We start from the raw sequence: 62,566 nt of genomic DNA, 5'->3' as shown, positions 1-62,566 counted from the left end.
AAGAAGGAATCACTCATTGATGTCGCAATACCATGGGACACCAGAGTTGAAGAGAAAGAGAGGGAAAAAATGGATAAGTATCAAGATCTGAAAATAGAAATAAGAAGAATATGGGATATGCAAGTGGGAAATCGTACCCATAATCATAGGAGCACTAGGCACGATCCCAAGATCCCTGAAAAGGAATCTAAGAAAAACTAGAGGCTGAAGTAGCTCCATGACTCATGCAGAAGAGTGTGATCCTAGAAACGGCGCACATAGTAAGAAAAGTGATGGACTCTAATGGAGGCAGGATGCAACCCGGAACCCCACACTATAAAATACCACCCAGTCGAATGGGAGGACTGTGATAGAGCAAAAAAAAAAAAAAAAAATAATAATAATAATAATAATAATAATAACACCGACGAAGTAACGGAGAGGACGGAATGGGTAGGAAAGATTAGACAATGGATGGAGCCAGATACAGAGAGAACAAAGTTCTCCACTCCATAAAGCCTACACACCAAAACCGAAATTAAGGAAGAAAACAGTGAGGTCAATGAAATAATGGACAATACACACCACCAGTATCACAAAAAACAAAAATAACTTGGCATATGCAGGAGGAAGATTAGTAGCAGAACTGATGGGGATTCGAACACCAACACCACCAGCACAACCAACCCAACAGAAACCAAAACAACAGAACCTCGTTGGAAAAAGGCGCCTGGAAAAGCAAATCATGGTGTGAGATCTGACTTGAGTAAACTGAAAGAGATGGTAGAAAAAAGGCTAAGAAGCAAGAAAACAAGGGAGGAACTCAACGAGAAATACAAAGTACAAGAGAGGGGACTAAACAACACAATAGAAGATGTAAAACAGAGGCTTAAGGCCAAAGCATATAAGATCCAACGGTACATGAACAGGAATAAGGGATACCAACAGAACAAACTATTCGGAACCAACAGAAAGACTATACACCCAACTAAGAGGGGAAGACAACACCAAAGAAATTCCTAAAGCCGACCAAGTAAGAGACTCTGGGAAAACATATGGAGCAATCTGGTATCACACAACAAACATGCAACATGGCTCCAGGAAGTCAAGGCTGAAGAAACAGGGAGAATAAAACAAAGATTCACAGAGATCACAACAGACACAGTCAGACACCAACTAAAGAAAATGCCAAACTGGAAAGCCCCAGTCCCGAGGAAGTCCATGGATACTGGCTCAAAAAACTTCAAGGCCCTACACACCCACGAATAGCAGAACAACTCCAGCATTGTATCTCAAATCACCATGCACCCAAATGCATGACCACAGGCAGAACATCCTTAGTACAAAAAAGTACCAGAGTAAGGGAAATTTAGCAGTAACTACAGGCCTATCACCTGCCTACCAATAATGTGGAACTTACTAGCAGGTATCATCAGTGAAAGGCTATACAATTACCTAGAGGAGACAAACACCATCCCATACCAACAGAAAGGCTGCAGAAGGAAGTATAGGGGTACAAAAGACCAGCTCCTGATAGACAAATTGGTAATGAAGAACAGTAGGAGAAGGAAAAACCACCTACTAAACATGGCATGGATAGACTATAAGAAAGCCTTCGACATGATACCACACACATGGCTTAATAGAATGCCTGCAAATATATGGGCAGAGGAAAACAGCATCAGCTTCCTCAAAAATACAATACAATACTTACATGCTCTGGAATAAGACTAGCAGAGGTTAATATCAGGAGAGGGATCTTCCAGGGCGATTCACTGTCCCCACTACTCTTCGTAGTAGCCATGATTCCCATGACAAAAGTACTACAGAAGATGGATGCCGGGTACCAACTCAAGAAAAGAGGCAACAGAATCAACCATCTGAAGTTCATGGACGACATCAAGTTGTATGGTAAGCATCACAAGGAATAGATACCCTAATCCAGACTAAGGATTGTATCTGGGGACATCAGGATGGAGTTTGGAATAGAAAAATGCTCCTTAGTCAACATACAAAAAGCAAAGCAACGAGAACTGAAGGGATAAACCTACCAGATGGGAGCATCATCAAACACATAGAAGAGACTGGATACAAATACCTGGGAATAATGGAAGGGGCGGAGATATAAAACACCAAGAGATGAAGGACACGATCAGAAAAGAATATATGCAGAGACTCAAGGCGATACTCGAGTCAAACTCAACGCCGGAAATAAATAAATAAAAGCCATAAACACCATGGGCATTGGGACCAGTAATCAGATACAGTGCAGGAATAGTGGAATGGACGAAGGCAGAACTCCGCAGCATAGATCAGGAAACCAGGAAACATATGACAATACACAACGCACTACACCCAAGAGCAAATACGGACAAACTATACATAACACGAAAGGAAGGAGGGAGAGGACTACTAAGTATAGAGGACTGCGTCAACATCGAAAACAGACCACTGGGGCAATATCTGAAAACCAGTGAAGACGAGTGGCTAAAGAGTGCATGGGAAGGAGGACTAACAAAAGTAAAAAACAAAGACCGGAAATATAGAGACAGAGAATGGACAGACAGAAAACAGAGGACTGGCACAACAAACCAATGCACGGACAATACATGAGACAGACTAAAGAACTAGCCAGCGATGACAATTGGCAATGGCTACTGAGGGGAGAGCTCAAGAAGGAAACTGAAGGAATGATAACAGCGGCACAAGATCAGGCCCTAAGAACCAGATATGTTCAAAGAACGATAGACGGAAATAACATCTCTCCCATATGTAGGAAGTGCAATACAAAAAACGAAACCATAAACCACATAGCAAGCGAATGTCTGGCACTTGCACAGAACCAGTACAAAAAGAGGCATGATTCAGTGGCAAAAGCCCTCCACTGGAGCCTGTGCAAGAAACATCAGCTGCCTTGCAGTAATAAGTGGTATGAGCACCAACCTGAGAGAGTGATAGAAAACGATCAGGCAAAGATCCTCTGGACTATGGTATCAGAACAGATAGGGTGATTCGTGCAAATAGACCAGACGTGAAGTTGATTGACAAAGTCAGGAAGAAAGTATCACTCATTGATGTCGCAATACCATAGGACACCAGAGTTGAAGAGAAAGAGAGGGAAAAAATGTGTAACTATCAAGATCTGAAAATATAGAAATAACAGAATAAAAAAAGGATACGGGTTGAACATTGCCAGTGAAAATTGTACCCATAGTCATAGGAGCACTAGGCACGATCCCAAGATCCCTGAAAAGGAATCTAGAAAAACTAGAGGCTGAAGTAGCTCCAGGACTCATGCAGAAGAGTGTGATCCTAGAAACGGCGCACATAGTAAGAAAAGTGATGGACTCCTAAGGAGGCAGGATGCAACCCGGAACCCCACACTATAAATACCACCTAGTCGAATTGGAGGACTGTGATAGAGCAAAACAAAAATAATAATAATAATAAGACAGACATAGATCGCCGGAGAGAGAACCCAGTGGTGACTACGAAACTTTGATTACAGAACTGCAATAAAATTTGAAGAATGATGTATTTTGATCAAGTTTTCTGAGCAAGGGCCGATTCTATAACAAGGGCTGAAGTTATTCAGAACGAGAAAGACTGTTCTCAGGCTCTCTTTTGTGAGCCAATAGACGTAGATTCAGTGTCAAAGCAAATGCTTAGACCTTTGTTCTAGTCATAACTAAGATAATAAAACATCTGCCTCACTCGCTACAAATGTATTTTTGTCGTGACGAGTCGCTTCCTCTGAAAGCCAAAACTGCAGCAGTCCATTCCCCCTTTCTTGGAATGCCCTGTGATGTGTCTTGCATGAGTAAGCTAGGTAAGATCATCGCCAAGAACACAAGAAGTTTTTTTTTTTTTATTGATTCGAAACCAGGTGTCACTTTGTTGTGATATTTTATTCTTAGCTATTTTATTATTCTGGTTTTTGTTATGTATATGAATTTTATTGTTATCCATTTAGTTTGTTTTCCTCCTCCCCGGTGGTTTGTCTTGTTTGGTAATTGCCACTAATGACCATTCTGTCTTTCCATATATTTGTGAGCGAGGGGTGCTGTCACCGTGGCTGTGTCGGAGATTGTTTGGACTGAAGGAGTCAGTTGATCTCTGAGCCTTATTACTCCTGGTGACTTGGATTTGCTACGTATCGCCTACTTGGATTTATGATTATTCTTGAAGGATTTACGCTTCATCCTGCCTCACCTTCGGCTCAGTAAATGTCGAGGGGCTCTCACTTAGCCAAGGTATAAGTGATTAATATTTTTGGAATGTTCAGGCGATCTTTGTGATGCCCTTGGCTCTGGTTTGATTTGGACGTCCCGGGTTTTTTGGAGGATCATCCTCGAGGACGTAGGATCGCTGATGTGTGAATCCTGTGGAATATCTCTTTGTCACTTCACTTTTGTCTCTGGACGCAGAGGCATATAAGTAATTATAAAGATCACGGCCATAACTCCAGTGTTACGGAGGACAGAAATACCTATATATAATTAAGGAGATCACGGCCACAGCTCCAGTATTTAAGAGGAGGGAAACCACCGCTAGGGTTTAGTTTGATTTTATAGGTTATTCTTGCTTTCCGTATGCCTTCTCCTGTCTGAACCCCTTCTCTTTGTGGATGTATCTTTGCTTTTTCCTATCTTAATTGGGTAAGTGTGTTGTTTCATAAATAATTCAGGGTGATTGGTTTTCAATAATATATGTATTCCGAGGTTCAGGAGTAACTTCTGTCTAGATATTTTTGTATTAAATTTAAGTGGTGTTTCGTTTTCCCCCATGAATTAATTTTTGCACTTTGATAATATTTGAGAGCTATTCCACTGATTGTGGACTTAGTTTCTTGTTGTGAACAGAGTTTGGTAAGAAAGTTATTTAATTTTTAGTAACGGAGGAAAAGGACCGTTACAAATTGGCGACCGTTTTGAAAACAGGATTTATTTACGTTCCTGATCTTGTTCCACTAAGGTGCAAAGTTAATTCTGCGGGCTTGGTTTTCTGTAAACAACATTTTTACACCTCTTCGTGTTTGGTTTGTTGGAGTTTGCTTATATTTAGTTAGGTTGTTTAAAAACAACAATGGCGACAGTTAATGTGTTAGATCTCCTGTCTGAGAGGGGTGGCAAGCAAGGCTTGCGGAGCTTGACAGAAGTGATTGGAGCAAGTTAGCTCAACATTTGGAGTTGGTTAGTATGATGTATCCATTAGAAAAGGCTTATTGTTAATCCAGGTTTATGATTATGTCAGTATGGTTAAAAAGGGTGAGGTATTAACACCCATGACTGAGGTGTCTGTAGAGGTATTGTCTAAACAAATTGAATTAAAAACTTTAGAATTTAACTTGGAGAGATTTAAGGCTGAGGAGAGAGAGAGAGAGAGAATGTTTGAGAGAGAGATGCGAAATGCAGCTCCCTCTTCCCCTCCTTCCTCCCCGAGTAGTTTGGTAACGCCTGCCATTAATTTGGGGCAGGCCCTTAAGTTTGTGCCGTGTTTCCAAGAGAATAATGTTGCGGAATTTTTCTGACATCGCTGATCCGCTCACTAATTTGTTGAAGAAAACTGTTCCTTTTAATTGGACTCCTGAAACGCAAAGGGCATTTGAGTGTTTAAAAGGTGTGCTTCTTAGTTTCCCCGTTTTAAGGGCTCCGGATTTCGACCTGCCTTTTTCGCTTGCCACTGACGCAAGTGATGTCGGTGTCGGAGCGGTCTTACTACAGAACGACGAACAAGGCGTTTCTCACCCGGTTGCGTTCTTTTCGAAGAAATTGAATTCTGCTCAACGAAAGTATTCGACGGTCGAGAAGGAGACACTCGCACTCATTCTGGCTATTAATAATTTTTCCATCTATCTTTCTTCCACAGGAACTCCGATAAAGATTATGACCGACCATAACCCTTTGAACTTCATCAACAGATACAAAAATAAAAACCAACGTCTGATGCGTTGGAGCCTCATGTTGCAGGAATGGAATCTAGAATTCACTCATGTCCCGGGAAAAGACAACGTTGTGGCCGATGCTCTCTCTCGCAGCGTTGAGTAGGGAAGGATTCTTGCAGAGGGCTATGCGGATATTAAGGTAGTATCTGTATCGTTCTGGTTACGGTGTGTGTACTGTTGAAGTAGGTGCTTAGGTTTGTATTGTAAAAGTAGAGGAGAGTGTAACACATATGTATTAATTCTATTTTCCTTTACAGGAGTTCTGTAAATGCCTAGGGTTATAAAATTAAGAATAGTCTAATTAAGGCCATAGGTGAAGATAGAAAGTGCTAATCGGTGTTCATATTTTGTGGCAATGTTTATTTTAATGAAGGCTGAAGTGCTTATAATGCATGATGGAATTGAGTGTTATAGGATACAAATGTGTAATATCGTAAAAATTGTTACTGAAAAGTGTGGTATACAATGATGTTGGTATACAATGATGTTGGTATTTGTTGGTCTTTGGCGCATGGTATAATACGGTGAGGTGATTAATTTGGTGATTAGGATATTAATCGGAGAATCTACATTGTTAGCGGACAGCTACTAATCCGGGCATTCTTGGTTTTCAGGCATAATTACGCTTCACGAAATTTTGTGTGTTGGGATTGCGCAGGGGAAAACTGTGTTGGTCTTCTCTGTGTTGTCCAGTGTTAGTATATGTATTCGGTAGGACACTTTTATAGTGAAATAGTGTGTTGTCACTGTGATATAGACAGGACTATTGTTCGCTGAACATTGTTGCAATGAGCGATTTGAAACAAAGTGAAACAACGTTGAGTGTGTGTAAATAAATTATGGCCTATGAACAGTTCTATGGAATCCGGATTAGAGCAGTGTAGCTCTTAATAATATACGTGTGTGAGAGTTTTGAAGCTCTTGGGTTAACAATGTGTTTGGCGATGGTTTTTGAGGTTTTCTGTGTTGTAGATTTTCCATTATATTAATGATATTTTGTTAATTTTGATGCCATTGTGAGCTGCATCCTTGTTCCTTTGCCACCCCTCCTGTTGGATATCAGGTTTTGTAAGTTTATTATTTTTACATTCATACCTTTGTTTTTTCTTTGCAGGGTTGTATAAAACCTTGTGTTTGGCTTGTGGGTCTTTTTAATGACTATTTAGTTTTTTTTTTAAGTATACTATGTTATTTACTGTAAAAAAAATATATGTATATTTTTTTTCTTTTGGGAGAGGAGGTGTCACTTTGTTGTGATATTTTATTCTTAGCTATTTTATTATTCTGGTTTTTGTTATGTATATGAATTTTATTGTTATCCATTTAGTTTGTTTTCCTCCTCCCCGGTGGTTTGTCTTGTTTGGTAATTGCCACTAATGACCATTCTGTCTTTCCATATATTTGTGAGCGAGGGGTGCTGTCACCGTGGCTGTGTCGGAGGTTGTTTGGACTGAAGGAGTCAGTTGATCTTTGAGCCTTATTACTCCTGGTGACTTGGATTTGCTACGTATCGCCTACTTGGATTTATGATTATTCTTGAAGGATTTACGCTTCATCCTGCCTCACCTTCGGCTCAGTAAATGTCGAGGGGCTCTCACTTAGCCAAGGTATAAGTGATTAATATTTTTGGAATGTTCAGGCGATCTTTGTGATGCCCTTGGCTCTGGTTTGATTTGGACGTCCCGGGTTTTTTGGAGGATCATCCTCGAGGACGTAGGATCGCTGATGTGTGAATCCTGTGGAATATCTCTGTCACTTCACTTTTGTCTCTGGACGCAGAGGCATATAAGTAATTATAAAGATCACGGCCATAACTCCAGTGTTACGGAGGACAGAAATACCTATATATAATTAAGGAGATCACGGCCACAGCTCCAGTATTTAAGAGGAGGGAAACCACCGCTAGGGTTTAGTTTGTATTTTATAGGTTATTCTTGCTTTCCGTATGCCTTCTCCTGTCTGAACCCCCTTCTCTTTGTGGATGTATCTTTGCTTTTTCCTATCTTAATTGGGTAAGTGTGTTGTTTCATAAATAATTCAGGGTGATTGGTTTTCAATAATATATGTATTCCGAGGTTCAGGAGTAACTTCTGTCTAGATATTTTTGTATTAAATTTAAGTGGTGTTTCGTTTTCCCCCATGAATTAATTTTTGCACTTTGATAATATTTGAGAGCTATTCCACTGATTGTGGACTTAGTTTCTTGTTGTGAACAGAGTTTGGTAAGAAAGTTATTTAATTTTTAGTAACGGAGGAAAAGGACCGTTACACCAGGCTTTACAACATTAAACTAGAGGACTGATATTGCAAGAAACCTCCTGGAAGACGTCGTGCAGCTGGAACTGAAGAAGTTCAAAGGCGAAGGTACAATGCATGAATGATTACCCTGATACAATTCAACCCGTGGTTTGATATTTTACTTCAATATTGACCTATCTGTTCATGAGTTAATTTATCTGGTTTCCTAATAACTTTCTGTATTTCTCAATGCCTTCTGTTACTTCATTTGAATGACCTCCACAACATTCTCTGGAAGCTTCTTGAATTTCAAGTCTGTAGTGGCCCCTTTGGTGGGATTTTTGTTTCATTTGAATAGGGTTCTTCATCAACTGAATAATATAATAATAATAATAATAATAATAATAATAATAATACTAATATGATAATAATACAACCCAAAGCCAACTTATAAATCATTGCCTCCATACATTCGTCAGTTACAAGCGTTCTTATCTTGCTTGTACAGTTGGATTTCAAAAACCAACTGCGGTCATAAAGTTTGCCTCTAAGAAAGTTCATCATAGTCTTGTTGTCATCAAAGTTCCCTCACCTGTGCTCGTAAAGACACGACACACAGGTATGAAGAGATGAATGAAATTGTTGCACTTTGTTGTGGTGTCTTATTTTTTTCTACTCCAGCGTTAATGCCTGCAACCAATTCTTGTTCCAACCTGAGCTCAACAATGTTAAGTTCTCTATAAATCACCAGAATGCATTGGTGGTCTTCTTACAGCAGAAATGAAATGTATAATACACACAGACAACACCCTATTTACGAACATTCTCTACTTCCGATCGAACTTTCAGATCCAAAAGAATGTGATTAGAATGGAGAGTATTGTCAGAGCGCTCCCCTTTGACCCTGGAGTTCAAATTCTGTTCTGTACATAACTTGCTGCACATACAGTGTAGTATTGTGGTTTGGGATGAAAGAAATATACAGAACTGTATTGACTCTCTGTCGTACTGTACTTGAATAGGCATGAAAAAAAATGCAGTATGATCTACTTAACTCGTTCGTAAGTAGGGTGGTGTCTGTGGACCATCACAAATGCTACAGTTTTGATAATTGCAATCTTATGATGTTTGAAGGAAGCACCTCATTAATTCACACATCCATACATAACCAATATCATGTATAATCAATACAGGTGTAAGTATGTATTATGTTCTGCCTATATATTAAAGATAACCCATTGATTTCCCTTGTCCTAAGTGAAAATCCTCGTTGTCATAAGTCACAAAAGGACCAAGACACTGCATTGGCACAACACTTCATAAAGACTTTATTTCCTCTCAGCCGGAATAGTCCCGTTCCAAAACGACAAGGAATGTGTAATAAGTAAAACATCTAAACCACATGTCACACAAAGCATGGCATAAAATAGATTAAATCTGTATAATAAACACTTGGAAGGAAATAACTGGAACGGCACAAGTGTCCTCCTGCCATTTCAGCTCGGAGCATTGTCACACCCGGACGAATAAGAAGAAGAAAGAGACACAGTAGGTAGCTGATGGCGACGACATTTCACTCCCATCATTTTGCCATTTCTCCTCACAGTCAGTCAGTCACTGGGGAACTTCCAACCTCATTGTGTGCTTGTACAGATTCTTCTTCTGTAACGCCCGAGTAGTAGTAACTGTTTGATACGCACAGACAGACTTGTGGTGGTCAGTCACCACAGCAAGGAACCCCAGTCCAGACAAACTCTGGGGTGGGGAGACCAGAGATGGTACTGTACTGATCTCCAGACCTCCTGCAGTAGCTTTATGTTGAGTTATTCATAATCCAACTGCAGGTTGAAAGTTCTAGGTTTTTCATGCGTCTGTCCGCACTCCATCCTAACGGAACCTGAGCAACGTTCTCAGAACTAGTCAGTTCTACAACACCCATCAGCACTCGCCACGGCAATGAGGGAATTTGGAAAGTCTCTGATCAATGGACTGACAGGTGTTTTTCCCCGACACAGATCACACAGGTTTTTTTTTCCACTTTTGTCAGACACTCCAGAGGCGTATTGTGCAGCTTGGGTTCGAAATGGGCACCACAATGAGAGAGTGTTCCATTGTTTATTTATTCCGTAGTGGAGGAGGAGGAGGAGGAGCACTGCAGGCCTCCTCCTACCAACAACAGCACTGAATGGTTCAACAAAGAGTAAGCCTGAACTATCACACAATGGCAACCAAGTATCTGGGAACTGATTTCACCATTGGAGAAGGAGGGAGGGAGGGATTCGAACCCAGACTAAAATCTACGACCACTTTGCCCCAATCTGTTGCCTCTAATCTCCACAGCTTTTTTGTAAGACTTGGTCCCAGTTGTCTTCAAGAGTTTCTGTGATTATCTTTTAAATGTCACATTCAACTGATGTGTCGTCTTCCTGGACCTTTGGAGATGACTTCCGTCCCGAACAACTCGTAGGCAAGTGGGGACAGGTTGCAGACGCCAGATATTGGATGTTGGGCTGTTTCCACAGAGGCTGGCCATTCCCAGGAATCACCCAGAAATAGCGACGTCTAGCAGCAGCAAACCTGAAAATAGCGGAGATGCATAAAGCTTAGGGAGATCGTCTGTGGACACCTTCGGAGATCCCTATCAAATAAGTGAAATGGAGGAGAGAATACATGATGTGTCTAGAAGAATTCATGGGCATTCAAATTTGGCTCCCATCAATCATCAGTGAAACAGCTGGAGGTCTTAGGGGTTCAACAGCTCTTGGATCAGTAATAAGACAGGATATTTCACACATATATAAGTCAAGCCTAACAAGCATAAAAAAAACAGAAGCTAATATTCAGAAATAATCTCTAATGTTGCTCATTTCCAGAACCATTCTTCCTAAATCACACCTGGCAGTATATTGTTGTCACAGAGCCTCATGACCTCCTAAGGGGACTCGTATTCCCAGGACTGTCTGAAGGTTCCAAGCCTGGGGAACCCACCAAAATATTTTAACATCTGGGAAGAACCAGAAATATACCAGCCTATGGCTTACTAACTGAAAGACACCAAATCGCATAAATGTAATATATATTCCAATTTCATTTACAGAGAGAGAGAGAGAGAGAGAGAGAGAGAGAGAGAGAGAGAGAGAGAGAGAGAAATGTTAAGCATCAAGCACCCCATACTGTGGGACCAATTTTGCTGGTAATTTGTAAGGCCCATTTTCACTAAATTCTTTCATTGCCACTAATATATTCTTTTATTTGTAGACAGATCCCCAGCAGCTAATTATATCTTCACGTTATCTGTGAGTTTTTAACCTTGCCTCTTTATTGAGGTGTGGTAAGAACTGAGTCATTTCAAATGGCAATTCACTGCCAAAGACATATTACTATATTGTTGGTGATTCAACTTTACCTTCACACTTTAGTTGTCCCTCATCTCGGTCTGTTGTCCCTCGCTGTAGTGGTCTGTGGTTTCTAAATAAAAAGACAAACTAGAAACTGGGGATGGATCTTTGCAGAATCCAGATTGGCCTGCGAAAGGAAGAGAGGCCCTGCTTCCCCGTCTGGACTTGCACTGAGGTTAAGGAATGCAGGCAGTGATCACAGCAGTGGCACCTATTAGAAGAGGAGACAAAGCAGTAAAAAACATTAGTTAGTATTCAAGACACATTTTTCGTGTTATTCTTGAATGGCTGATAAAAAGTCACCACATAAAACTTAAGTTTAAGTGAATAAATGGCAAGCAGGGGTTTTCGATGTTCACCGAAGTCCTCATCACCTTCGTTCAAGTTGAAAACTCCTGTTTTTATACTGACTCACTTAAACTTGGTGTTCTGCAGTGGCTTCTTTCTGAACCATTCAGAGACATTGGCACCTCGGTGAATGAGTAGCGTCTCAAGAGACTCACCGAAGGCAACTTTGAATATATTGCAGGCAGAAACATACAAATGAAGTAATGGTAGCAGAAGTGACTGAGGCCCAGATATTGAAGCACAATAACAGAAATATAGCACGTCATGTATTCCATCAGCGTATGCAAGAGCATCTGTGCAATAAGCGTTTACAACACACAAAACCCGGCTGATGTACACATGCAATCATGTGTATCTGTTCACAGACATTGTATGCGTAGTGCGTGAGAACTATATATAACCTTGCTGGAGGGAGAGCAGAATGTTCCTGTTACTCACCAGGCAACTTGTGGAAGGACCAGAGTGAGAGAGATCCCAGCTTCTTCTTGGCGGATGGGCAGCCCTCTTAGCCTCCTTGTGCAGAAGCAGCCAACACTAGAAGCACCGTCACAGCTGCTGCATCTGCTGGGAGGCTGCCTGCAGCGTGTGACGTACCCAAGACACCTGCAGATGCAACAGGCGGCAGAAGATGAAGTTTCTGCATTGTCGTTGATAGATAACCTTGCCTTTTACGGCCTTCTGTTCTTTCCTATCAATGGACCTCTTAGTTCCCATGAAGGGACAACTACTCCCTATCAATGGATATCTATTTTCTATAAACGGACATCATATCGAATACAAATGGACTTCATTCTTCCTATAAATGGGCATCATATTACCTATAAATGGCCATCTTATTTCCTATAAGTGGGCATCTGATTTCCTATAAATGGGCATCTTATTTCCTATAAGTGGGCATCTTATTTCCTATAAATGGACATCTTATTGCCTATAAATGGGCTTCTTATATCCTATAAATGGGCATCATATTACCTATAAATGGGCATTTTATTTCCTATAAATGGGCATCTTGTTTCCTATAAATTGGTATCTTATTTTCTATATTCCCTCTGTTGTCGCAAAAAAAAAAGGTGATTATATCATTCATTGCTCCGAACATCTTCTGTAGCCCCACTCTCAGTGAGTTCCTGAACTACACTAACATAGTTAGATGCAACAGCTACATTTCATGCTGTGCGACCTTCGTTGTCTTTGTCATTGACATTTACCCCTTTGCTGATCAAGAGTTGCACTAATTCTCTGTGGTTTTTAAAAGCCGCTAAATGAAGCATTGTATCTCCTTTTTTAGTTTTGCAGTTTACATCAAACCCCGACTCTAACATAACTGTGATGACATCACATTTCCCATCCAATGCTGCATCATAAGCACCCATTCGGCCATAAGTATCAATATTATGCATATCAGCATTTGCTTGAATAAGAGTTTTCAATATCGAAATATATCCCCAACCTGTTGCAAGATGCAAAGGAGTTCTTTGTTCGTTGTCATGAACATCTACTGTAGCCCCACTCTCAATGAGTTCCTGAACTACACTAACATTCTTAGATTGAACAGCGTCATGTAATGCTGTGCGACCAATGTTGCCTTTGTCATTGACATTTGCCCCTTTACTGATCAAGAGTTGCACTAATTCTCTGTGACCTTTCCCAGACGCTATATTAAGCATTGTATTTCCTTCTTTATTTTTGCAGTTTACATCAAACCCCGACTCTAATATAACTGTGATAACATCACATTCCCCAACCATTGCTGCATCATGAGCACCCATACTGCCATGAATAGCAATATTATACATATCAGTATTTTTTTTAATAAGAGTTTTCATTATAGGAATATATCCCCAACCGGTTGCAAGATTCAAAGGAGTGCATTGTTTGTTGTCATAAACATCTACTGTAGCCCCACTCTCAATGAGTTCCTGAACTACACTAACATTGTTAATTTCAACAGCGTCATGTAATGGTGTGCGACCATTGTTGCTTCAGTCATTGACATTTACCCCTTTGCTGATCAAGAGTTGCACTAATTCTCTGTGACCTTTCCCAGACGCTAAATGAAGCATTGTACTTCCTTCTTTAGTTTTGCAGTTTACATCAAACCCCGACTCTAACAGAACTGTGATGGCATCACATTTCCCACCCAATGCCGCATCACGACCACCCATATAGCCATAAGTATCAATGTCATATATATCTGCACTTGCTTGAATAAGAGTTTTCATTATCAGAATATATCCCAAAGATGTTGCAAGATGCAGAGGAGTCCATTGTTGATTGTCATGAGCATCTGCTGTAGCCCCACTCTCAATGAGTTCCTGAACTACACTAACATCGTTAGAGTGAACATGTAATGCTGTCCAACCAATATTGTTTTTGTCATTGACATTTGCCCCTTTACTGATCAAGAGTTGCACTAATTCTCTGTGACCTTTTAAAGCTGCTAAATGAAGCATTGTATCTCCTTTTTTAGTTTTGCAGTTTACATCAAACGTCGACTCTAACAGACCAATAATGACACCACATTTCCCACCCAATGCTGCATTATGATGATCACCCATATCTTTATAAATTTCATTTTCGTAGTAAATATTAGCTTTTGCTTGAAGAAGAGTTTTCATTATCAGAATATATCCACTATATGTTGCAAGATACATGGGAGTGCATTGTTCACTGTCATGAACATCTACTCTAGCTCCACTCTCAATGAGTTCATGAACTACACTAACATGGCCAGATTCAACAGCTGCATGTAATGGTGTGCGACCATTGTTGTTTTTGTCACTGATATTTGCCCCTTTACTGATGAAGAGTTTCACCAATTTTCTGTGACCTTTTAAAGCCGCTAAATGAAGCATTGTATCTCCTTCTTTAGTTTTGCAGTTTACATTACATCCCGACTCTAACATAAACTCAATTGTCTTATATTTCCCGTGAATATTTGCTGCATGAGGCCCCATATCCCCATAATTTGGTAAATTATATATATATCAGTATTATCCTGTTTGAGTGATTGCAATACTGCAAAGTCTCCTCTTAATGCTGCAAGATGCTGAGCGGGTGGTTTATTCTTATGATTATCTGCCGTAGCCCCAGATTCAGTGAGGTGACCTATACTCTCATTGTTCGATTCTTCAGCTGCATCTAATGCCGTATAATCATATATGTCTTTGTCATTCACATTTGCCCCTTTACTGAGCAAGAGTTTCACCAATTCAAGGTGACCTTTATAAGCCGCTAATTGAAGCAATGTAATTCCCATTTTGGTTGGGTAGTTTACATCTAACCCCGACTTTATCATATTCTCTATAACATCACATCTCCCTTTAAAGGCTGCATCATGAGCACATGTATTAGCGCACATATCGATTCTATAAATATAAGCATCTTCTTGAATAAGTGTTTTCAGTGGGGGCATATGCCCCATCATTGCTGCAATATGCAAAGGAGTTTGTAGCATACAGTTTTCACCATCTACCTCAGCTCCAAGCTCAATGAGGTATTGAACTAAATTATCATGGTTAGACTGAACAGCTGAATGTAATGCCGTGTAACCATAATGGCCACTGTCGTTTACATTTACTCCTTTGTTGATCAAGAGTTGCACTAATTCTCTGTGACCTTTCGAAGCGGCTAAATTGAGCAATGTATATCCTTTTTTGGTTTTGCATTTTACATCAAACCCTAATCCTAAAAGATACTCTAAAGCATCTTTTTTTCCGTATTTAGCTGCAACATGATCAGCCATGTCGCCACATATGTCAGTACTATGAATATTAGTATGTGCTTGAATAAGAGTTTTCATTATCAGAATATGTCCCAAATATGTTGCAAGATGCAAAGGGGTGCGTTGTTGTGTGTCATGAATATCTACTCTAGCCCCACTCTCAATGAGTTCCTGAACTACATTAACATCGTTAGATTCAACAGCTGCATGTAATGGTGTGACACCCATGTTGCCTTTGTCATTGACATTTGCCCTTTTACTGATAAAGAGTTGCACTGATTCCCTGTGACCTTTTAAAGCCGCTAAATGAAGCATTCCCACCCAATGCTGCATCATGACCACCCATATCACCATAAGTATCAATGTTATATATATCTGCATTTGCTTGGATAAGAGTTTTCATTATCGGAATATATCCCCAAACTGTTGCAAGATGCAAATGAATGCATTGTTTATTGTTATGAACATCTACTGTAGCCCCACTCTCAATGAGTTCCTGAACTACACTAACATTGTTAGATGCGACAGCTGCATGTAATGGTGTGTTACCCATGTTGCATTTGTCATTGACATTTGCCCCTTTACTGATTAAGAGTTGCACTAACTCCCTGTGACCTTTTAAATCCGCTAAATGAAGCATTGTAGCTCCTTTTTTAGTTTTGCAGTTTACATCAAACCCCGACTCTAACAGAACTGTGATGACATCACATTTCCCACCCAATGCTGCAACATGACCACCCATATTGCCATAAGTATCAATGACATATATATCTGCACTTGCTTGAATAAGAGTTTTCATTATAGGAATATATTCCCAACCTGTTGCAAGATGCAGAGGAGTGGATTGTTGATTGTTATGAACATCTCCTGTAGCTCCACTCTCAATGAGTTCCTGAACTACACTAACATCATTAGATTGAACAGCGTCATGTAATGGTGTGCCAGCAATGTTGCCTTTGTCATTGACATTTGCCCCTTTACTGATCATGAGTTGCACTAATTCTCTGTGACCTTTCAAAGCCGCTAAATGAAGCATTGTACTTCCTTATTTAGTTTTGCAGTTTACATTAAACCCTGACTCTAACAGAACTGTGATGACATCACATTTCCCACCCAATGCTGCATTATGACCACCCATATTGCCATAAGTATCAATGTTATATACATCTGCACTTGCTTGCATAAGAGTTTTCATTATCGGAATATATCCCAAAGATGTTGCAAGATGCAGAGGAGTGCATTGTTGATTGTTATGAACATCTACTGTAGCCCCACTCTCAATGAGTTCCTGAACTACACTAACATCATTAGATTCAACAGCGTCATGTAATGGTGTGTAACCCATGTTGCATTTGTCATTGACATTTGCCCCTTTATTGATGGAGAACTGCATTAATTCTCTGTGACCTTTTAAAGCCGCTAAATGAAGCATTGTATTTCCTTCTTTAGTTTTGCAGTTTACATCAAACCCTGACTCTAACAGAACTGTGATGACATCACATTTCCCACCCAATGCTGCAACATGACCACCCATATTGCCATCAGTAGCAATGTTATATATATCTGCACTTGCTTGAATAAGAGTTTTCATTATAGGAATATATCCCCAACCTGTTGCAAGATGCAGAGGAGTGCATTGTTGATTGTTATGAACATCTACTGTAGCCCCACTCTCAATGAGTTCCTGAACTAAACTAACATTCTTAGATTGAACAGCGTCATGTAATGGTGTGCGACCCATGTTGCCTTTGTCATTGACATTTGCCCCTTTACTGATCAAGAGTTGCACTAATTCTCCGTGACCTTTTAAAGCTGCTAAATGAAGCATTGTACTGCCTTCTTTAGTTCTGCAGTTTACATCAAACCGTGACTCTAACAGAACTGTGATGACATCACATTTCCCACCCAATGCTGCACCATGAGCACCCATATTGCCGTAAGTATCAATGTTATATATATCTGCATTTGCTTGAATAAGAGTTTTCATTATCGGAATACATCCCTTAATTGTTGCAAGGTGCAAAGGAGTTTATTGTTGATTGTCATGAACATCTACTGTAGCCCCACTCTCAATGAGTTCCTGAACTACACTAACATTGTTAGATTCAACAGCTCCGTGTAATGCCGTGCAACCATTTTCATCTAGTGCTTCTATGCTAGCAACGGTTTCTCTGAGTATCTCCATGACTATTTATGAACAGTGAATTCTGAAATGAAGAGTGACATAAGATCTAATGCTTCCGGTATTTGTTTGGCTTCTGATCTAGGTTCCTGAACCTGACCTAATGATCTCACCTGTTCTACATTATCTTCTCTAACCCAACCTAACTGTTGGATGATCCACTAATAAGAATGCCCTAAGATCTACTGCTTTCCATAGAGGTACAACCCTTAAGGTGCAAGGTCATCAACTCCAACAAGAAACCTGCTGTCTGCATGTGCACGTACCTGGAATGTCTTCACAGCCACAGTTGCAGCCGCAGCAGCAGCATCTTCCTCGTAGGCTACATCCCGAGGGTGCCCAGGATCTGCAGAGGGAATTGTTAGTCTGACACATGACATAAAGGTTTTATAGTTTTATGCATCCCGGTAAATAGTACAGTGTTGAATCGTAGTGTCAAAAGTCCTTCACCAAGATTGTTTCCAAGGATATGTTTTGTTACCATTGGCCCCACAGAAGCTGTAATTGTTTGCAATTGAAATACCCTCGATTGTTGTAGCGGAGGAATTGTAATTTTCCCCTGATTTATTTTTCATGTTTAGAAAGGACGACATCTCCGTTCCATATGCGTTCTTCGCTCGCTACAAACTACCTCGATGAAATGCCATGTTATATATAATATATAGATATATATTATTATATAATATATATATATTATCTATATATATATATATATATATATAATATACACAAACACACAAACAAAAGAGTGTGGGGATATGAGGTTGGAGATGTGGCTGTGTTATATAAAAGGGAGTGTGGATATGTGCTTTTTGTTGTGGATTTCCTCTAAATTTGTGTCGACAGAGAGAGAGAGAGAGAGAGAGAGAGAGAGAAGCCCAGAATAACTAACAAGATTAAAGGTCTCAATTGCCATGTCGCTCTTATTAACGATGACCCGTCAAAGGTCGTGGATCATTCAAGTTACTACTTCTGGAATCGCTGCTTCGGACTATTGATGATGATTTGTTCTCGTCATTATTCAGTTTACTGTGCCTCTGTTCATAGTCTCTTTCTTCCATCGTACTTCCCCAAACCCTCTCCTAACAATTGATTCATGGTCATGGAGAAACTCCTTTGAGGGTTTCCTCCTGTTACACCTTTCCAACCTTTTCACCCTCGATTTCATTTTCACCACTGAATGACCTCAAAGGTCCCAGGGCTTGGACTTTTGGCCTAAGGACTATATTCCTGCAAATGCTCCAGGGTTTCGTACAGTAAGGGTTATTGATCATGTAACCCTTTTCAAGTCGTACTTTCACTGTTCTTTGTAATGTCCAGTTGAACACTTCTCGTGAATCTCTTATTGTTTGGTCTTCTTTAAATCTGAGACTTCATGATATTCAGTTGCTTAATTCTATACCATCATGCAGACTTGCATGACTGCTAGTAACTCACCTGACTCTGATTTCCGAGACATGGTTGATTGAATGACATAAAATCTGAGGTGTCATTTGAGTCGCTTTCATCCACTATCCTCTGAATAACAAAGTTTAGTTGACCAGAAAACAGATATTACTATAGCTGGATCCATAATCCTACAGCTCCGCTCTCTAATCTGGATCAAGGGAGAGTGTCAAGTCTCGCTTTTCTTCTAGATGTCTGTCAGAGACAACTATGGGGACGACCTTGTCTGTCCGACCGAACTTTTTCCGTCCGCCCTCAGGCCTTCAAAACTGCTGAGGCTAGAGGGCTGCAAATTGGTATGTTGATCACCCACCCTCCAGTCATCAAGCATAGCAAACTGCAGCCCTCTACCTTCAGTAGTTTTGATCTATTTTGTTTTCTTTTGGTTAATTTGGCCAAAATCAGCATTGAGGAGCCAAACTTGGTGATGTTTTTTGAGTATTTCTTTTGAGCATTTCACTATTTGTACCTAGAAGTAGATTTTCTCACATGTCAAATTTAATGCACTAGTCATCTTTTTCCAATACTCATTTTTAAAATAGTGGACACCTGGAGTAGATTCACATCATCCGTGCATTTGATGCCTAGGCCAGTCCTTAACGACACTCCTGATTGGCTGTTGAGAAGCCAATCACTGGGCTGGAAACTTCTCAGTCTCTCTCGAGAGAGTGTTCACATAGGCAGGATGTAGTATGTTCCACCTCTCCTGAGGGACACTTTTGAATGACGTATATCCCTCAGGAGAGGTGGAACTTACTACATCCTGCCTATGTGGACTCTCGAGAGAGACTGAGGAGAGTTTCCAGCCCTGTGATTGGCTTATCAACAGCAGCCAATCAGAAGCGTCGTAAGGGACAGGGCTAGACATCAGATGCATGGCTGATGTTTGTTTCATCCAGCAACAATAATTAAAGAAAAGTTTTTAATTATTTCTAATAATGGTCACGAATGACCAAACCTATATTTGAGGCATTACTAGTCATACATTAAGGTGTATACATTAGAGACTGAGGAGAGTTTCCAGCCCTGTGATTGGCTTATCAACAGCAGCCAATCAGAAGCGTCGTAAGGGACAAGGCTAGACATCAGATGCATGGCTGATGTCTGTTTCATCCAGCAACAATAATTAAAGAAAAGTTTTTAATTATTTCTAATAATGGTCACGAATGACCAAACCTATATTTGAGGCATTACTAGTCATACATTAAGGTGTATACATTAGAGACTGAGGAGAGTTTCCAGCCCTGTGATTGGCTTATCAACAGCAGCCAATCAGAAGCGTCGTAAGGGACAAGGCTAGACATCAGATGCATGGCTGATGTTTGTTTCATCCAGCAACAATAATTAAAGAAAAGTTTTTAATTATTTCTAATAATGGTCACGAATGACCAAACCTATATTTGAGGCATTACTAGTCATACATTAAGGTGTATACATTATTGTTTCTTGATGCAGGAATATATATAGTACCTATGTGGTTGGTTTCTTGTCTTTGTCATATCTTTGTACAGATGAGTATACAATATTCTCTCTCTCTCTCTCTCTCTCTCTCAGGCAGTGTTGCCGTATTATTATCATGTTGTGGTGTCACAGAATGGGTTCCCACATTCCGCGTATTTGTATAGTTCATCTGACTTATTGGTATATATTTCGTGTGTAGCCAACTCCTGTTCTAGGTAGGCTTTTGGGTATATATATATATATATATATATATTATATATATATAATATATATAGATATATATTATATATTATATAATATATATCTATAAAAATCTATATATGTGTGTGTGTGTGTGTGTGTGTGTGTGTGTGTGTGTGTGTGTGCATGCATGTATATAACATATGTGTGTGTATATGTATATAATACGTATATATTTTCCTTGCTGTATATTCCACAGTCTCATTTGAAATATAAATAAAAAAAACTTAATTCAAGTAGCACAGAGCATTCGAGATTTTACTTAACCGTTACGGTCCAAGGTTACGAGGATATGTTTAGAAAACACAAGACTCAAACAGAAGAACAAGACCATCATTACCTCACTTGTCTTTATCACCGTTTCCACATACTTGAACCCTTTATTCTTTACATTAGTAATCCCGTTAAATAAATCACCGTGTCATGATTAAATTATATATTAAAAATCCACAATTATATCAATACAAAAGCTCAAGAACAAAGACCTCATTGGTCTCGTTAAAAATAAGAACAGCGAATGCGAGAGGGCAATAATATTGTCCTAGAATTTACAAAACAGGAGGGTCCGGGGCGGGTTACTTCTGTTTAACCGATGCAATTAACATTTCGAAAATTAATTTTACGTTACATTATAATTTTGCAAAATTATAATCACGGTAAAAGTAATTTTTTCGTCATCGGGAAAACCAGTGTTGTATAGAAAACGGCTAATCTTTAAGTATGCTTGTGTAATGTTCGCTGGTTTACGTAATCGTTTGGAAGATGTAGTGTGGTCCACGTTGGGGTGGGATTTTTGGCCTCTTTCAGACTATCTCGCGGTATACGTGCTTATCGGCGCTGTTAATTAGATACGTACTTTTACGGTGAAATATATTGCCATTAATAGTGTAATAAAATGTATACGAATAAATGAATGACAAGAGAAGATACGAAGTGAGCATGCGTGCATCTGCGCAGCCGCCATATTGACAATGTAAGTACAGCCAGAGTTGACACTACTAAATGTTAAATTCTTGTTTAATGGAGAAAGGGAATTATTTACTTGTATTTCTAGGTTAAGATCTTTGTTAAAATATTACCTGCCATCACCTGTATGTAATAAAGAACTCAGTTCATTGCGACATAGGCTACAATTTCGTTATGAATTCATGAATTCGTCAAAGTTATGAGGTGGAATTGTCATTGTTAGTTCTGGTGAATTACTCGGACGGATAAAACGAAATTTTCGAAAAAGCCAATTTTCATGGGTGACGTGTGGGAAATATTTCGCTTAATATAACTTCAAGATTCAGTCCCTCTAATATTAGTACCAATGTGATCGCCAGCATTATAATTTATATTGTGCATTTTAACAATTGTATTTACGCACGTGCACGTAGATACATCCAACTAGTAAAAAATGCTGTCAGATCCCGCGAAAATTTTAAATACCAGGGTAATGCTGTTTAGGTAAGTGAATCAATCCCTCTTCATTTTCCTTTAGTTGGTCTTTGTATTGGCAGAAAACTTCACTGAAACCTTTGCAGTTCTGTTTTTTTTTTTTTTTTTTTTTTTTTTTTTTTTTAAGGTATATCTGTTCACCGGTTTCAGACTTTAGAATAGGCCTACCACTTCCAGGCAAAAAGTGGAAGGTGAACATAAGTTAACCATCAGTGGAAATATATTTTGCGCATAAGAATATTTAGAAATCACATATTTAAATAAGAACGTTGAACCCTGACTGGCGAAATGAAACAGAAAAAGAATTCAACTGTCAAGAGGCTAAACGAGAAATGCTTTACTTAAGATGCATATTCCCGAACTGTACGAGCACCACATATTCCCAGAAAAAAGCGGGACGTCATATCTTCAAAACATACCATAGAATCTTCTTGAAAATTTATAATCTACGTTTCCTACGTACAAATTATCTACAGATTTATTCTCTGAACTAACGTAAGCTAACGACATGGTAAAAAAAAAAAACCGGTGACTGGTGCAATACTTGTATAGGTCTAGGGCATAGGTGGCCAAACAGTCGATCGCGTACACTTGTTTGGTAAATCGCTGTTCCCCCACAATTCTATATAAACAAACAAAAACACAAGCATATATCCTATTATATATCCTATATATAGTATATATAATATATATATATATATATGTGTGTGTGTGTGTGTGTGTGTGTGTGTGTGTGTGTAACTGAATCACGAAAGTTAGGAACGTGATAAATCCATAAATAAAGACATATGCCACGAAGGAAAAATAAACGAAGGAGTAACTGCGAGACCTTTCGACGTTTCCGCGTCCTTTACTAAGCAGAACTTAGTAAAGGACGTGGAAACGTCGAATGGTCTCGCAGTTACTCTTTCGTTTATTTTTCCTTCGTGGCATATGTCTTTATATATATATTATATATATATATATTATATATATATATATATATATAGATATATAACCAATATATATCTATTAATATCTATATATAATATATATATATATATATATATATATATATGACATATTGAGCAATGGACTCCTGTTTTGGCGTACTATGGCGCTATTTGAGAATTTTTTCCTTCGCGTAATAATATGTAATTATGTATTTTGGTAGATCGTAAAAGATTAAGTCTTTAGAGTAGATCTCGGAGTCCTAAAGTCTGGCCACCCCTGGTCTAGGGATATTGATGCCGCACTGCCAAACAGAATGCGATGAATATTCAGGATCAACTGATTGGCGTAAACACATCTGCACGAGAGAGAGAGAGAGAGAGAGAGAGAGAGAGAGATGGCTCAGTAAGAATGAAGAGCCCTTTTCCTATTGTGGTGGCCCTTCAACAGTTTGCTCGGTCATCTAGCGTTCGCTATAGTATTTCCGACTCTTCAATCCAACAGCAAAGTCAACTTCCTCTCTCCCTCTCTCGTAGTAGTAGTAGTAATCAGTAAAAAAAAAAAAAAATCAAATAATATTAAGCCCACTAAACCTGCCTATGTAAGAGGTTTCAATGAACAAGTACACTTGGGTAATATTACTCGGGGAAAATGCGATTCGATGAAAAATTACGCAGCAAGGCTTCCTGCCTTTCTTGCTTTCATATACTTATTATATAACTTTTATCGATTTTACCAGCACGCTTTACGACAATTGTGAAGAACAATTGACTGATTGCAAGCTACCTGATTACGAAGAATAATACTAGGCTTATTGCCTATTGAGCAGGCTAGGAAGGTTCAATGCAAACAGCATTCAAACTTAAGAAAAAATACCATATATATATATATATATATATATATATATATATATATATATATATATATATATATTATATATATATATATACATACATACATACATACATACATACATATATGTGTCTGTATATATGTATGTTTATATTGTTTTTTCATTGGTTTGTTCATATATATATATATATATATATATATATATATATATATACATATATATATATATATATATATATATATATATATATATATATATATATATATATATTATATATATATATATATATATATCATATATATCATATACATATACGAACACACCAATGGAAAAACAACTCCGGTAAGACATGTAACCTGCTTTTGCGTCTATACGCCATGTGATTATCGCCTTGGATCATTGTCTTTGTCACGAGGATGTAATGCCTAACAGATTTCACTAACGTTCAACTTTCTAGTCTCACTCCGATGCTCGCCTCTCATAATGATTATGGCATGCTATTCTGCCATGGATCGGCGTTAGTATACGTTATAATAATATTAGTCTTTCCCACCGCTATCAGATTGCTGTTGATAGCCTATTAGGTTTCGAAATCAACTAAACCACTTGCTAAATAGACGTATGTAATACCAATAACGAGTTTGTCTATAACATTGAATGTTTGCACACAAAATTAAGAAGGAGCAATATATAGTACTTCACATTCAAACGTTACGTCGCGTTTAAGGTATTACAGAAATTACAGCATTATGCGAACGATAAAGCTTCCCCAGCCTTGCTATGAGTGGTGAGAGGCTGTTTTTGTTTAAGTATGGGTTTGTTCTTTATAGTGAAATTCGTATTCGAACCTTGGATATTGGGTTATTTCAAAGAGGTATAATAGTTTAATCTGCAAGGAGCTGTGAGAGAACTAGACCTAAGAATGTTAACAAACAAAAATAAAAACAAGATGAAACCAGTTAATGGCACAGCAACATGTGGGGTTACCATCACAGTGAGAATATATAAGCCCTGGGCAAGTATTGTAATTAGTTTCGTTATTTACCGTACAAAATTCCTAATGATATAACCGTAAATAATGCATATCCGCCTAGCCTAAATGACAAACTATCACATCGATTACGAAACGATATCAGGCCTATTAAGAACCCGAATTTTTAAATGATGTAAATCATTGGCGTCGATAACAAAGGAATCTATATAATTAATACAAAAGTGCAGAATGTTAGTTATCACAGTAATATATCCACAAATGAATCCTGTACTCACAATTTGGAAGTGGCTTGGTCGAACAGTAACAGTTGCTGGGTGGTACGCAAAACAAGATTCCATTAAACACACTATCGAGAGCACGGAACATAGCCCAAGCAAATTGGTTTGTCGCGGGAGGATTTTCCCTCACCATGACATTAAGATACGAGAATAAGAATACTATTTGTATACATATACACTTTTGTCAGTCTTCTTGCCTGAAGACAAGGGTCGGAGAATGGTACTGTGTCATAGTTGACACGATGGGTATGAAGACTAACGTTTACGCTGCCTGGAAAATAGGGTAGGCCTATCCTACCTGCTATTACATGATATTCCTTGTGGGTATGGGTCTAACTACTGATGAGGCCAGGTGATGCCTTCCCACTGGGAGGCAGTTGAAGTGCTGATTTCCATTTTAGGGGTATTGAAGAAAATTCCTGGTATTCAGCTTGTTTCTTTATTGCTCATTACATCATGCCAAATTTCTCCCAGGCCTAGTCTCCTGGACTTGATTAATTTACCTAGTCTTCAGAACTCCTGGACTAGATTTCTGGACTAGATCCCCTGGACTAGATCCCTTGATTAGATCCCTGGAAATATTAATTTTATTTAATTTTTGATTTCCAGAAATTAATACAAGTGCGTAGTTAAAAATTACAAAAAATAACTTTATATTGAGACTTCAAAAAAATATAACAACTACAGATTATGGAAATTGCTTTCCTCATAATAGGATAAGTATCAAACATGGAGCAACCCTGGAATCAATTAAAATTAGGCTATGGTGTTTTTTAACAGGATATAGTCTAGCCTAGGCTTCTTCAGAAATCGTTAAGGATAGCCTATGCAAAGTTTACATGGATGATTTTTGACTAGGTTACAATAGGCCACAAAGTTAGGTTAGTTTAATGAGGGTACAGGCTAAGTTCTATGTAATTAAGTTTTCCATGAATTTATGTACATATATAGCCTAACTATATTTACCAAAAATAGTCATAATTCCTCATTCAAACAGGATTAGTCTAGGGTAGGCCTTCTTAAATTACTGTATAGCCTAGTCTAAGATCATGATCGGCAGTGGAAATTTCAATGAGAGGTATCCTTTGGCACTGGTATTTGCAAAAACTTTATACAAACAAAACTCTTATAACTACTTTTTTGTCAACGTTTTACAACCCTGTCAAACGCTATGTCACAACTCAAACTAACACAGCAAAATTTCATGACGACTTAAGAACGTGAAGTATCTTTCACGCCAATGAAAATTTTCCTCGTTAAGGTATAGCAACATGTTTGACTGGGCAGGCAACTCTGCATTTGAATTCTCGTCTGCTACTATTCTTCCATGATAATGATCTGTTCCAAATAATGAACTAACGGTAATATCACGACTTTAAAAGCTTACCTTGCACGGGGATAGATAATCATTTGTATTAATAATTTGGGAAAATAGCCCAAAAATGAAATAGGGACCAGTTGATGTCGTCCTCACATAAAAGCATTCGTGATTCTTACATGTGTTGCTAGTGTTACCAAAATGCAGACGAAAGATTCAGGGCAGCGCTCCGATACTCAGAGCGAAAGATAAACAAAACAAGGGACTGGCTACACTGCCACACTCGTGTCCACAACAAAAACATTTCACAGTTCCAATTACTCTTACAACAGTAGTGTAAAGATATTAGAGGAGGATGATGAATCAATTCCTAAATAAATCACTAATAATTAAAGTAATATTTTTCCCATTACAGTTTACCATTGCTTCATCATAGGAATTATATATATAGCCGTTTAATTATCGTATGAACACGGGATAAACCTTAAGGCTAGAACGTAATTGGTGTGGGATTATATACTTTATAAAATGCTAGACGAATTATGGTTTCAAGGCTTGTAATCCATGTTGAAACCATAGATGTATAGAGGATGAAACACTCCTGATGAAAATCTTGATATGTTTTGTTTTCCTCCGGATTTCTATTAATGTTTCGGTCTGGTTCCATTTTTAATGTCTTGCTGAAAGTAGGAACAGCGATCCTTTTGCTGCATAAAACGGTTCCCTTGGATTTTTCAAAAACTCCAGATTGTGCCTAGGCCTAGGCGTTGAGTCAATATTTCATAGTGAAACAACCGTACTGCATTCATTACTGTAATTTCCAGTTAAAAAAAGTAATAAAAAACAAACTTAGTATCACTAGAGAATTCACGAACGGTTACAGTTGTACCTAAGCACGATTTTCCTTCAGTTTGATGTAACATTTTTCTTGGTTCTTTCAAAAGCTCCTGAATTGGGGGTCGGCCTAGGCACCGAAAACAAAATTCCTTTTGCAACGAATACAGTCTCATTTGAAATATAAATAAAAAACTTAATTCAAGTAGTACAGAGCATTCGAGATTTTACTTAACCGTTACTGTCTGGATTTTCTTCGACTTTTATTATTTTATTTTATGATTCGTGCCCGGATGTTCTGGGTCGATGACAAGGCCTTGAGGAGGCGCGCACTCTAAAACTCTTAGGGTGAGATACAATAAAATTTGGTCAACAAAACAGTTTTATTACAAAAAATAAACATTTAAATACATTAACAGTACACCGAAACTAAAGTTCCTAGCAGAATTCCACAGTACACGCAGTTTCTTACTGCACTCACCAATTTAATTCAAATAACCTGAAAATTCTCATGGCCTTTTTATGTGGTAGCACGTAGGGTCTTTGACGTCACGTGCTTGTAAAGCACTAAGTCCACAACTGGACGAAAAATCTGCACAATACGAGACCCATTGACTCAATATCACAAACAAATAACATTCTTGCACTGGCAGCTTTCGTTTGCTGCATAAATCGAGTCCCTCATCACAGGGATGGCACATATATACGTGGATAAAGTTAACTTACTGTTACGACGGAATTCGACCTAGCATGGCGATGGCTGGGAGTCAGAGAATTGAGAGACACAAATTTCACGGTACTTACACGGTTCAGAGTCTGGGCAGGAATGAAGCGTCGCTTTGCCCTTCTTCAAAAGAAACTTACGCTTTCCCGCATGAACTACAGAATCCTTGTAATTCAGGCGGGAATCATCGTTTATTTCGACATTACGGATATCACTAAATCTATTTTACTCTTGAATGTGAAATATGACAGTTAGGTTATCATTTAAGATCAAGGAATTGACTTAAAGTTCTGGCTGAAGGCCGTTATCTGCAAATTCTTGAATGGCTACGGAGTCCTTGGCTTCAAATCTCTACATAGATAATTTATCTTGTACTAGTGATTAGCAAATTAGATTTATTAATGAAAATTCATAACGTCCTCTTTACTATAAGACGCGCTCCTTCCCCACCATGCATTTAGGAATTGCGTCTTAAACTGTCGTGTATTGGACAGCTTTCTGTTCAATGAATCGCCCGCGAGATCCCCCAGTCTTGCCCCAATTTAACGCAACACTTGTGAAGTTAAATGGCGGGGATTTCGAATGATCAGTTCGATATTCACGACATACTCCACACCCGAAGTATGGGGCGTTGAAATGTTGGACAATTCAGGAAAGACTGAGCTCGGGGGGGGGGAGTAATCACTCCTACACTACTCAGTCTGCCTCGCTGCGTAGCGCTCCACAGCGACTCTAACAGAGTACACAAAAAAACATGACATGTCAAAGAAATTATACATCAACATTACACCCGGGGTAATCAATGTCATATACAAATAAAACATCAATGGCAGATATATATACATAAATGTACTCATACACCTAAGTTAGACATGAATCAGCACAGAAACTTAATAGGCAATGGGCCTGCAATAAGATCAAAAGCATAAATGGAAAATCACAATCAAGGAAACATGAATATACTCTCGTAAGGCATTCTGCCTTCACTCAATCAATGGCATGAAAAAGGAAACAGTCATGTATGTACAACTTTGTTTGCAACAAGCATAGACTTTAGGCACTCGCCTCAAAATGCAATACAGCATGCAAGAGAAACTTCTATATTAAGCTCTTCATCTTCAATAATCTTCATGCAACACGCATGTTATTCTAGGCTGCTCGCCTTCAATAATCAACAAGCATTAATTAGATAGACAGGCCATTTGCCTTTAAGGAAACAGATTACAACTGATTCAGTATGTACTCTTTCACGGGACACATGCCCTCAAAACACTTTCACTTCTCTACAAGAACTCATATACATTTTTCGTAATTTACTTTGAGGGTGGGGGCTACCTCTGCACAACGCTCGACTTGTTTGCACAAGAGGGTGCTCCCACTTCCTTGCGCTAACCCGACGCACTTCCATCCTCTGAGGATTCAACTCACCTACACTTACTTGGGTCCACCCTCCTTGCCTACCAGAATAAGGGACCTTCCTGTTTTCTTTCACTGTTTCTAGCTATAACTTATATATACTCGCTTTCCATTAAGCGCTTCATCAACTCGCGCTGCTTAGCAGCAGCCTTTCTCAAAGGGCGTGCAGAACGTCTTGGTCTGCCTAACTGAACGTCAACGTCACTACCACTCGATACCTCAGTATCATTCACTTCAGCACTCTCACTTACGGTATTGGTATCGCTCGATTCGTCACCAATATCGTCAGCGTCTTTGTCACTCAAGACCTTTGTGGCTGGTTGTTCGGATGTTGCAGCCAGTGCCATCCCTTGGTCGTCCCCAGACGTCACAACATTTCCTGGAACACCTACTGCTGGGCTGTACGCTCCCTCGTCTCGGACCTCTTCGTTGCAGTCTTCGTCACGCACCATCTCCTCCGTCGCACCATCAACATCGTCACGCCGTTCGTCTCCAACGCCATCATCGTCATCTGAGGGGGCAAGTTCCAGGGGAACCAAGTGGCTGACAGCACGCAGGGACTCAACATCTTCGAACAATACCTTGGCCGAACGCACAACGCCATCGTCGTCCGGGTATGTCTCCACGACGCATCCAAGGGGCCACGTTGCCCGCTTTTGATTTTCTTGCTTTACTAACACGATGTCTCCGGGGTGCAGCTTGGTGGGTTCCCCAGACTGACAATCGTGTCGGGTTCTTAGGGCACTCAGGTACTCCTTCCTCCACCTCTCCCGGAAGTCTTTCAAAGTGTCTGTTAGTTTAAGATATCGATCTCGTAGCCTCTGGGAGGTGAAGGTAGCATTAAGGTCTTCATCTGGCAAAACAGGTGCCATTAAGTTAATTAAGTGACCTCGCACTAAATGAGAGGGGTGAGGACCTCGTCCTCGCACTTGTCACCGCTATACATCAACGGCCTATTATTCACTACCGCCTCCGCCTCTTTCACTAGAGTTAATACGTGGGCCTCCGGGAGATACTTTCTCCCGAGGGCTATCTGAAGGGCACGGTTTGTGACACCAATCAGACGCTCGAAAAAACCCCCTTTCCACGGCGCACGGGGTGTTTGAAATCGCCATTCTACGCCAGTCCTCCTCAGGAACTGCTGGACTTCATCCTCTTCATAAAGTCCCTGAAGGAGGTTGCTGGCCATCTTGAACGTTTGGTGGGTATCAGAAGTGATTATGGTCGGGGCTCCATGCGTAGCACTGAATCTTCAAAGAGCTAGAACAAATTCCTCCGCATCCAAGGAGGGGCAGAAATCTAAATACACGGCCCTGGTGGCCATGCATGTCACGAGGAGGATATAGCCTGGTCGCGTTTCGGTTTGTATGGCTGCGGTGTGGTCCACGCCGACTGCGGCAAATGGTTTCTGCAATGTGATCCTTTCCTTCGGCAGGGGGGGTGGTGGTGGTTGTCTCATCAGCGGTTGGAATGCTAGCACGCATTCTGGACACTTTCGTTCAACTTGCTTAGCAATTGACCTCAAGCCCGGCGTCCAGCATTTCTGTCGAAAAATCGCCATTAGCATATTGGCATTACAATGGAGGTGCAAACAATGCAAATACTTTAAGTATGCTCTGAATAAGTGTCCCTTAGCAGGCAAAAGAATTGAATGTTTCATCTCTTCAATTTGGGACACTCGTCCCCTAGTGCAAATCAATTTGTCTACTATTATTAGACTTAATTGCCTCACAAAATTCAATATCTCACGAGGGGGTCTGACCTCACCCTCCAAATATGCATACACAGTAGGTAAATAGAATTTTTGTTCTAATAAGACAAGAACTCGAAAAGGATCCCTTTTCACTTTTGCAAACTTTAACACTAATCTGGTTACTCTAATCAAAATTCGGAACTCAACCTCCCTGAGTAGTAGTTCCCATATCCCTCCTGGGGGAATAGACCTTGTTTCTTCCCTCAGTTCCTGCACCGCCGCTACCACGGTTCTGATATTTGTTAGATCTTCCTCTTTGAAGAACCCAGGCTCTCCTGGGATTCCCAAGAACTCTGGACCCTGGCGCCAAAGAGGATTCTGCTGCAATTGCTGGATTGTTGCGCCCCTAGACAAGACATCAGCAGGATTCTGTTTGCTGGGCACATACTTCAATCTGAAATCACAAATCTGGCGGAGAAAAACAACTTCCGCCACACGGTTAGATATAAAGATATTTTTGTTGTCCTTGGCATCCGGGGATGCCACCCATGCTAATGCAACTTTGCTATCTGACCAGATACTAATCTCTTGCGGCTCTATTACCCCTTTAATCATTTTCGCTAGCCTACAACCTAGCAGCAAAGCTAAAAGTTCTAATTTAGGGATGGTGATTTTGAGCATCCCTTTCGGAGTGATTCTCATTTTGCTGGTGAGTAATCTTACGTTACTTTCTTTATCTCTGACATACGCTAAAGCACCGTATGCCCTACTACTGGCATCAGTGAATATATGGAGTTCGGATCTTCTGACTCCTGCCGCTCGGAAATGTTAACTCAACCGAACTGATTTTCAACTCTACTAGCAGTTCTCGCGCTTCTTTAAGCCCTTTTCCTTACATAACACGTCATCCCATCCAATCTCTTGTTCCCAAAGTTGTTGGAGAAACAGCTTTCCCCTAACAAATAAAGGACTGACTAGACCTAGCGGATCGTAAATTGATACTAGCAAAGATAGTACCCTACGCTTCGTAGGTACCCATCCCTCCCCCAATTCACGAATCCTCTCACTCTCTTTCACACACAGACGGTCGACGAAACGAGCCCATCTCAGCCCGAGCACGCTCACATTCACAGGTTCTTTCCACTCTCTCTCGCTATCGAAGGCTATACTGTTTGTTGCCCACCCTTCTAACGGCATTCTGGCCCCATCCAAAATTGCGTGGACAGATTCTTGTTCCTTTTTCATCTCATCCAAACTTTCAAAGGTACTGACATAGTTATCAACATAAAAGGACTTGCTTAATTCAGGTCTTCCTTCTAACTTAAAATGATGACTCAACACTTGTTGTAACAAAAAGGGACTAGCCGTGATGCCGAACACCACGACTCTGAAAGCGAAGGTCCGCGCTCGACCTGCTACCTCTCGCCACAGGAATCTTGTATATTTGGCATCACGGGGATCTAATAGTACTCTATGAAAGGCTTTGCTTATGTCTGCAAGCATGGCGTATTTATTCATTCGAAACTTTAGAAGCAAATTATAGGCCAACTCTACTAAATTAGGCCCAGGTAACAGGCATTCATTTAAGGATTTATTATTCTTAGCTTTGGATGAGGCATTGAATACGATTCTAAGGGGGGTCGTGCGGCTATCCTTTTTAATGCCGAAATGCGGCATGTAGTATCCTTTTATTTTTGGATCTTTTACTTCATATATAAATCCTGCCTTCAGGTATTTGTCGATCACTCCCTGATATGGATTATAGTATTCCTTGTCTTTCTGAGATTTGGTTTGCAGCGAATCCAGCCGTGCTACAGCATTTCTAAAGTTTGTTTCTGGCCTACCTTCTGAACGGAATGGCAAGCTAACCTGATATCCTTCAGGCTTCTTCGTTACACTCTGCGAAACCTTTCGCATGGCTTCCGCTTCGCGGACAGTGTACTGCTCGGATGGGGTGATGCCTAAGGTATCTAAACGCCACCATTCATCAACCTCAAATGCAATTGGTTTGCTCGCGACCCTACATACCCTGAGTGTTCTCACATGATCTATCTTGTGACCTTCTAATAGCCACTGTGGCACTCTCCCATATGGCGACATGCCATTATGGGTCAGAAAAAGACTTATCCCATCTATCTTTTCTACTCCAATAATGAAATAATTAAAATAGTCTGCACCCACAAGAATGTGCACGTTTCGTAACTTATCGCTCTTACTGTCAGGATCTGCTAACGTGACTCCCTTCCCTACTAGGTGTTGTCTTACTCTTATATAACCTGCGTTATGAATTGGGACGTCTACGTTCTCGTGAACAACTAGTTTCATTCGAACAATTCTATTACCCATCTCTACCCGGCAACTCACTACGTCATACTGGCCACTGATTTCTGCTGAACCAAAGGGAGCAATGTTAATGCCACTTTGCCTACCACTGGCATGCCTAACTGCTTTGCAGTTTTAGCGGAGATAAAACTTCGTTGACTCCCAGTGTCCAAAAACAAGCGAACCCGTTTACTCCCCTGCTTGTGATGGATCTCGGCCATGGCCGTTGGCAAAATCGTACAGGGAAGATCTACACTAGACGTTTGGGCTACTTTAGCGCTCTTACACAGTTGTGATTCTACTTTCTCTTTGGGCGGACGGGGGTTTCTATCGTGCTGTCTGGTCGTCGCATTTACTACAGGGTGGGAGGTTGTAGCTTGACTGTTACTTACTAAACTGGGATTACTTCGGGACGAAGTGGAGGGAACTGAATGTGCTTTTCTAAAGCTGCTATTATCACAAATGGAAGTATTATGATTATTTCCACAACTTTTACATGAATTGGGGTTAGTGCATCTATCACTACGGTGACCTGACTGAAGGCAATGAAAACACAGGCCCTTCCTTAGTAGAATGCGGCGTCTGGCAGCCACGTCACTTACTCGGCGGCATCAGTGAGGTGGGTGCCGTTCATTGCAATAGGGACAAGAATTATTCTGCATAGGTTTCGTTTTGGGTCTAACACTGACATCGTTTTTCTCATCAGATTCTAATTTCTCGCCTCGCTGTAACTCGTCATCTTCCAACATGCGAATTATGAAGTCTATAGCTTCAAAAAATTCTTCTAAATTATAATCACATTTTCTGAGGTGTTCGACCACCTTTCGATAGAGCTTACCTTCTGACAACTTCTGATTGATAAGGCTCATGACCATGCCATGGCCTATATCATTAGTACTGAGCCTCTTGATTTGCTCAATGATCACTGTTAACTCAAACCTGAACTTCTTCAGCTCTACGGGGTTCAACGAGGGTACGAATATGTTGGAAAGTTTTCGATGCAAGATCCCGGGTGTTTGGTGTACATTACCATATTGCTTATCCAAGAGATCTAACGCTACCAGAGTCCCTAACAAGTAAGTAAATTTGGACACGTCATCCAAATCTGCCCTCCGATCCACGTGGATCGTGAACAATTCCCTGTAAGAAGCATATTCCTGCACTTCCCCTTCAAAAGTGGGGAGAGGCAGCGGTTTCAATTTGGGGTGGGAAACATTCCCTGTCTGAGTGACTTTCAGTTTATTGATTCGATTCAACAAAAGGGTAGAGGCTTGCACAGCTTCTGCTAAGGTTTGCCTGATTCTGGCATCTAAGTTAGATTCTAACTACACTACTTGACGTTTGTACAGCTCTCGAAGCTGACCTTCTTCTTGTCTCAACTGCGTGACCAAATTTTGGTACACGCTCTCAGAATACGTTTCTACTAACGCACGCTGTGATTCGGCGAGTAAGTCCGCGGTGAGACTCAGCGAGGCCTCGAAGTGAACAATCACAGCCACTGCCATTTTGTATTATTTACTCTACTTCTTAGGGGGGGGTTTATGCAAACTAGGAAATGAGGATTTTTCTTATGTTAGGAAGACGGGGTGCAAAGACTTGTGACACGTGGGGCTAATTGCACATCGGAAAAAGCTGAGCCTAGTTATTTTGTCTGTCTCTCTCTCTCCTGATTAATCTCATTAAACGATTGAGGAATGCGTTACGGATTTCTGAATCAAAATAGACTCCGTCCCTTTGTTTGCCTTCGTGGTAGGCCCGAGAGTTCATAGGCAAGTGTCGGACTCCGTACTGACTTCTTTTGTAGCAGTATTTGGAGATTCTCGCATTAAAGTTCTTTACTTTTTTGACATATTCAATGGAATTTATAGCAAAACGATTATCAGGGAGATACTCTCTGATCTCTGCGTCGCAGATAGCAATTATTTCACAAATTTTCCTCAAGCATTCAATAAGAGTACATAAATTATCCCAAACGGTTTTGGGGTGATCGATTGCTAGGTCGTTTCCTCCTACATACAACACGACCAACTCATACCGTCTCTGCCAGAATGATAGACTACTATCTAAAAATTGACTGACCAGACCTCCTGGCCTTCTATAGATCTCAATCTGGTTATCTGAACACTGTGGCAGATTCGGTGGGAGCTGACTGTGTCCTATCAGGGCTACCCTATAGACCATACTTTATTGAAATTTCCCTTCAAGCTCTAGAGCGCACTTGTCATCCAGTTCGAAGGACCAAATGTCGGGATTTTCTTCGACTTTTATTATTTTTTTTTTTTATGATTCGTGCCCGGATGTTCTGGGCCGATGACAAGGCCTTGAGGAGGCGCGCACTCTAAAACTCTTAGTGTGAGATACAATAAAATTTGGTCAACAAAACAGTTTTATTACAAAAAATAAACATTTAAATACATTAACAGTACACCAAAACTAAAGTTCTTAGCAGAATTCTACAGTATATACACGCAGTTTCTTACTGCACTCACCAATTTAATTCAAATAACCTGAATATTCTCATGGCCTTTTTATGTGGTAGCACATAGGGTCTTTGATGTCACGTGCTTGTAAAGCACTAAGTCCACAACTGGACGAAAAATCTGCACAATACGAGACCCATTGACTCAATATCACAAACAAATAACATTCTTGCACTGGCAGCTTTCGTTTGCTGCATAAATCGAGTCCCTCATCGCAGGGATGGCACATATATACGTGGATAAAGTTAACTTACTGTTACGACGGAATTCGACCTAGCATGGCGATGGCTGGGAGTCGGAGAATTGAGAGACACACAAATTTCACGGTACTTACACGGTTCAGAGTCTGGGCAGGAATGAAGCGTTGCTTCGCCCTTCTTCAAAAGAAACTTACGCTTTCCTGCGTGAACTACAGAATCCTTGTAATTCAGGCGGGAATCATCGTTTATTTCGACATTACGGATATCACTAAATCTATTTTACTCTTGAATGTGAAATATGACAGTTACGTTATCATTTAAAATCAAGGAATTGACTTAAAGTTCTGGCTGAAGGCCGTAATCTGCAAATTCTTGAATGGCTACGGAGTCCTTGGCTTCAAATCTCTACATAGATAATTTATCTTGTACTAGTGATTAGCAAATTAGATTTATTAATGAAAATTCATAACGTCTTCTTTACTATAAGACGCGCTCCTTCCCCGCCATGCATTTAGGAATTGCGTCTTAAACTGTCGTGTATTGGACAGCTTTCTGTTCAATGAATCGCCCGCGAGATCCCCCAGTCTTGCCCCAATTTAATGCAACACTTGTGAAGTTAAATGGCGGGGATTTCGAATGATCAGTTCGAAATTCACGACAGTTACGGTCCAAGGTTACGAGGATATGTTTAGAAAACACACGACTCAAACAGAAGAACAAGACCATCATTACCACACTTGTTTTTATCACCGTTTCCACATACTTGAACCCTTTATTCTTTACATTAGTAATCCCGTTAAATAAATCACCGTGTCATGATTAAATTGTATATTAAAAATCCACAATTATATCAATACAAAAGCTCAAGAACAAAGATCTCATTGGTCTCGTTAAAAATAAGAACAGCGAATGCGAGAGGGCAATAATATTGTCCTAGAATTTACAAAACAGGAGGGTCCGGGGCGGGTTACTTCTGTTTAACCGATGCAATTAACATTTCAAAAATTAATTTTATGTTACGTTATAATTTTGCAAAATTGTAATCACTGTAAAAGTAATTTTTTCGTCATCGGGAAAACCAGTGTTGTATAGAAAACGACTAATCTTTAAGTATGCTTGTGTAATGTTCGCTGGTTTACGTAATCGTTTGGAAGTTGTAGTGTGTCCACGTTGGGGTGGGTTTTTTGGCCTCTTTCAGACTATCTCGCGGTGTATGTGCTTATCGGCGCTGTTAATTAGTTACGTACTTTTACGGTGAAATATATTGCCATTAATAGTGTAATAAAATGTATACGAATAAATGAATGACAAGAGAAGATACGAAGTGAGCATGCGTACATCTGCGCAGCCGCCATATTGACAACAATGTAAGTACAGCCAGAGTTGACACTACTACGTATATATTAAATTCTTGTTTAATGGAGAAAGGGAATTATTTACTTGTATTTCTAGGTTTAGATCTTTGTTAAAATAATACCTGCCATCACCTGTATGTAATAAAGGACTCAGTTCATTGCGACATAGGCTACAATTTCGTTATGAATTCATGAAGCATGTGGCCAGGCGCCGTGAATGTGTACATTTCATTTAAAGGCAAGTAGTGTAAATTTATTCTACGTACAGCCAGTTCCAAAAGCGGTGTCGCCCCGCCAGGCCTGGCTCGGAGTGATCATGCCCTTCTTGCCCTGAAAGGCCCACGTTCAAACAATCGATGCATAGTTAGAGTAGTTCGAATGGGAGGAGGAGCGAAATTACGGTAATCAGGCAAAGAAATGTAATAATGAATGAAATATATATAGACAAAGAAAGAAAGAGAGAGAGAGAGAGAGAGAGAGAGAGAGAGAGAGAGAGAGAGAGAGAGAGAAGGTGGAGGGGCGAGTGGGTGAGATATAATAAGACTATAGGAACGGTAACGAAAGAATTGCATACAGTGTATGGAGAGAGAGAGAGAGAGAGAGAGAGAGAGAGAGAGAGACCTAGAGAGAGAGAGAGAACTTTTATTCCTGTTTAGTTATTAATCTGATCGATAAATTTGAGACCATCTGCTTTAATAAATATGTTATCGTATGTATTTTGGAAAATAATTATGAAATCTTATCACATCGTATTGTTTTCAATTGTTATCATATTGTCTATATAAAAAGCCTTAAATATTGTTGGAACTGACTATTCATATTACTATTATTTAGACGGTATTATCCTCCATTTCATAATCCTATAAGCAGCTGTATTTTCTCTCTCTCTCTCTCTCTCTCTCTCTCTCTCTCTCTCTCTCTCTCTCTCTTCATCTGTCCTTCTGCCCTCCGTCATTTAATCGCCCTGGATCCACTATTTGAATTATGGTAAACGTTTGATATGTTATTTGGATGTGACCAAGGATCACAAAACCATAAATGGCTACTCTACCAACTTGGGCTTGGCTGCATCTGTTTCTGCCATATAATTACCTGTATTACCAATAATATGCGAATCTGGTCACACAGATGTTACACACCAGGTTTTGTTACCGTTGGTTGTATGATTCATCAAAGCATCAATTTTACAATTTATTATTCCATGCTAAGAACATATTACTGGGTATACTAATCTAGTACAGGATTTGGATGCTATATATTGCATGAAAAAATAATTAAATAACATGGGTAACGGTTAACAATTCAATTGAATTCGTTACATGAATATTTTATTGCGTGTAAAAATAAAAATAAACTATACCTAATGTGCAACTTCATACACCTTACGAGTATGAATACGTATATCTACATAACAAATTAATGACCTCGTTAATAGCGGGTCCAATCACCGCGGGCGTCTATTACCTCGTTCAGGCGGGTTGGCATGGAGGCTACGAGGCGTTCGCAATTGTTTTGTCTTCGTCGCACGGATTCCCATACCTCTCTCACTGATCGCTCAATAGCATCGCATGTCCGTTCTGGTCCCATTTTTATTTCTTGTTTCATTGTCAGGGTCTATCATGGCTCTTACTGTTGGCAGCATCACATCTTGTAGAAGTAATACAGATTCCCTGGCATTCAACTTGCCGTTCACCCTTACTAGTTCCCCTGGGCCGTGACTCGACATCCAGCCCCAGTAATTAACTCCAACCCTGCCGCTCCTGGCTCTCTTGAATGTTGCTAGCATCATATCTTGTGCCGATGCGTCGCCAAACATGCCTTGCTGTGGCCTCCACCGACGTAAAGCAAGTGTAGATAATTGTAATTACTGAATAAACCTCCACAAAGGCTGCAAACACACGACTGTCAAGACCACGGGCGTTATACAGATCGTGTATGGATGTGTGGCACGTTACCTCGTATGAAAACAAGGAATCTTAACGCAAACGATAGTAACAGTCATTAACCAGATAAACGAAGACGATTTTTTCTCAGTTCGACACCAAATTTCTCTCATACTTTTTCTTTTTCATACTTTTTCTTTTTCTTATTATAACTTCAACCTCCTTCAAATTTTACCAACTCTCTCCCACCTTGCTATCCTACCTCTTATCCTTCTTTCACTGTCGTGATTTCTGGGAAGGAATACCATTGCTGGGATTGGAATTATTTTCGAAACCAATTGTGGGAGCTGTGGTTGTCTAACCAAATACCCGAGTGTTTGGACAATAAGAATGTCAGTATCTTTTTATTGGCATGCGGAACTATCTCAGTACCAAAATTGGCCTTCGCATGATTAAAGTGGGGATGATTGTATTCCTGAAATGCTCTCAGTCCTATCAAGCAGGTTGACTACAGCCTGAAAATTTTCTTCCTCTGAAACATTCATCCCTCCCCAACCCGCCCCCCCCAAAAAAACTAATATTGATGATGTTTCCTCTACCCCTGGATCCTATGGCGAACCCCAGACACTGTTGACGACCTCTGCCAACATGAGTAAGGAAAACCCTGTTGACGACCTAGGTAATAAACAGGATCACTCCACCTAGAAAAAAAAATTGATACCAACCCACAAGGAAATTTAAAACGCTATGGCGATAATATACTAATAAAAGCTGGCAATGAGACAAGCAGTATTATTAAATAATTTTACATCCTCTTCTTCGGATAATATTTTGAGTGTCTTTCCCCAACACACCCTCAACCATGCAAAGGGAATAATTTATTGTGGTGATCTCTGTGAGTTTTCAGAAGAGGCCATACTGAAGAGGTGTCCTCCTGTTGTTAAAAAACTAAAAGGAACTTGCAATGCCATCTTATTGGTGTTTTCCACACCATATCTTCCTGACTATATTAAAATTAGACACTTAAACATCCATGTCAAAAAATTTCACCCAAGGCCCACGCTGTGTTATAAGTGCTATGATTTTGGCCATGTCAGTGTCAGATGCACCAATGAGAAAAGATGTTTGAACTCCTCAGTTCCATGATCTCTCTTCTGAATGCATAAGAGAAATTTTATTTCCATTGTAAGGGAGTTCATTGTCCGAACTCTAGACAATGTCACCAATATAAAGTGGAACAGGCTCTAGTTGAAACAGCTAATAATGAGCATATTACCTTTGGAGCCGCCAGGAAAAAACTCTTGGGAAATAATAATACCAGAGGAACAACTTATTCAAGTATTTTATTCAGTCCACGTGATTCGACTGATGGTTTAAAAACGGTGCTTTCTTCCACAAGACCTAATTTGCAGAATCATAGCCTCTCCAACTCTTCTTCATCGAGTCACCCTGGACCATATTATTCTTGTACTAATACAGCTACGCCTCATTATTCATTTAAGCATAAATATACCAATAGAATAAATAAAAATGCAAAAAGCAATGACACTCAAAACGATAAAAATAAACAAGAAACTCTTACGCCAATGCAAAACAGATTTGGGATACTCACCACCAAGGAGACTTCCAAAGATATAGAAGATCTCTCCGAAGTGGATATGGTTGATCTTGAACTCCTAAAATCTAACCCTGAGAGAATAAAAACGGGTCCTTGAAAAGGCATCCCTTCCAAAATAAAATAAAAAAATCTAATAAAGAAGAATGTTTGGGTGAACCTGAAGAGGTTTCGTCTAATGTTATTATGAAGGAAGATTTGTTGGTTGAAGTACCAAATCAACTTGTTGAAGAAACAGATACATTGCCTCAACTCCAAGTCACTGAAGCTGAACTCAATATAACAATTAGTGAAGCCATTAAAAATGTGGTAAAGGTCGAGGCCCATAAGAATCCTTCTGATATGCAAGTAATTGAAGAAAATCCAATTACCAATGCACCCGTCGAAGAAATCAATCTTTCTCCAGTTATAAGCATAACTGGGAAATCAATGATTTTTCACAAAACAACCGAGAATAAAACTGCCCACAAAATCTCTTGTGAGTGCAATGATTGCTTCTTATCTGAAATTAATGATATTAAGAACATGAATATACACAAAATTAATAATGTAATCGATAACTTTGTCAAAAAGAAAATAAATAGAATGAAAACCAATATGGTAAACTAGAAACACACTGTTCATCTTGAAAAATTTATAGAAAAACCTAACCATTATCCAAATGATAATAAAGCAAATCACAATCAAAGTAAACATCAGGAAGTAATATTTAAAGAATCGAAACCTAATAAAAAAAGTAATGCTAACGCAGTTAAACAGTAACCTAACTCTGATTCATTAGGAAATGCGATATATTTTCATAACAAAGTAACTGACGATGCCATGATAAACTTCAGAGTTTCAATTATCTGGAGTTAAATTACATCTGAATGATAAAACCTTTAATATTTACAATCTGTATAATCAACCTTCTTGCAATTATGATCTGTAAAATGTACCCAAAGATTTGCCAGATATGCAAAAGGATTTCATATTAACTGGAGACCTCAACGCCCGCAATCCCCTTTGGGACACGAACTGAGTTTGTGTTGATACAAATGGTTCCAAGATTGAACAAATAATAAATAACCATAACCTCTGTATATTAAACGAGGGAGATATGGGCACTTGCTATTCAAAAACTCATGGAACATATTCATCAACAGATGTAACTCTGTTCCAACAATATTATTGATAGGTTTGAATGAAACATCCTAGATGAATTTCCCTATTTTGATAACCATGTTTGGACATACACCAACTACTCGAATTCAACGTCATAATACAAATAAAGCTGACTGGGTTAAGTTCAAATTTTATACGTGTCAAATGCCTCCCTTCAATTATTCACAAGATCAGGATGAAACAAATGATTTCTTCGAAAACGTCATCACAAAAGCAGCTGCCAAATCTATGCCTCTGACGAATGTCCGACCAATGAGACACTCGGTTCCTTGGTGGTCAGAGACTTTAACCCAATTAATGAATGAAACGCATGCAATTAGAAGAACATTAGAAACCTTAAAAAAAACATTAAAAAATTTGAGTACTGGTCCCCTAATGCTGGGAAATACCATAAACAAACTCGTTGATATAGCCATAGAAATCAGTATTATGAAACCATATTTTGATAAGATATCTGCTAAGTTCAGAAACGAAGCAATTAAATGGAAGATAAATTCGTGGCAAAAATATGTATCCAGTATATCAGAAACTACTTCAATGCAAAAAATGTGGCAGAAATTTAGAAAAATTAATGGCTCGCATAGCAGACCTGCCAGACATGCATTAACGCATAATGGCTCGCTAATTCATGATACACAGGCAATCTCAAATGTTATTGGACGCAGTATTGAAACCATAAGCAGCATAAATAATTTGGATGCCCACTTTCGATCCATTAAAAGAAAAGATGAAGCAATTCCATTGAATTTTGATACAGTGCAAGATATCTTCTACTATAAAAGATTTACTACAGAAAATGGAATTTGTATTATCAAATTGTAGATCAACGGTCCCTGGTAAAGATAATATACATTTTGATATGATAAAAAATCTAGCCCCTTTGGCTAAGGCCTATCTATTAGATTTTTATAATCATCTTTGGACACAACATCTATTTCCAAAGGCATGGAAATTACTGGAAAAATGGTAAATTATATATTGAACCGGCGTTTACGTAGTGACAACATTTCATCAGCTTCAAAATTTGGCTCTCAAACAGAATGATCCACCTTGGACTCTCTATCACACTTAGAAAATTATATCCGTAGAGGTTTTGAACGAAATCACAGTAGCCATATTTTTTGACGTCCAGAAGGTGTAAGATACTATTTGGAGGCATTCAATACTAAAACCCTTACATCACAACAGTTTTCGAGGACACCTTCCTATTTTTATTAGAAATTTTATTAGTGGAAGAACATTCCAAACTCGCATAGACAATATTTATTCAGAATCTTTCAATCTTGATTGTGGTGTACCCCAAGGTAGTGCTTTAAGTGGAACTATTTTTGCATTAGGAGGTAATGGCATAGTTGCTCAAATGTCACAGGGAGTGAAAAGTAGTCTGTATGTGGACGACTTTGCAATATACTACTCGTCAAATAATCTCTGTCACTTATAAAGAATTCTGAATAACGCTACTCGTAAAATACAAGTTTGGACTGCTTCTGTTGGTTTCAGACTTTCAGCTGAAAAAAGTCAAGCAATATTGTTCTACAAGAATAGCAGATGGAAGCAAAACCAGGATGTAAATCTCACATTGGGCGAAGCTCGAATCCAATTCCAGGATAAGGTCAAATTTTTGGGATTAATATTCGATACCCATGCACCTCAGTTGGAAAGCGCACATATCATACATCAAATCTAAATTTAATAATGCTCTCAACCTCATACAATATGGGGAGCAAAGAGATCAACTCTACTGATGATCTATGAAGCATTAGTCTTATCTAGAATAGATTTGGTAGCCCAATATATGGATCAGGATCTAAAGCTACCTTAAAGTCTTTAGATCCAATATATACTCGAGGCCTTAGTCTTTGTAGTGGAGCATTTAGATCTTCCCCTAATATCTCAGTCTTATGTGAAAGTGGGGAACCACCTTTGTCCTAACATCGAGACTGTAACAATGCGAAGTGCATTGCAGCTCCTATCCACCAATTCTCCAGCAAAGAAACTCTTTAATCAAAGCGATGTATTTATAAACAATCATGAACCACCATTCCCATTTAGAGCGAATAGGCTATTACAATCAACAAACGTTAGAATTAATCTTATTCAACCCTCTTTTTTCCTCCTCCTTGGATCATAAAGAAAACAAGAATATGCTCTCATCTTTTTTATTCAGAGGAATGGACCTCGCTATGCTATATATATACTGATGGCTCTAAGTCTTCAATGGGGATTGGCTGTGTTGCAGTATCATCAGACAAATCAAGTCGGCTCTCATTACCTAGTGAAGCATCAGTATTTACTTCTGAACTATCAACGATTTTGTCAATTGACACGGTTAAAACAATTGAGGATAAGGTGAATCTCAAATTTGTTATTTTTTCCGATTCAAGAAGTGTCATAGAAGCCCTCAAAGGTTACACACAGATATCAACTGATATTGCAAATTAAAGAGCTCCTCAGCCAACTATATTCTCGCGGGGTAAATATTGAAATATGCTGGATTCTGGCCCATGATGAGTTGTCGGTAATGAGAAAGCAGATGCCGCTGCTAAATCGGCCATACATTTACCACACCTCAGTATTTAACTTCCTGACAAGGATTATGTAACTATACTTCAGAAGTTTTATCGTTAAAAAATGGCAGGAAATTTGGAATGATGAATCGGAAAATAATTAATTGAAACAAATAAAACGAATAATTTCTCCATGGGAATCATCAGATCAAAATGGCAAGAAAACTGAAGTAATTTTAACGAGATTTATATTCTGAGTTTCTCTGTTTTTAGGATTATAATATATTTTTATGAAAATAGGTATTATAAATTAAGTTCAGATATTTTTGTTCTATTCTTTATATTATAAATTATATATATATATATAATATATATATATATATATATATATATATATATATATATATATATATATATATATATATGTATGTATATATATATATATATATATATATATATATATATATATATATATATATATATATATAGATATATATATATATATATATATATATATATATATATATAGATATATATATATATATATATATATATATATATATATATATATATATATATATATATATATATATATATATATATATATATATATATATATATATATATATATATATAATATATATATATATAATTTTTCTCCCGAAATTTTTCGGGCCAGCCCTGTGGGAGTGAAGCCTGACTCACTGGGATGGTTAATCTCCTTCCTTTAATAAATAAATATGCAAAGATGATCACAGTAACCATATAACGCTATGTGCCAGTCGTCTTGGTGAGTTAGAATCATTGATATTAACTATTATTGGTGAAGGTATTACCATCACCACCTTATAAATATTGATACGCGAACCCCGTCAAGCCTTACATTAAGGTCACCCAATGTCACCTGTCCCCCATCACCTTTAACTCCCATCTTGTTATTTCCTTCTACCTCCGTACATCCTCATGTTCGGGGTTTCAAGGTCTTACAGTTATTACGAGATCGTTCTGGTGGATGTTTTTTGGAAGGTAAAATAATACTCGGATGACAGTATTTCATACGACATTATATTTTCCAAATATTTACAATTATTTCATTATCAAAATTAAAAACATGGATATTGTTACAAAGTGCCAAGTATCTGGTTACCATTTATCAATTATTACCTCACAAAAGCCAGACACCTGAACCCTCATAACACGTTTAAACGACTGAATACACTAAAGGCGACAGTGATCCCTTAACACTTACCAGTATTGCAGATAATCAGACTAAGTTCATCAAAACAGGTGTGAGGTAATCTTGTAAGTAATTAAATTAATCAAAGGGCATCACTCCTTCAACAACTTTCAAAACTCTAAGTATTTCCCTGATTTCAGAAGTCTAAGTACTTCCCTGGTTCTAAGTCACTTCAATTAAATTGAAGGAAAGCAAATCAATTACCACTCTATGTTTCTACCTAACATAAATATAATATAATAAATATATATACTGGTGTAAGATAAAGAAAACACTTATAAAAATTTTAAATACAAAATTTATTATTAAATTCAAAATTTATAAGTGAAATTCACAATATCAGGGAAAATTACTGTTACTTGAAAACAAAGTAAAGTTTAATTAATTCTTAAATCAAATTAAGTAAAATTAAATCAAAATTAATTTATCACAAAATTCAAGAAAATTAATTCAATCAAAATTCAAAAGTGTTAGGCAATAATTGAAAATTTGAAATTAATTCACAAGTGCTAAACAACAATAAAATTTGAAAAGAATTCTAAGTAAAGGCAAATCAATTCACAAGTGTCAAATTTAATTAAATGTGCAATGATAAAGCAATGAAAATAACTAAGTCAATTAAATGGTGAATGTAAATGAAAATATAAAACAAAAAGACACACTTCAATAAGAAAATGAATAAGTGCACAAACAATGGAACAGACACAAACACAAAAAATATCAGCAATGTGTAAAAGTGTAAATCTTTTTCATTCAAAACACTGTAACCAACAGATTTTACCAAACCTTCGTAACAGACAGCAGTTCCTATCAATTATTAGTTAAACACAATTCCTATCCGTTATTAGTTAAACACATTATTAGTTGCAACTAATAAAAATATAACACACTTTACCTTTTTTGGTATACCAACTTCTTTCTTTCTCTTGTATATTACACTTTCACAAAAAAACCAGGCGCCGTTACGAAATGTTTGTTCAGATTCCACAAAAGAAATTAAATAAACTAAATAAATTCTAAGAAATATCAAATATAGAATTCTCACAAGTTATGAGTGACCAAATTTACGTTACGTTAATTTAATCTCAAAGTCGAGAGAGAGAGAGAGAGAGAGAGAGAGAGAGAGAGAGAGAGAGAGAGAGAGAGAGGGAGATCCAACTGCCTCGAGGTCTTAAGATCGAATAAATATCTCTTCCTTTATGGAAATGACAGAGCAGATGTCTCAAAACGTTCTAGGCACGAAAGCTTCTCAAAAGTTCTGAAATCTGACGCAATCTTACACACATAATGTGCAACATCCACGTGGGACTTGACAAAGATACACACGTACCATACAAGTCTGCTCAACAGATACGTACCTGGTTGAAACGGAGGGTAAATGATAATTAATATTGACATGTTTTTGATGACAACGAGCTCGCTATCAAACGCGCTGACAGAGCAGGGAAGCAAACGGATCTCGCAGACTCTAATTTTAAAGTGCTGACATAAAAGTTAAACATTTGCAGCTTTGAAAAGACAAGGATCTCTCTCTTTACGTTATATATATATTCTTTTACAAGATGTAAATGCGAAATCTGAACACACATTTAAAACATCCTATTCTAAGCTATCTAGGAATCTGAAAAAAATGTTGCACAATCTACATGACATTTCAAAGAGGGGAAAACATGCATTTTGAAAGTAGCAATATATAATATACCTCCCCCCGGAATATTTTTTATCACGGTGTTGAATCCAACGATTCGCAACGAGATAAATAATCAGCAACTACATTGTTTTTGCCACTAATGTGCTGCACTCTTAAGTTATACTGTTGCAGGCACAAAGACCACCTGGTCAGTCTTTGATTGTGATTTTTCATTTTCTGGATAAATGACAGTGGATTGTGATCTGACAATATTAATATTTCTTCATTCCTAGGTCTATTCACATACACTTCAAATTTTTTCAATGCAGTGATTAAGGCTAAAGTTTCCTTTTCAATTGTCGAATATACTTTCTGATGTTTTTTCAATTTTGTAGACATGAAGCATACAGGATGGTAGATATTATTTTCATCTTCTTGAAGTAGAACAGCTCCAACACCACAGTCTGACGCATCAACTCGTATCACAAATTTCTTGTCGAAGTCTGGAGCTTGAAGTACTGGTCTTGAAGTTAAAATGGCTTTTACCTTCTCAAAGGATTCTTGACACTCTGGAGTCCAAATAAACTTAGCTTTGGGACTAGTCAAGTCTGTCAAGGGAGCTACTACAGCTGAGAAATTTGGGCAAAAACGACGATAGAAACCAGCCATGCCTAAAAATCTCTGAAGCTGTTTCCTGGTAGTAGGTGGGGTAGCCTTCTACATTAGCATTTACTGGAGCAAGAAGGCCTTTCCCAACTTCAAACCCAAGATACTGTACAGTTGCCTTTCCAAACTCACTCTTCTCTAAGTTGACTGTTAATCCTGCTTCTTGTAGTTTCTTGAAAACTTTCTTCAGAATCTTCAGATGTTCTTCCCACGTTGTAGAGTAAATCACGATGTCATCTAGGTATACACCTACTCCTTCTATTGATCATAACAGTTGATCCATCACTCGTTGAAATGTTGCGGGTGCATTCATCAGACCAAACGGCAGAACAGTATACTGATATAGTCCAAAAGGAGTAATAAAAGCTGACAGCAGCTTCGCATTCTCATCTAAGGGAATTTGATAATATCCTTTCAACAAGTCTATCTTGGAAACAAACTTGGCTTGCCCAATATTATCAAGTAACTGATCTATAAGAGGCAAAGGATAATTATCAGCCACACTGATAGAATTCAGCTTTCTATAATCAGTACACATCCTAAATGAACCATCTGGTTTCTTCACTAACACACATGGAGAACTGAACTGACTTGAACTAAGTTCTGCTAATCCATGTTGCAGCAAATACTCAACTTCCTTCTTCAAAACATCTCGATGATACGGTGATAAGCGATAGGCTCTTTGCTTGAAAGGTTTTCCATCTTCTTGAATCTTGATTTCATGCTTGGTCAGATCAGTACGTCTAGGCACATCTGAAAAAATTTCTGGAAAACTTCTAATTACGTCACTTAAGTCTTCACCTTGTTCAACACTCAGATGTTTCAGTTTATCCTCCAAATTTTCCAAAATTGAAGAATTATTCATCTTGCTTGCAGCTCCCAATTCGTAGCCATCATCGTCTTCTGTAGATAAAGTTGTCTGGGTTACTGACACAGTTTCAGTTTTAGTTTCTGAGAAATAAGGTTTCAAGAGGTTCACATGTATCTTCCTTTGTCTTCTTCTTCTTTCTGGTGTTTCAATCACATAAGTTCTATCACTTAACTTCTGAATTATCTTGTAAGGACCTTGAAATTTATTAGTGAGGGGAAATCTCTTGACAGGTAAGAACACTAACACTTGTTGACCAATACTAAAACTTCTTAGCTTAGCCTTAGCATCAAATCTCCTTTTCATTTTCTCTTGACTCATTTTCAAGTTTTCTAAAGAGAATTTTCTAATCTCTTTCAACCTCTTCCTTAAGTTCTTTACATACTCTGCTTGGTTTTCCTCTTGATTTTCTTCCCAATTTTCTGTAAGAATCTTCAACGGTCCTCTCACTTCTCTTCCAAAAATCATCTCATTAGGTGAACATCCCATACTTTCTTGATAAGCATTCCTAACTTCAAACAACATTAATGGTAAACCAACATCCCATTCTCTTCCTGACTCAGAACAATACTTTGTCAGCATACTTTTCAATGTCTGGTGGAACCTTTCCAAGGCACCTTGAGTTTCTGGATGATAAGCGGTTGATAACTGTTGTTTCACCCCTAACAAATTCATCACATCCTGGAATAACTTTGAAGTAAAGTTTGTTCCTCTGTCACTTTGTACTATTTCTGGTATACCAAACTTTGAGAAAAACTCCACAAGTTTCTCAGCAACTACCTTGGCAGATATGTTTCTAACAGGGATCGCTTCTGGATACCTTGTCACAGGACACATTAATGTCAACAAATACTCATTTCCTTTCTTTGTCTTCGCCAATGGTCCAACCATATCTATAATCACTTTGCTAAAGGGTTCTCCTCTAACTTCTATAGGTTGTAGGGGGGCTTTCTTAATGGTTTCATTCGGTTTTCCAGCTATCTGGCAGGTATGACACTCACGACAGAACCTGCTAACATCTCTGTGAAGTCCAGGCCAGAAAAAATATTTCATGATCTTCTCCACAGTCTTCCTGATTCCCATATGTCCAGACTCATGAGCTACTGCAATCACTTGCTTTCTCAATGGATATGGAATCAAAATTTGATGATATTCGCCCCATTCAGCATCTCCTGGTATATCTGTAGGTCTATACTTCCTCATCAGCAAACCTTCCTTCAGATAGTAACAGGTAGGAGTTTGTTGCATCTCTTCTCGATCAACAACTCTGAAGAACAAATCAGTTAATGATGCATCCTTCTTCTGCAAGTCCATCAGCTTCTCTCTTGTCACTTGACCAACTTCAAAGGTTGAATTCTAAATATCTGCTAACTCAGCTACTGTAGTTTCACTACTGTCTTCAGCAACACTTTGACTACTCAGAGTCTCTTCAGGAACATCAGGTTCTTCTTCGTCGTCGTCTTCTTCATCTTCTTGGGAAATCTCTTCTTGGTCAGCACTATGGGAAACTTCACTTCCCTGGAATAATTCTTCTAAGCATAAAGATCCTTCACTTGATCCTTCTTGGGTGTGTAAATCCTCAGTTTCTTCACTTACAGTCGTAGTCCTCTTCATACTTCTGGTAGTTACGCAACTAGGAAACAGGTGGGGGTTATTCTTCTCCAACTCTTCTGTAGGACTAATCCTCAATGGTTTGTCTGTCACTACAGGACAAGGAATAAATGGCACACCACCAACTTCATTCCCCAACAGAACATGTATACCTTCCACAGCTAGTGAGTCCTTTACAGCAAAATCAACATTCCCTGTCACCAATTCACATGACAGGTGTAAGCGGCATATAGGAGTTACTTCCTGTCCTCCTATACCCTTCAAAATAACTGAATCTCCTGTGAGACTCTTCTCCAACTGAGGGTGAGAACCACGTACTACCACACTATGGTTACTCCCTGTATCACGTAATATCTTGACTGGTACCTGCATACTTCCTTCTTGAGTTGACAGCATACCCTCATAGATATATGGCTTAAAAGCCTCCACACTGCTTAACCACTCACTGCTTGAGGTAACATTTCCACTGGTTGCTAAACATTCAGCTTGTTTAGTTTCATTCTTCTCTGGAGTCTGATTCTTCCCACACTGCTCTTCGTAGTTTGTTTCACAACTTGACTAACTGGTTTTGACTGCTGTTGATTCCGGTAACACTCTTGACTGTAGTGTCCTACTCTTCCATACTTGAAACAGACAACATTAGGTTTCTGTAACTGTCTTGAAAAACTGGATGAGGATTTCACATTAATTTGCTGAGCTGTATTTCCTTGTGTACTCTTAGTAGTATCACTGAAGGTTTCCCATTAAATTTGTTCCTGTTATTTGGATAAGACTTAAAACCTGGGCGTTGTTGACTCTGGTACTTGACATTGTAATTACGTTTGCTACTGATTATATTGTAATCTTCACTAAGTGTAGCGGCTTTGTCAAGTTTCTTCACTTCTCTCTCCATTAAATAGGCTCTTATATGTTCAGGAATTCCCTTAAGATACTGTTCAAGAACAAGTAACTCTTCTAACTCATCAAAAGTTTTAACTTTAGCAGCTTCTACCCAACGTTTGAAACACCTTCTCACTTTGTAAGCATAATCTAAGAAGGTTCCTTCTCATCTTTTCTTAAATTTCTGGAATCTCTCATTGTAGTACTCTGGGGTCATCTGGTAAACTTGTAGCACACTGTGTTTAAGTACCTTGTAGTCTTTACACTGATCAGCTGTTAAGGCTAGATAAGCACTTCTCCCTTTACCAATCAAGACACTTTGTAGCAAAACTGACCATTTATCCTCTGGCCATCCCATACCTGAAGCCACTTTCTCAAAGTGATCAAAAAACTCATCTGGAGCTTCTTCAGTAAACTTAGGATTAACTTCTGTACTCTCACTACATCAAATACAGGGTCTTGATTACCTTGGTTAGGGTTAGACGGTGTTACAGGTAATGTGGATCTAGCTCTTATTAATTCCATTTCCCTTTCATGTCTTGCAATTTCTCTTTCCTCTTTTATTCTTTCTCTTTCCTCTTCTGCTGCTCTCTTCTTCTCTCTTCTTCTTCTTGTTTTTCCCTTCCCGTCTATTCTTTCTCTTTCTGCTTGCATTCTCTCTCTTTCAGCTTGCATTCTCTCTCTTTCAGCAAGCATTTTTAGCTTAATCAAATTCTCTTCTGCTTCAATGCGTCTAAGCTCTAACTCTGCATCACTTTTCTCTTTCTTTTCTGCTTGCTTATTTATGAGATCAGCACGTGCTACATTCAACAACTCTTGAGCCAATTCTAACTCATCTTCATCAGTTATTCTACCAGAGTTTATCAATGATTCCATAGCAATACATCTTATTTGTGCCTTTACCATACTAGTAGACACATAACCACCACATGCTTCTGCTAAAGCGCTCCACTGTGCTCTAGACAGAGTGGTTTCAGACAAAACTTGGACGGAAGGAGCTGCTAAAAATTCCTGAACATTGAACTGAGCCATTTTCCTCTAAGTTATCAATTTACAATTCAATACAATAAATGCAAAACAAAATTATATGGTCACTCTCCTAACAAAATATATTCCTAACACCACCAGTATATTCTAGAGTGATAATGAAATCTGCTTTCCCGGGTCTGGGCACCATTAAACAATGTTACGAAGTGCCAAGTATCTGGTTACCATTTATCAATTATTACCTCACAAAAGCCAGACACCTGAACCCTCATAACACGTTTAAACGACTGAATACACTAAAGGCAACAGTGATCCCTTAACACTTACCAGTATTGCAGATAATCAGACTAAGTTCATCAAAACAGGTGTGAGGTAATCTTGTAAGTAATTAAATTAATCAAAGGGCATCAATCCTTCAACAACTTTCAAAACTCTAAGTATTTCCCTGATTTCAGAAGTCTAAGTACTTCCCTGGTTCTAAGTCACTTCAATTAAATTGAAGGAAAGCAAATCAATTACCACTCTATGTTTCTACCTAACATAAATATAATCATAATTAAATATATTTATACTGGTGTAAGATAAAGAAAACACTTATAAAAATTTTAAATACAAAATTTATTATTAAATTCAAAATTTATAAGTGAAATTCACAATATCAGGGAAAATTACTGTTACTTGAAAACAAAGTAAAGTTTAATTAATTCTTAAATCAAATTAAGTAAAATTAAATCAAAATTAATTTATCACAAAATTCAAGAAAATTAATTCAATCAAAATTCAAAAGTGTTAGGCAATAATTGAAAATTTGAAATTAATTCACAAGTGCTAAACAACAATAAAATTTGAAAAGAATTCTAAGTAAATGCAAATCAATTCACAAGTGTTAAATTTAATTAAATGTGCAATGATAAAGCAATGAAAATAACTAAGTCAATTAAATGGTGAATGTAAATGAAAATATAAAACAAAAAGACACACTTCAATAAGAAAATTAATAAGTGCACAAACAATGGAACAGACACAAACACAAAAAATATCAGCAATGTGTAAAAGTGTAAATCTTTTTCATTCAAAACACTGTAACCAACAGATTTTACCAAACCTTCGTAACAGACAACAGTTCCTATCAATTATTAGTTAAACACAATTCCTATCCGTTATTAGTTAAACACACTCCCTATCCATTATTAGTTGCAACTAATAAAAATATAACACACTTTACCTTTTTTGGTATACCAACTTCTTTCTTTCTCTTGTATATTACACTTTCACAAAAAAACCAGGCGCCGTTACGAAATGTTTGTTCAGATTCCACAAAAGAAATTAAATAAACTAAATAAATTCTAAGAAATATCAAATATAGAATTCTCACAAGTTATGAGTGACCAAATATACGTTACGTTAATTTAATCTCGATGTCGAGAGAGAGAGAGAGAGAGAGAGAGGGAGATCCAACTGCCTCGAGGTCTTAAGATCGAATGAATATCTCTTCCTTTATGGAAATGACAGAGCAGATGTCTCAAAACGTTCTAGGCACGAAAGCTTCTCGAAAGTTCTGAAATCTGACGCAATCTTACACACATAATGTGCAACATCCACGTGGGACTTGACTAAGATACACACATACCATACAAGTCTGCTCAACAGATACGTACCCGATTGAAACGGAGGGTAAACGATAATTAAGATTGACATGTTTTTGATGACAACGAGCTCGCTATCAAACGCGCTGACAGAGCAGGGAAGCAAACGGATCTCGCAGACTCTAATTTTAAAGTGCTGACATAAAAGTTAAACATTTGCAGCTTTGAAAAGACAAGGATCTCTCTCTTTACGTTATATATATATTCTTTCACAAGACGTAAATGCGAAATCTGAACAAACATTTAAAACATCCTATTCTAAGCTATCTAGGAATCTGAAAAAAATGTTGCACAATCTACATGACATTTCAAAGAGGGGAAAACATGCATTTTGAAAGTAGCAATATATAATAATATGTAAAAGAAAGAATGAACAGCAGATATCGAAAGTAATGGGTTTCTTGAATAGTTTGGAGGGGGAACACCGACAAGGTGTGTCTGGCATTAGCTGCTGAAGGGACAAATAAAGGCGGAGAACCGGAGACGAGGAGTGAGTGAGCAAGCGTGAGCCGGGGTGGGGTTTGGGGAGGTGGGGGGTGGTGGGGGTGGGGGCAGGTTAGCTAAGACGTGACCGATCTGCCCAGGTCTAAAGACTGTCACCCAATAATTTGAGACACTAGATACCCCACCATTATTACATTAAGGCACTGATGCACATATTCACTGCATTTCATTTCACATAATTCATTTTCACCAAGAGTTTCAGAAAGAGTATAATAAATATAATATAATATAAGAAATCCTGTGGTACTAGATTAGCAAATCCTGTAATGTGTTCCTAACATAGATTAATAAAATATTACCCTTGCAAAATTGATGAATCATACAACCCACGGTATAAAACCTGGTGTGTAACATCTTTGTGGCCAGATTCGTATATTATTGGTAATACGGGTAATTATAGTCCAGTCAATCTAGGGCAAAAATAGATGCAGCCAAGCACAAGTTGGTTGAGTAGCCATTTAGGGTTTTGTGATCCTTGGTCACATCCAAATAACATATCAAACGTTTACCATTATTTAAATAGTAGATCCAGGAGATATAAGACGGAGGGCAGAACAACAGATGAAGAGAGAGAGAGAGAGAGAGAGAGAATACAGCTGCTTATAGGATAAGGAAAAATGATATTTCCGTCTGAATAATATTATTAATAGTCAGTTCCAACAATATTTAAGGCTTTTTATATAGAAAATAGGATAACGATTTAAAACAATACGATATGATAAGATTTCATAATAATTATTTTCCAAAAAATATAAGATAATATATTCTTAAAACAGAAGGTCTCAAATATACCCATCAGATTAACTAAACAGAAATAAAAGCTCGCTCTCTCTCTCTCGCTCCATACACAGTATGCATTTCTTTCGTTACCGTCCTCGTACTCTACTACATCTCACCCCCCCCCCCTCTTCTCTCTCTCTCTCTCCCTCTCTCTCTTCTCTTCTCTTCTCTTCTCTCTCGTGTCCATATATAGTATTTCATTCATTAATGCATTCCTTTGGCTGATTACCGTAATTTCGCTCCTCCTCCCGTTCGAACTACTCTAACTTTGGAACTGGCTGTACATATAATTGTGTATCATTTATTTTGAAACAACACCCTTATTAGAGCCTTCTATAAATTTATTTCTCTATTTTGTCAAATTAAAAATGATAACCGTTATTGTGGGAAAGAAAATTAATAATATGCTTAGGCTGAGATCGTAAGTCAATTGAGGGGTAGCATGTGTGAGGAATTCGAAGTATCTCTCTCTCTCTCTCATATATATATATATATATATATATATATATATATATATATACATATATATATATATATATATATATATATATATATATATATATATATATATATATATATATGTGTGTGTGTGTGTGTGTGTGTATGTATGTATATCTATATCTACATCTAATATATATATATATATATAATATATATATAATATATATATATATATAATATTATTACGTATATGTATATATATGGTATATATATATATATATGTGTGTGTTATATTATATATAAGTATGTATATGTATATGATATATATGTATATATATATATATGTATATATATATATATATGTATGTATATGTATATATATATATATGTTATTATTATATTATATATATTATATATATATATAATATATATATATATAATATAATATAAATAATATATATATATGACATTACAAGAGCTGCCTCGGGGATTTCAAACATGCTTTAAAGGCGGTTAATTATCGTTTAAATAACGTAAACATCTTGGAAAAGGTAAAAAATGTGGATTAGATCAGACTTACGTAATTTGGAGTGACACTGTCAATGAGAGGGTTAAGGAGTACAAGATTAACGGTGATGGATGTGTTTGTGATAAAGGTGACCCCATATGTATGGTAAGCAGAGGAAAATGGGCGTTGAAAGGATCTAGTCCATGGATATGGTAATTCGCATTGACGGCGACCTGATGGGTACAAAAATAAACTTACGGAAACGGGCTGAGATAATGATATACGAGTCTATAGGCATGGTAATCGGTGCTGAAGGGCTGAAGAATATTGATGACGACGGGAATGTGATATGAAAGAGTGTCTTGCTAAAACCGCAGTGAATATTCTGTAACTATATAATATTTTAACGTTTAATTGCATCGCAAATTTCTGTTTTGTTTTTAAGTAGTAGTATAGAGCAAAACACAGTAGCAATATTTTGAAGGAAAATGAGTCTTGTGCGCGTGAATGTATGACGTCAAAATATTGAAGCGATCGAAAAACAGAACTTTTTTTATAAAGGATTAATAGGCTGGGCATTTATCAAGGAAGATCAGAGGTTTGGGGTTGGATTGATTCGCCTTTGAAATTGGCATACCACAGATCATTATATTTCATAGAGACAGTTACTAGCCAAAGACCTGAAGAGTAAAAATCACTGGGTTATGTCTTGCGAGTATAACTGGGATTCAAATATACGCTTCACTTTGGTGAATACGATATGGTTTCATATGCTACCAACTCCTAGGCCTAAGTGAAATTCAGGTACCACCATACTCCTAAATTGACAAGTTTTTTGTTGGCTCGGTAGACTATCGATTTTTGAAGGGGTGGTCTGATACGGCCACGATATACGACACCCTTAACTGTCACCGGGTCGTTCAAGTACCTGGTTTGAATTGTCATCTATTTAGGTAATTCATGATGTTGCCAAAGTCTACCAGTGACTCAAAGCCTTCAAGGAATATGAGCAAGTAAAACCACATTGCGTAGTTGGCTGTTGCCCACATGGAAGTAGTGAAGCGTTTAAAACACTGCCAAGGCTGTAATGTTGAAGGTAGCTGTCGGCCGTTACATTAGACCTGTGGCGCCGACGGGTTCGTCACGTAATGAGCCATTTTGGTGACGAGTCCGAGACTTACAATGACTCTTAAAAACATTGCTGGAATTCCACTCAGGATTTATGACTCTCGTCAAAGTTATGAGGTGGAATTGTCATTGTTAGTTCTGGTGAATTACTCGGACGGATAAAACGAAGTTTTCGAAAAAGCCAATTTTCTTGGGTGACGTGTGGGAAATTTTTCGCTTAATATAACTTCAAGATTCAGTCCCTCTAATATCAGTACCAATGTGATCGCCAGCATTATAATTTATATTGTGCATTTTAACAATTGTCTTTACGCACGTGCACGTAGATACATCCAACTAGTAAAAAATGCTGTCAGATCCCGCGAAAATTTTAAATACCAGAGTAATGCTGTTTAGGTAAGTGAATCAATCCCTCTTCATTTTCCTTTAGTTGGTCTTTGTATTGGCAGAAAACTTCACTGAAACCTTTGCAGTTCCCTGTTTTTTTTTTTTTTTTTTTTTTTTTTTTTTTTTTTAGGTATATCTGTTCGCCGGTTTCAGACTTTAGAATAGGCCTACCACTTCCAGGCAAAAAGTGGAAGGTGAACATAAGTTAACCATCAGTGGAAATATATTTTGTGCATAAGAATATTAAGAAATCACATATTTAAATAAGAAGGTTGAACCATGACTGGCGAAATGAAACAAAAAAAAATTCAACTGTCAAGAGGCTAAACGAGAAATGCTTTACTTAGGATGCATATTCACGAACTGTACGAGCACCACATATTCCCAGAAAAAAGCGGCACGTCATATCTTCAAAACCAACCCTAGAATCTTCTTGAAAATATATAATATACGTTTCCTACGTACAAATTCTCTACAGATTTATTCTCTGAACTAACGTAAGCTAACGACATGGTAAAAAAAAAAACCGGTGGCTGGTGCAATACTTGTATAGGTCTAGGGCATAGGTGGCCAAACAGTCGATCGCGTACACTTGTTTGGTAAATCGCTGTTCCCCCACAATTCTATATAAACAAACAAAAACACAAGCATATATCTTATATATCTTATATATATATATATATATATATATATATATATGATATATAATAAACTATTATATAATATATAATAATATATAATTACTATAGTATTTATAAATATTTATGTGTGTGTGTGTGTGTGTATAACTGAATCACGAAAGTTAGGAACGTGATAAATCCACAAATAAAGATATATGCCACGAAGGAAAAATAAACAAAGGAGTAACTGCGAGACCTTTCGATGTTTCCACGTCCTTTACTAAGCAGAACTTAGTAAAGGACGTGGAAAAGTCGAATGGTCTCGCAGTTACTCCTTCATTTATTTTTCCTTCGTGGCATATATCTTTATATATATATATATATATATATATATATATATATATATATATATATGAGGCAATGGTACTCATGTTTTGGCGTACTATGTCGCTATTTGAGAATTTTTTCCTTCGCGTAATACTATGTAATTATGTATTTTGGTACTAGATCGTAAAAGAGTAAGTCTTTAGAGTAGATCTCGGAGTCCTAAAGTCTGGCCACCCCTGGTCTAGGGATATTGATGCCGCACTGCCAAACAGAATGCGATGAATATTCAGGATCAACTGATTGGCGTAAACACATCTGCACGAGATCTGCTTCGACTGAAGACGAATATTATTAGGTGGAAATATTATCAACGAAAAGAGAGGATAAAACAGGAGGTTGCCAAGTCAGCGATGCTCTCAGCGGTTCCTTGAAGGTACCTTTTTTCGGGTGAGGGTGGGGGGAAGGTTCCTGTATTATAGGTTATCCGGGAATATTGGATTAAGCGTTGTTGCTACCGTGGGATGGTGGGATAAGAGTATTCCAGAAAGTGTAACTCGGTAATACAGAGATCGTTGTAGTTTTTATTTATTCGAATTTTGAATCCAAAATCAAGTACATTTTTTTTTTTCATTTTTGATATCGAGTACTTGATATATTCTAGCTTTTTCTTAGATCGGGACAGATGGGAATGCTATGTTAAGAATCAATTATGTATTTTTACTTGGTGTAGAAATTAAGTCTTTAACGTTTCTTAGAAAATAGCTTTTGTATATCATATTGGAACTTAATGACGCTTATTAATATCTGTTACCTCGGAAGGGGGTATATCGTCAGTGCATCTCACGCAGTGCACTGTAGGCACTACTTGAGGTTCATAGCAGCGTCTCTTCGGCTTCTAGCTGCAACCCCTTTCATTCAATTTACTGTACTTCCTTTCATATTCTCTTTTTGCCGTCTTACTTTCCACCCTCTCCTAACAATCGTTTCTTACTGCAACTCGGAACGTTTTTACTCTCAATATCCTTTTCAGCGCTGAATGGCCTCGTAGGTCCCAGCTGTTGGCCTTTTGGCCTGAATGTTATATGCCATTTCATTAATGTCCTTTATGGTCAAGATTTTCTGTACAACATTATTTAGATTTTTTGACAATTATAATGTTTTTCTTAAATAATGATTGCGTGATTAATTTCCAGTGTCCGGAGTATGACCAGGGAAATGATTTCTGGAATGCTATTTTGCGAAAGTGAAAATAAAAGTTTTATTTAACACTAATATGCCTTTTGGAAAATATAAAAATAACTTTTTTTATTAGAGTTGCGTTCCAGTGTATCATTTTCACGGAATAAATTGTTTTTACGAACGTCGCAACTGTTAAATGAATGCATTTATAAAGTATAAATGAAGCTCTATATTTTTGTCATGTTTGGTAACATTGATGACTATAGTAAAACTTAGTTCTTGGTTATACTATTGGTTTCAGAGTAAAATTTTTTTAATGAAAGCTCTTAATATAAATTACAATTGACCTACTCACAGAAAACGTTTTCAACAATTGACCTCTCAGAAACTTTTTTTGTGCTGCCTTTCCGATATGACCACTCTCCATCAACATAAAATATAAAATGTTCTGTCTTTTTCCCTTTGTTACATTATCCTCTCCTTTCTCTTCTCCCTTTTCCCTTCCATTTTCCCTCCCGCCCGGGACACGGGTCCAGCGATGTTTACGAGACCTTCCATAAATCTTCCAGGGCGACGTCTCCTGGAATTTGCAGTCCCGGTTTCCTCGTGATATCCGTGAGAATTTGCTCCTCGCTGATTGGTCAGCCAATGAAATGGATGAGCCAATCAGTGGGTTCTTTTTCCTCGGAGGCTTCGCGAAGTATAATACTTTGCAACGCCCCCCCCCCCCCCAACCTTTGGAACACCCACCGCCTCCGCCCCCAACCCCCTCTACATTTATTTTTAGTTCCTCATTAGACGAGTGGCTTGCGTACTCGTCTACCACTCTGGTAGCCCGAGTTCGCTCCCCGCTGCTGCTGCCAATGCGGAATCAGATGAATTTATTTCTAGGTGACTAGAACTTCATTTCTCGATATAATGTGGTCCGCATCCCACAATAAGCTTTAGGTCCCTTTGCTAAGTAACCAGTTGGTTCCTAGCCACGTAAATAAAAACCTAATCCTACGGGCCAGCCCTAGGAGGGCTGTTTAATCATCCCAGTGGTCTGGCTAAACTAAGATATACTTAACTTTTTGTATTTTTGTACCTGGATTGGAAGGGGATAGTATGACGTCACTTATTTTGATAAAGGACCTAAAAGTCTCTGTCTCGCTTCATTTTTGGACTTCTGGACGTCTTCAGGATATTGCCTCTTGTACCTGGTCGCTAAGGCCTTTAAATACTCCCCCTTTAGTTTTGGTTTTATTATAGCCTATGAATATTCCCCCCCTTTTTTTGGCTTTAGAAGGGCTTAAAAATATTCTCCCTCTTTTTTTGGTTTTAGAATGGCTTATAAATACTCTCCTTTTTGTTTTTGTTTTTAGAATAGCCCATGAAAATTATCCCTTTGTGGTTTTAGAATGGCCTATTATAAATACTCTCCTTTTTTTGGTTTTAGAAGGGAATATAAATACTTTTCCCCTTTTTTAGTTTTAGAATGGCCTATAAATATTCTCCTCTTTTGGGTTTATATGGCCCATAAATACTCTCTCTTTTTGGTTTTATGGCCTATGAATACTCTCAATTTTTTGGTTTTAGAATGGCCAATAGATAATCTCTTTTTTGGCGGTGGTTTAGAATGGTCTATAAATCCTCTCCTTTTTGGTTTTAGAATGGCTTATAGATACTCTCCCTCTTTTCTTGGTTTTATTATAGCCTATGAATATTCCCCATTTTTTGGTTTTAAAAGGAAATATAAATACTTTTCCCATTTTTTGGTTTTAGAATAGCCTATAGATATTCTCCTCTTTTGGGTTTATAATGGCCCATAAATACTCTCTCTTTTTGGTTTTATGGCCTATGAATACTCTTATTATATGGATGGCCTATAAACACTCCCTTTTTTGGTTTTAGAATGGCCTATAAACACTCCCCTTTTTGGTTTTAGAATGGCCTATAAACACTCCTTTTTTTGTTTTAGAATGGCCTATAAACACTCCCTTTTTTGGTTTTAGAATAGCCTATGAATATTCCCTCTTTTTTGGTTTTAGAAGGGAATATAAATACTTTTCCCCTTTTATGGTTTTAGAAGGGAATATAAATATTTTTCCCCTTTTTCGGTTTTAGAAGGGAATATAAATAATCTCCTTTTTTGGGTTTATAATGAAGTTATTAGATTGATTTTGTACATTTATTATATAATTATATCATCAGGCAGCTAGG

At 38.1% G+C, this 62,566-nt stretch overlaps 6 protein-coding genes across 6 annotated transcripts; all 6 read right to left on the bottom strand.

Moving 5' to 3' along the window:
- Positions 1-13,073: 13,073 nt before the first annotated feature.
- LOC135199747 (serine/threonine-protein phosphatase 6 regulatory ankyrin repeat subunit A-like) lies at positions 13,074-13,676 on the bottom strand. The gene has a single exon (XM_064227905.1). The coding sequence runs from the start codon at positions 13,674-13,676 to the stop codon at positions 13,074-13,076; it is 603 nt and encodes a 200-aa protein (XP_064083975.1).
- Positions 13,677-13,889: 213 nt separating this feature from the next.
- LOC135199746 (serine/threonine-protein phosphatase 6 regulatory ankyrin repeat subunit A-like) lies at positions 13,890-14,762 on the bottom strand. The gene has a single exon (XM_064227904.1). The coding sequence runs from the start codon at positions 14,760-14,762 to the stop codon at positions 13,890-13,892; it is 873 nt and encodes a 290-aa protein (XP_064083974.1).
- Positions 14,763-14,806: 44 nt separating this feature from the next.
- LOC135199745 (serine/threonine-protein phosphatase 6 regulatory ankyrin repeat subunit C-like) lies at positions 14,807-15,859 on the bottom strand. Its single transcript, XM_064227903.1, has one exon. It carries the CDS (start codon positions 15,857-15,859, stop codon positions 14,807-14,809), a length of 1,053 nt encoding a protein of 350 aa, XP_064083973.1.
- Positions 15,860-15,887: 28 nt separating this feature from the next.
- On the bottom strand, positions 15,888-16,667 carry LOC135199744 (serine/threonine-protein phosphatase 6 regulatory ankyrin repeat subunit A-like). Its single transcript, XM_064227902.1, has one exon. The coding sequence runs from the start codon at positions 16,665-16,667 to the stop codon at positions 15,888-15,890; it is 780 nt and encodes a 259-aa protein (XP_064083972.1).
- A 9-nt stretch (positions 16,668-16,676) lies between these two features.
- On the bottom strand, positions 16,677-17,561 carry LOC135199743 (putative ankyrin repeat protein RF_0381). Its single transcript, XM_064227900.1, has one exon. It carries the CDS (start codon positions 17,559-17,561, stop codon positions 16,677-16,679), a length of 885 nt encoding a protein of 294 aa, XP_064083970.1.
- Positions 17,562-29,346: 11,785 nt separating this feature from the next.
- Positions 29,347-37,046, bottom strand: LOC135200457 (uncharacterized). Its single transcript, XM_064229120.1, has 2 exons — positions 36,497-37,046; positions 29,347-31,894 (listed from the first exon to the last, which is right to left on the bottom strand). Exon 2 carries the CDS (start codon positions 30,617-30,619, stop codon positions 29,840-29,842), a length of 780 nt encoding a protein of 259 aa, XP_064085190.1. The 5' UTR covers positions 30,620-31,894; positions 36,497-37,046; the 3' UTR covers positions 29,347-29,839.
- Positions 37,047-62,566: the final 25,520 nt, after the last annotated feature.

This window comes from Macrobrachium nipponense, chromosome 26 (assembly GCF_015104395.2).
Source record: "Macrobrachium nipponense isolate FS-2020 chromosome 26, ASM1510439v2, whole genome shotgun sequence".
NCBI classification, from domain to species: Eukaryota; Metazoa; Arthropoda; class Malacostraca; order Decapoda; family Palaemonidae; genus Macrobrachium; species Macrobrachium nipponense.
Note: the sequence above shows the minus strand (reverse complement) of the source record. Positions and strands in the feature narration are given on the sequence as shown.

What these genes read in the sequence shown, in the direction of transcription:
- LOC135199745 (XM_064227903.1), bottom strand. Translation starts at nt 15,859, where the DNA reads ATGGGTGTCACACCATTACATGCAGCTGTTGAATCTAACGATGTTAAT.
- LOC135199747 (XM_064227905.1), bottom strand. Translation starts at nt 13,676, where the DNA reads ATGGGTGCTCATGATGCAGCAATGGTTGGGGAATGTGATGTTATCACA.
- LOC135200457 (XM_064229120.1), bottom strand. Translation starts at nt 30,619, where the DNA reads ATGGCACCTGTTTTGCCAGATGAAGACCTTAATGCTACCTTCACCTCC.
- LOC135199743 (XM_064227900.1), bottom strand. Translation starts at nt 17,561, where the DNA reads ATGGGTGCTCATGGTGCAGCATTGGGTGGGAAATGTGATGTCATCACA.
- LOC135199746 (XM_064227904.1), bottom strand. Translation starts at nt 14,762, where the DNA reads ATGCTTCATTTAGCGGCTTTAAAAGGTCACAGAAAATTGGTGAAACTC.
- LOC135199744 (XM_064227902.1), bottom strand. Translation starts at nt 16,667, where the DNA reads ATGCTTCATTTAGCGGCTTTGAAAGGTCACAGAGAATTAGTGCAACTC.